The sequence below is a fragment of the Papaver somniferum genome, chromosome 8 (genome assembly GCF_003573695.1).
Source record: "Papaver somniferum cultivar HN1 chromosome 8, ASM357369v1, whole genome shotgun sequence".
Taxonomy (NCBI): Eukaryota; Viridiplantae; Streptophyta; class Magnoliopsida; order Ranunculales; family Papaveraceae; genus Papaver; species Papaver somniferum.
The window spans coordinates 17,160,082-17,232,170 of record NC_039365.1 but is presented as its reverse complement, the minus strand read 5'-3'; the positions used below and the strand labels follow the sequence as shown (position 1 = coordinate 17,232,170).

The 72,089-nt window shown below is 35.9% G+C and overlaps 5 protein-coding genes across 5 annotated transcripts in view; 2 read left to right on the top strand and 3 right to left on the bottom strand.

The window, feature by feature from the left end:
- The window catches only part of LOC113304407 (plant UBX domain-containing protein 8-like), a 6,464-nt gene extending 6,325 nt beyond the window's left edge, over nt 1–139 (top strand). Inside the window, exon 11 of the mRNA XM_026553510.1 lies at nt 1–139. This exon is cut by the window's left edge and continues 341 nt beyond it. The gene's annotated coding sequence lies outside the window, so the exon portion shown is untranslated.
- A 48,155-nt stretch (nt 140–48,294) lies between these two features.
- LOC113304058 (stamen-specific protein FIL1-like) lies at nt 48,295–48,922 on the bottom strand. The gene is made up of 2 exons (XM_026553160.1): nt 48,483–48,922; nt 48,295–48,396 (listed from the first exon to the last, which is right to left on the bottom strand). Exons 1-2 carry the CDS (start codon nt 48,775–48,777, stop codon nt 48,323–48,325), a joined length of 369 nt encoding a protein of 122 aa, XP_026408945.1. The 5' UTR covers nt 48,778–48,922; the 3' UTR covers nt 48,295–48,322.
- A 10,003-nt stretch (nt 48,923–58,925) lies between these two features.
- Nucleotides 58,926–60,426, top strand: LOC113305185. The gene is made up of 3 exons (XM_026554273.1): nt 58,926–59,455; nt 59,551–59,606; nt 59,960–60,426. The coding sequence occupies exons 1-3, from the start codon at nt 58,926–58,928 to the stop codon at nt 60,424–60,426; spliced, it is 1,053 nt and encodes a 350-aa protein (XP_026410058.1).
- A 2,760-nt stretch (nt 60,427–63,186) lies between these two features.
- On the bottom strand, nt 63,187–63,492 carry LOC113305184 (protein MEN-8-like). The gene has a single exon (XM_026554272.1). The coding sequence runs from the start codon at nt 63,490–63,492 to the stop codon at nt 63,187–63,189; it is 306 nt and encodes a 101-aa protein (XP_026410057.1).
- A 1,302-nt stretch (nt 63,493–64,794) lies between these two features.
- LOC113305182 (protein 108-like) lies at nt 64,795–65,399 on the bottom strand. Its single transcript, XM_026554271.1, has 2 exons — nt 65,102–65,399; nt 64,795–64,846 (listed from the first exon to the last, which is right to left on the bottom strand). Exons 1-2 carry the CDS (start codon nt 65,397–65,399, stop codon nt 64,836–64,838), a joined length of 309 nt encoding a protein of 102 aa, XP_026410056.1. The 3' UTR covers nt 64,795–64,835.
- Between the last annotated feature and the right edge of the window lie 6,690 nt (nt 65,400–72,089).

Below are 72,089 nucleotides of genomic sequence, written 5' to 3'. Positions count from 1 at the left end.
GTTTTTAGAGTTACGGAAAACCTAGTTCGTTTTCAATGGTTGTGTTTGATTTGTTGATAGATGCATAATGTACATAATATATTCATTTATCCTGGATTTTAGTTTCTTGGAAAATTGAACGGATTTGTTTTGGTTGATTTGCCTTTGCGAGGTAAGAGAATTTAGCTAGATATCTAGCCTTTTTTATTTGAGAACAGACACTAGTTTTACCAGCATTTTGCTCTCTGCATGTGGCGTATCCTAGATTTCCATGTAAGTTGGTTGCATGTCTAGTAAAGAGAGCAACATAGGAATGAGGTATTGGACTCATGCGCCAGGTAAGAGGTATTGGACTCATGAGCCGATATATCTGTATGAATTCCCAGTCTTTTTTTTTATTATTTTTTTTTATTTTGAAGCTTCTGAAAATGTCGTACGCTTCCACGAGTATCCAAAACAACCGTTTACAAACTGAGAATTTAGACAAAATAAAAAACTGACTCCCGCAGACGGTGCAGTTGCTGAAATTCTATGTCTCTGTATCGGTTTCCGTGGTTTCTAAACTGTCGGTCTGTTTATACTAGTAGAGATGGCACTGCTTAGTGAGTGATAACCCGAATGTGCTTACATCACTCACCGCACCAAACAAGTAAAGTTGACATGACCATTGCACGAAGACAAATGTCAAGATTGGCTACCGATGAACGCGACACTCATAAGTAATCACATGTTGTAGATTAATGGCCATGTTTACCTTCTTTTAGATTCTGAATAAGTTTTTAGTTGTATTGTCTGTCTTGTATTCCTTCTTGTGGGTGAATTTCTTTTGAATTGTATTCATAGTAATAATAAGATTGTGCTAATTTCATCTGGCTGTCTAGATTCTTTGTTCTTTAGACCGTTCGTTTCATCTCATTTTTTCTGTTCTTGAATGCGATTTTGGAAACTTGTCATCTTTAAGCTTATCTTTGTTTCTGATCATTTAATTGAAAATTTCTCTCCCTCTGCGGACTACTCAATTTCATTTTCATTATAGTTGCAGTTTTTTAATTTCTTCTTACTGAGCTTTCATCCATTAATGCTTTCCGATGAATTTTCGACGTTTTGGCGGCTCAGGGAGGTTATCTGGGGAACTCTGTTTCAAACGGTCATTTTTACAAAATAATAATACTATTTCATTCCAAATTTGACTTTTTTTTTTTTTTTATGAATTCAAGGAAGGAAAAAATATGGTTTAGTCCAAAATCCCATCCAAATATACTAGTTAGTCCTAACCCATTCAACCAGGTACAAATTATTCCTTTTACATGGAAAGTACATAAATAACCTTCATGGTTTACAAGTTAGACCAAATACTTCCAGTTTAGTCCAAAGTGACTCATGATGATGTCAGCAGTTTTAAATAATATAAAATAAATTTATCTTTGGAACCGCTTGTCCAAAATTCGCAAACTTTATATATTCGGAAAACTCTTTCCGAGAGCTACAAAAAGAGTACCCATATGACTATATAATTCTCACTTTTTAAAAAACTTCGTTTACATTGGTGTACAAACATGTACATATCTACAAAAATACAATTTGTCTACAACCCAAACTCATTACCAACACCAGCTCTTAACCCTGCTGCTGCAAACAACTACAGCACATCAACCATTCAACTCAAAATTTTTATCCGTTTTTGTAGCTTTCCAACCTTTAGCTACACTTCTCTGCAGCAACACTATCCATCCAACAAGAACATAAAATCCTGCTCCTCAATACCACCAACATCACACATTTCAGATTTCATCTTTGCAATTCCATCGGCATTTCATATTTATTCACCAGATTACCACTTCAGAGTTCTACCATCAGTTACTCAGCCGCACTATTCCTTGTACTGCAACATAGAAGCAAACCCATTCTTTCAAATTTCCTATAGCATCACCTGAAAAATTGCTTCATAGCCAGCTGCAGCTCATCCATACCCTGTAATTGCTCAGCCAGCAACAATACACAGCGTTTCTTCATTTCGTTATCAGCTTACTCACTGCACACTCTAAATCTTTGGCAGTTAAAACTTAGAATACCAATAATAAAGTTGGTTTACTGTTTCCACTGCAGCAAAATTAATGGCACATTGCATGATACTAGAAACCGAAATGGACATATACATAAAAAAGATTACCCCACGTCTCGCAACAATGGCTAAACAATTGGTTAAATGATGAAACACTAAGAAATTCTTTGTTGTATGATGACAAACTCATTGTTATCAACATCAAAATATACAGATAAAGATATATAAACATCATCAAATTACTCATAATGAGTAATTTTTCAAGTAAGGGAAAGGCACATACCCGACGCCTGAAACGTGGAGGTGGATTACGGTTCCTTCTCTTCTCTCTAGAACGAACCCTCACAATATGAAAATAAATTGCACATGAGACACCGTAAAGCATCTTGGCATACAGCTTAGGTAAAGTGTATCTACACATAAAACACCCAAACTCGAATTACAAAACTATTAACTACAATTAATCTTAAATAAAAATGTAAAAAAACAGTTATGATTTATCATCATAGATACAAGCTTCTTGAACATCTCTAACCGCAGCTTCCTAACTAAGTCATTAATCACCCGATTCCGTATCACCTAAACAATCATTAATCACCCAATTTTGTATCCTTAAAAATCAAAGATAAATCTGACAGAGTCATACAAAGCCGTCAAACAAATGATTCCTGACTAAGAAAGTCGAGTAAAAATGTCACACCTATGGAAAAGCCCTTTTAAGAAGATGGGGAACAAACTACATAGAGATATTGCCAACTAACTTCTTCCTAACGGGATACAGAACAACCCATACATCAAATTTATATTGACCATGTTCATTAAAAATCTACAGGTGTACAATTATGTATACATTAACGATCAACAGGTGTATACCTACCTGCACATTTATGAAAGGTGTACACTTTTGTGCACATTGAAAACCGACGGGTGTACAATCATGTACACATTGAAAATCCAACCCATCATATAAATTAGAAAACTTATTTGTCGTTGGATCTCTATTCAGTACACTTTTATCGAAAGAGATGGGAACTCCACTTCCCATATATAAGCTCAGTTTGCTACCAAAATAAGCACAGAAAAAAACAAAGACTTATTCAAGCAGATGTTAGCTTTAATGTGGCTAAACAAAGCATATCTAGACATTTTTATCTATAAGAAAAGTGGTACCTTTTTAAGCATCTCCGTTTTTTTAAGCACAAAGTTAGATCAACCGATGTACGATTATGTACACATTAGCGATCAACAGGTGTATATCTATGTACACATTAAAAATCAACATCTATACACCTATGTACACATCTTCAATAACACACCTGATTAGCAAAGATTGTAATTCCAACAGGTAATAAATCAAAGGTCTAAATAACAGATAAAGAAAAATGAATATTTATTCTTAAAATAAAGCTTCAAATCGATATTATAAAAACACAACGTTCAACTGGAATATTTCATGTAAACCACCCTAAGTTTATGTTTTGGAGCCGCAGAGACGTGAAAGCTCCCTAATTCTTTGGCAGAGACGTGGAACCACCCTAATTAGCTAGGATCTACTTTCCTTGTTGGTACAGTTAATAAAAGACAGAGAAAGTCAGGTCCTATGTCCTAACATGCATTATCCAAAACAAAATATACGGAAATGCAATATACATTTGTATCAGCTCAAAATCCAGTAGCAAATGCGAGTCAACTTAATTAAAATGCAATAAAGACAACTGCATTTTTTATAAGCGCTGGATTCTTTATGAATTCCTAGCTCAAAAACATTGGCAATTTTCTGTACCACTAATAATCAGCACGTGCACAACTGCGTGCACATTAATAACCAGCATGTGTACAACTATGTACAACCAAAACATGTATAAAATTAAAATCAAAAAATTAACTAAAAAAAAAAAGTAATTACAAAACATACTAGTGTACAAATATGTACACCTCTCTAGAAAACCTAATAAATTCAAGCATACATGCCCACAAGATTCATTAGGTATTAACAATCAACAGGTGTACAATTATGTACACATCAAGAATGAGCAGGTGTACAACTGTGTACACATTTAACAACTCGATAATAAAAGGTGATTGTTGAAATTCAACTGCTATATAATTTGAGAAAATGGAAAAACAGAGAAAAGGGAAACAATCATACACAACCATAGAGAAATAAATTTGCAAGAAAAATTCAAAGACACAATTAAACGAATAACAAAATCCTTTGAAATGTGCATAAGTCATACTTTGAGATGCATCGACTGTACAAACATATCAATGACATAAAATAGTATAACCAGGTTCTTTAATTTTCACCTTTCTAGTGTATTTTACAACGAATTATAACCCAATACAGTTTCCAGCAACTTGAAAGCCAAACTAAATAGTAACTTGAAAAACAACAAAAAAAAAATAATTTTAGTTAAATTAACATCTCCATTCAACTTCCCCATTTACATACTTCATAAATGACTCTATCTTAATTCTAGTAAATTGCATTTGATTGCATTTTTTTAAGTTTTCATCCTAGTTACACCATGGTAAACAAACACTAAATTTCAGGTTATTAGAAAAATATATAATAACTCAATACTTCTCAAGTGGTAAAGCTCATCTAGAACCAGAAAAATTCATTTAAAAGTCAAACTTTGAACGAAGGTCAGTAAACAAGTGACCCGGTCCCACATGAATATGTAAAGAACAAACTATCTAATACAAGGTCATTAAAGTATACAATGATTTTTTTCATAAATATACGTTCAGACAAAATCACTGGGGAACCTTACTTCTACTCCATGAAGTGATAAGAATCAAGCAAAACTTAATTGGGAGAATCAAGAGAATTGTCTTCCACGTACTCATGCTAAGTAAATTAAAGAATCAAAAGAACCATTCTATATTCTCGCTATGCTATCCACAATATAGTGATAACACAAATGCCGCTTCTAAGCATTATCTACTAATTGTATGACTTCTAAAAAAATTCAGCAAGTTAAGCATTAATTTCTTTCTGTTGGAATTTAAAATGTGAATCCTAACTGTCCTATGCAAAGTAAAGAAATGTACATACCTGACCTTTAGTCCGGCATCTTTTGATAGCATGAGTCTTCTTTGGCATAAAATCCAAAGGCAAAACTTCTTGTTCATTGTATGTATCTCTAAGTGAAGACTTCTGCGAAAGAATTTTAATGCGATCATTAGATAAAATTGAAGAATATTATGCTGAATATATGAACCACTCAATGGAAAGAGAAAATTACAATGTTTCCAATAATTTCAACTTTGATACTAAAATTGATGTCTCATAAATCTCATTGAAAGTCATCCTTGGCACGATAAAATGATAATCATTTAATCAAGGAAGAAAATGGGGTCAGTAGATGCATTGTCGCTTTACATACAAGTATCGATAAGCAAGAAACTCAAATATCAGTGCACTTTACTTGTTTATCTTTGGGGTTGCAGATGTCGCATGAATGGATTGAGAAACGCAAAGGCATGAATCATGTACTGTGGTAAAAAAAACCTTTTCGCACTTCCGCGCGACTTCTTCATCAACCTCATAATTTCAGACAAACAAAGATGTAAATTTTAATTAGTAAATCAGCATTCCTGTAAGCATATACAAAATATATATATACAAAGAACATTTTGAGAAAAATATAAGGATGCTCCCAGGTATTAGAGGGCTCCACCTCAAGTTGTTCCATTTCCTCTTTGTGGGAAAAAACTTCATGAAATTTTCCACCTAATCACCATCTAAAATCAATACGTCAATTCCTAGTGCTGTAGCATGTGATGTGTCAAACTACACTAAAAGTTTTCATGATAACATCCAGGTCAATAAAATATACTAGAAATTATCAAACCTGTAGTTGAGGACAAAATGAGGGAACGAATTCTTCCAACATTTTCTAAAATAACAATAGCTACGCTAAAGATCTCATTGATAATTTCTAGCAAAATAGAAAAGAAAAATACTAATACACTTACCTTTGCGACAAGTTACCAACATTTAAGAAATGAAAACAACAAATATACTTACTACCATTAAAGCAATTGAAAGGCAGGTTAAGTTTAGAGAGATTATCTCTAAGAAATTTTGTATAATTTTTGACGAAATTCTTATCTTCAAAACAATTAACAAGATGAGATGATGGTGGATCTAAACTTTGATCCCGAATCGAATAAAAATTGAATCTGGATCTAAAGTAATTAGGTTTGTGAAACCGTAATATTTTTTTCTCAAATCGATTCGAAATCAATAAATTAACAGTAGCAATTAAATTAGACGGTAAAAACATATTAAACTTATCTCTAATCGGCTTTTAATGATGAAATCTTCAAATTAAACTGAATCTCATTAATTATTAATCCCCTGCATTGCAAATTAATTTTCAAAAAAATGTATTGATGATAACAATTAAGTCTTTGTTTATCTGATTATCAAATTTATATTTGGGGATTGAATTTCCAGCGAGACGCGATTAGATTTTAGGATTCGTTTCCGGGAGAGTTGTTTCTAGTTTCAACGGAAGGAAAAATGAAGAAACAGAAACTTAATAATAAAAAAAGACATCTTGATGGGTATTTTTGTCATGACCAAAAAGGCGTTTTAGACTGAATCGTTTCCAAAAGGACTAACTCGTTTCAAGTTGTGTAAATTTGGACCTCCTAATACTAGACTTGAAAGTGACGGACTAAAGCGTCTAAAACCCAACAACTATGGAACTAATCGTTAATTTCTACATCAAGGAAAAGGGACTTTTTGAGAGGGCTTTGAATTGTGACACTGGTCATACTTCACCTTCGCCTAAACCGGTCCTCTCTCTAGTTCTAAACGTTGTTGGGTTTTATTTTGAACCAAAATTCAAATTTACAATAAGTACTATTGGGTAACCAGCCTTGTTGTATGAATGTTTTTCTATTGCTTTTTAAAACATCTGTAGGATCGTGACACCGGTCGCTTTCCATTAAATGATCCTTATAAGTAATGCATAAGCTCTTTTTTAATCTTTTGGATTCGAGAGATGCTAGACACACCGAAGTTTTACACTTGGTTGTGTCCTGAGATTAGATCTAAACATTTGGATGTGGGAAGGGCAGATGTGAGCCCGTCCTTTTCCCTCATACGGTGCACTTTCGGTGCAATTTTTTCGGTCAATCAATCATTCTCGTTTGGATTTAGTTTGGGAGGAAGTCTAAGTTAAATTGACAATGGTCATTTTTCTTAAACTTTCTTTCTTTTGATATTTGAACTTAAAGGTTCGTACCTATTTTTAAGGTTTTCACGATTTCTATTCTATGAATAAGTAGACACTGGTCTCGTTATCCATCTTTAAGCTAGAATCATTTGATTTCTCAACTATGATTCTCCTTGCTTTCTCTTTATTTCATTGAAGGTTTTTTGACACTGGTCTCGCCTTCTCTGATTGGGAAAACTATTTTTGGATACTTAACACAGTATTCTGTTTCATTTTCAACTATAACTAAAATATTTCAGTTACGACAGCATTTTTTTTGAAAATCTAAAGTTTTAAAAGACTGTATTTGTCTTATACAGCTAAGACCATACTCCCCTAACCCATTCCCTCTACTGTTCAACCCATACCCTATGTCAATAGGAAGCTTTAACACTATAAACATATGCTTTTTTTCTCTCTCTTTAACGTGTCTATTTTTTTACGTTTCCTATCCTTTCTATTTCATTGCTATTTAATGACTTCGCCTGAGCCTACTGCCTTTACCCCAGTTCTTTTTGTAAACTTTCTATGCAAAAGAACTTACTATCCTTTCCCTTTCACTCTTCTCCGTAAGAGTTTGTTTTTTGTTCTTTGGCGCCTGTACTACTTCAGTTAGTTGCCTTCACTACGTATCTGTTTTTCCTTTAATGAATCTACCATTGATTTTTCCGGTGGGTTTACAACCCTTACATGCTAACCTAATATTAAGATGTGCACCTACCAGAGACTCACCCCCACCTCCTTTATTCCCTCTAATCATTGAAGATGTTAACTGCGAAACTTCTTTAGTTGGCAGAGTTTTCTGAACCCCCACTTTCGACAAAAGATACATCAAATATGCTCTAAAATATATATGAGACCTAGAAAAAATTCAAAATATCAACCATTTCTGAAAACTTGTTCCTAGTTGAACTTCAACAAAGAGAACATGTTGCTCCAATTTTAGCTCATAGACCATGGCAGGTGTATGGTGATGCATTTCCAATGTGCCCCATATTCTCGGATGGTCTGATTGAAAGAGATGCTTTTAAGTTTATCTCAGTTTGGGTTCAGCTGCTCAATCTTTAAAATTTCCATTACCATGACTGTATCAATGCTAGGATCTGTAAGAAGCTTGGTAGAGTCTTTGAAATCTTTCCCCCTAATATTTCAGAGCCAGGTGACCCTCTTTTTATCAAAGTAGAACTCAACATAGAAAGACAGTTATCAAACTCTATCAGAACAAAGGTGAGCTCTAACCCGGAATCAACTATTTATTTTATCTACATGAACTTACCACATCGCATCTGCCTAAGCTGTAACAAACTAGGCCATGTCCAAGGTAATTGTGCAATACTAGAAAACCGAATGCTTGAAAGGATTTATGATAACTCACCTTTTATATATTTATATGATGAATCTCAGAGTTGGGAAGATGAGTTTAAGGTCCTAATCGATGAGCAAATTGATTTGGCTTAATTTTCCGATTCATCCATGAGTTCTCCTTTGTTTGTGTTAGAGCACTGCTCGATCGAACTCGCAAGCGTTGCTATTTCAAGCTTGTTTGTCAAGTTTAGTGATCCAAACTATAAGTCTTGATTTCTAGTCTACTTATAGCTATGTCTCGGACTAGGATAGATTGTATAGTTGAGCTTTAGACTTCACGGCGTTCATCAATTGAAGACGAAGATCTACTAAGGAGAGCTTGTGGAACTTCATCAACAAAAGGTATGTGGAGACTGAAACTCATCTATCACTTGGAAAGTCTATTTCTACACTATCTCCTATATTGAGACCAAAGTCGTATAGCTATATAATATTCGATTATACACATTTGATTTTTCGAGCTGAGTTTAACTCGCTTACATATTTCTCGAAATATGTGTTGGTAAGTTTTCGCTTTAACCAAGTTCATCTTATATTCTTGACGAAAGTCAAAAGATGATCATGTGAAAATCGCATGGAAACATCTTGCATGATTTATGTGAGACAGTCATTTGATGTAGACCTGGAATGTTTCGTACTGATTATTTCAATAACTTAAAAATTTCTTTGATGCTAATGGTTTGTGAAAACAACTATTGTCATCCACTAAGAATGTTTCAATCATTTAAATAGAGTTTAGAACATTTAACCATAATTGTATTATAGACATAGTATGCGTACTTGCATATATGTTGATCCAAGACCGGTATAGTATGCATACGCAATGCGTACTGGCGAGTTCAGGTAAAGTCCGGCAGCTTTTTATGCGTAACCGTACGCATACTGGCGAACTCAGTGGAAGTCGGAGAACTATTGTATGCGTACCCGTACGCGTACTAATTCAAATATTTTTTTGGATGTGTGATAGTATGCGTACCCGTTCGCATACTATCGGACACAGTCCAAGTCCGGCTACTTAAGTATGTGTACCCGTTTGCATACTTGAGTGGGTTAGGTTCTAGAATCGGTTGTGACATGAACAAATATATTTATATATAATAAGGAATGCAATCTTTTGCAAACTGTGACTATAATGTTCATGAATTTATTCGAGTGAATCAAATCGTTTTTGTTTTAGTTGTATTCTTGTATATTTCTATGAGAATATAGCAATTGAACAAATCTATAACTAGTTTCATTTGAGTCATTTTAACTACTTGTGGTTAAGTTGAATAAGGTTGGTACGAAAGTGTTCATATGGCTAACTTCGGTTAACTGAGCCAACCAAGTGTACACGTTTAGGTATGGTTACCCATATCTAAATGAAGGTGCATTTTATTTTTTTATAACAAGATAAGTCCATCTAATGGTGGAAATATATTAATTTTGTTTCAATAAAACTTAGCTTGGCTCTTAGATCAGGCTTCATCTAACGGTGAATATTGATTGCTTTGTTCTAAAGCTATCAAACCTTGATTTAAAGACTATATAAGGGAGAACTCTAGAAACTGGTAAACCTGATCCCCACACCTCTTGTGTGATATTATTTGCGACTAGAGTCGATTCTCCTTTAACCTTAGGTTTATTCCAAAACCCTGTCGGTTAACGAATTGAAGACTTCATTGGGATTGTGAAGCCAGACCCCACTATTTTCTACGATTTTCTTGAGATTTATCTCCGATAGGTAAGATTAAAAGAAGTTACAAACATCTTCGTCTCATCATTTGTGATTTCGCAATATCTTGTTTCGCTTCCATACGGTTAAGATTATTGTGAGGTGATTGATGATACTAGGTTGTTTTTCAGGAATATAAGTCCGGTTTATCAATTGGTTCTTGTGCACCTTGATTTATCATAAGACGGAACAAAACTCATAGTATTTTTGTGGGAGATAAATTTTTCTATCTTAATAGACTTTTCTGTGTGAGACAGATTTGTTTATCAAGTCTTCGACTTTGGGACATAACAACTCTTAGTTGTGGGTGAGATCAGCTAGGGGAATCAAGTGCGTAGAATCCTGCTGGGATTCAGAGACGTAAGGAGCGCAACTATACCTTGATCAGTGTGAGATTGGTTAGGACTCAACTGCATTCCAGTTCGAAGTTCATTGGTAGTAGGCTAGTGCCTGTAGCGGCTTAATACAGTGTGGTGTTCAAAGATGGACTAGGTCTCTGGATTTTTCTGCATTTGCGGTTTCCTCGTTAACAAAATTTCTGGTGTCTGTGTTATTTATTTTCCGCATTATATTTTTCTATATAATTAAAATATCACAGGTTTTGGGTTAAGTTCAATCAGTTCTTGAATCCGACCTTTAGGTTGTTTAATGAATTGATTGACACTTGGATATTGGTTTGTGATACCGTCCAAGTTATTTCTCTTATTCAATCGGGCTCGCAAATTTCTATTTGTTTGATTGCAGATTGAATTGAGAAATTAAGATATTACTCTTTGATATACTTTTAGTTTGAGTCTGACTGTCTAGTTGATTCTCTTGAAAGTATATTGGAGTTTTTCCATTCATGTTGTCGAACGAAATATTGGTGGGGTTGCTAGACCCCCGTTTTTTAATTGGTATCAGAGCAGGCAAACACGTTTAAGACCTCATAAGTTTGTGTTTGTAGTGATCTGACCATGGACAAAAGTGTTATCTCTAGAAACGTGCCACCAGTCTTCGATGACTCAAATTACTTGTGGTGGAAAATTTCTATGGGTGCCTTTCTTCAAGCACGTGATTTTTAATCATGGGTTCAGGTTGTTAATGGCTATGATCCTCCCTTAGTTATGGTGAATGGTGTAACTACTCCAAAGCATATTGGTGAGTATGATCCTTTAGAAGTTCTTGTTGCAAAGCAAAATTATGACGGGTTAAATGCTATCATCCATGACATTACCCCAGATCTCCAGCATCATGTGACTACTTGCACGAAGTCTAAACATGCTTGGTATATCTTAGAAACTGTATTTGAAGGGAATACCTGTGAAAAAGAAGTTAGGCTTCAAAACCTAAATTCTGATTAGGAAAAACTTCGTATGGAAGATAAAGATTCATTTGATGAGTTTAGTAACAAAGTGTCTGAAATTTTTAATGCATCTTTTGTATTGGGTAAGACTATTCCTGAAAAGGACATTGTGATAAAAAAATTCAGATCATTGCTATGTAGATACGATTTTAAGAAGCATGTCATCGTTGAGGGACATAACATTGCAACTATTTCCAGAAATACTCTGGTTGGGAAGTTAAAGATCTTTGATCATGAGCATGTACCCAAAACTGGAAAGGATATTGCTTTCAAAGCACTAAAGAAGACTAAATTACTTGATAAAAGTAAAAGTGTCTATGTCTCTGAAAATGATCTTTCTGAGGTTAATTCATCAGATGAAAATCTTGACAAGTCAGTCTCTTTGATCACAAGACAATTTAGAGATCTTCTTTTGAAGAGAAGTACATGGTTCACCAGAGATAAACCTAGGTCATCAGTTAAACCTCATAATCGTGTTCATCTTAAAAACAGGGATACTGACGATAATGATGACGAGGATATGCCACAGTGATATAAGTGTAAAAGATTTGGTCATTTTGCAAAAAAGTGTCTGAATCGCAGAAATTACGTTGGGAACAAAGGTCTTGCTGCAACTCTTGATGAAATGTCTGATCACTATGACTCTAATGAAGACGAAAAGTCAAGTGTTGCATTCTTCTGCAAAAATATTGATTTTGATAATTGTATCAATACATACATCAACTTTGATATTCGTTCAGGAGAAACCTCAAACGTTCTGGAAGAAAAAATAGATTTCTCCGTGTCTGCCGGAAATTCTCTATCTGATTTTTTAGGTTTTACTGTGTGTTTAGCTGCTTACACATCTATGGCGTCTGAATCATCTTCCTTGTTGACATGTTCTTATTGTACTATCAAGGGTCATAAACTCTCCAAATGTTTCAAGTACAAACATAAGATAAGATATGTCAACAAACTTCAAGGAAGTGCAAATCGATTAGAAAACAAGCTCAAACTTGTTCAGAAGTCGTCTGAGGTATGTAAACTAAACTCTTCTCTAAAGAAGTTAAATTCCAAAGAAAAGACTAGACCATTAGAGAAAATAGTACGGTCTAATTTACATGGTTCTAAGAATTCCATTCAAGAAGGTTTTGGTGAACAGATTATTGTTCACCCCAGCACAACCTAATTGTGTTGTTTGTGTATCTTGTCTCATGTGTCTGGTTCAAAAGAGACAAGAGTTTGCACACTTCAGGCTTTAGGAAAAGAGAAAAATAAAAAAAATTGTGTCTTGTTTTTCTTTTGGTTTCGTTCCTTGCCGTTTTGGAATTCTTCTATCTTTTCAAATCTAATTGATATTAAAAGGGCATTCCATGTTTAATCAATAAAAGATGGTTAAAATCGACAATTCTATTTTCTTTAGGGTTGTGAGTTGTGCGTACGTGAATCTTTTTAGTTGTTTAAAGGTTCCATAACTCTACATTCCTTTTTCCTTCTCTAAAAACTCTTTTTATCACAAGATTGCTTGTTGAGTCTGTTTTATGAATTCCTCTCACATTGTCATACTTGTATGGAGACTCCAAGTATTATGTCTTCTGATGGAAAAGATGTTAATATGATTGTTAAGACATCAATCACGAAGGAAAAAGATAAATCTCCTTTACCACCAACTCTGAAAATAAAAAGAAGGAATGTGAGAAAACCAAGAGTTGTTCCCTCAAATTCTCAAAAGTTTTGTGGTGTTCTTGAAGAGTTGAAGGAAACAAGAAAGGAGATTCAGCAAATAAAGGCTATTTTTTTGAGGACTCTTGAAATTCAGAAGGCCCTAGTTCGACATCAGTCTAGAAGGTTTGTTGGAATTGACTCCTATCTTCATGAACCATATGTTCCCATGACTGTTGACGACAAGGAGTTCGGGGACGATAAAAAAAATTCTAAGGACTCAATGTCTAGGAAACTTCTTATGAGAATTTATTTTTGTGTTTTAAGAAGGATAACTAGGGTTTGGAATAGAAATTATTGTGATTACACATAGCTATTGCCAACGGTTTTCATCTTGCAATGTTTTTAAATTTATTTATTTAAATTCTAAATTTTGTTTGGAAGATGATTTTTCAGTGTTAATCTTTATGGTTTTATATATTGCAACTTGTTATGGGATATGTGTCTTTACATCCGTGAACCTTGATTATGCCATATTCGCTCAAAAGTTAAGTCTATTATATGTCATTATGCAAATATTGATAAAAGATAGAATGAACTTTTGACAACAAAAGTTAATCCTATTATGTCATTATGCAAATATTGATATGAGATAGGATGAAATTTTGATTACAAAGATTAATTCTATTATATTTCATTGTGCAAATAGTGATGAATAATATAATGAATCTTTGTTTATCCCGCAGTGTTGGTCTTTCTCTGATCCACATCTTTGTGAATGTAATGTGTTACTCCATAAGTTTTCTTATGTTGAGCATGGCCAATTGAATTGACCAGTTCCTTTGTGGTCAATTGAGATTATGGGATACAAATTCATGTTTCATGTGATTTGATTATGTCCAAAGAAATCCTTCTTTTCTTGTAAAAGTAAGTTCACTCTTGTTGTTCTTTCGGGAATGACATTTTATGGGGGAAAGTTCTTAATTGAACTTGTGCTTAATTGTCAAATCTTTGTGGGAAGTGCGGCTGTGGAATATTGTAGGAGTTTTATTGTATCTTTATAAACTCCTTGATGAATACTCTAAGTTTCTACTATGTGAGATCATCGAAACAAAGTTGATATGTTATATTTTGGTCATGAAGTAACTCTATGAAAATTTCATTAGGATCCCACTAGTTTTCGTACCTTTGTCAATTTATATTGGCAAAAAGGGGGAGAATTAATGTGTAGTTCACACTACAAATACATATGGTTTACGGATCATTATGTAAGGGGGAGAGGTTTTCATTGTGAGATGAAGTATTGACTAAGGGGGAGTGATACATATCACCATAGTATTGTTGTCAAAGTTGTGATACAATTGAACTTTGATGTTGTGTAATAATACTATGACACTATATAACAATGATTGAGAGCAACTGTTTTCTCATTGTTATGGCTACATATATTCAAAAACTATGATGCTAAGTTGAATACGTTCACAATCACTGGAATACTTGGAAGTGACGAATATTTCTAGTAATGTTGAAGAACCAATAAGATCAAGCATTTGGATGAGAAGCTACAAATTTTTATTTATTTTGTAATCCATACTAGGTCTCAACCCGTGCCGTAACGGCATGGGAAAGGATATATGTTTCAAATGTATACATCGGTTCATACATGTCGTAATTGTCTGAGAATAATCGAACCGTCGATCCAGGTCTAAATGTTTTGAGGAGTTGGTTAATAAACATGTCCGTATCCTCGAATCTTTTAATATTGTGTATTTAAGTCATACAACCCTTTGTGACAAACATAGTTAATCATTAGAGAAAATCCTATGGGAGGTAGAACATTACTGCGTCCACTACTTCAAAAAAATATCATCAAGGTCATTCACCAAACTTGTAACAAAACTAAAAACACCTAAAATTACTTTAAAATCAATTAGATTAATCTTGCAAAATATGTTAGCATTAGAATTTAATTTTTCTTTTTGATATAAATTGTTGGGCTCTCAATTTACATAGATTTGTGTTTATTCATTTTCCTAAAATTTATAATAATATTTAATTCTTGATCCATTTCTTTTCTTGTCTCTTTACCTATTATCATGAACTATTTCTTAAGCATGCATAATTACACGAAGTTGGGGAGAAATGATAAAAATAGAAATCATGACAAAAAAGGGGAATAAAGAGAGATGTGAGAAACTGAATCGATTACAATTAATTCACGTGTAGCCTTGCATAATCCCATGAAGTAGGGGAGAAATAATGACAGAAACAGAAACCATGACAAAAAAGGGGAATAAAAAGAAAGATGAAAAACTGAATCGATTACAATTAATTCGCGTGTAGCCTTGTGTTTGGTCAATTTTTTTTTATAGGTTTCATTTTTCTTCCTGCCCCCTACCTGGTGAATCTTACAATCACAGCATATTGTTTTTTGGAAAAATCCGGCCTTTAAAAATTGTTTTGACTTTAAAAAAATAATTAAAAAGGTAATTTGAAAACTAGAATCAAATTAAAACAAAACAAAGAAAAATTAACCAAGGGTGACTAAATAATTTACCTATCTTGTGACACCTTTTCTCACCCTACTACCAAAACTTCTTCCACCACCACATTATCGTCACCACTCCACCAGTCTCACCAATACCCACCATCATTATCCCCACCGTCGATCCACCACCACCACCCAGCATCACAATCACCATTACTACTTAATTTAACTATCTTAGGACCCATTTTCTCACCCTACTACCACTACTTCTTCCACCACCACATTATCGTCACCACTCCACCAGTCTCACCAATACCCACCACCATTATCCTCACCACTGACAACCATCACAACCACCATTAATGCTTACTGATATGGTTAACATCGAATAAATTTATTATGTATCAACAAAAATATATTCATTTGATTAATTAAAGAAACATTTATTATGAAATATCAATTGAACATTTATTATTAAATTTTAATTTTAATTTTTTTTAATTTTTTTTTAATTAAATGTGATCATTTATAGCGGTAGATTTATGTTCTGCTAGTATAGATTTGATTGTTCTTTATCTAGCCTATCTTGTCCAAGCTTTGTTTTGTATTCTGGAAATGTAATGGATTTTATTTTAATACTAAAAACCGTGATTTATTTGATCGGGTACTATAAATAGATCGGATCCATTTGGGTGATCCAATGGTCATGATCATATTGTATTATATGATCTAGTATCCTCCTCAAAATATTTGTATTTTGTCCTTACCAATTGTGCTAAAAACAGCCAACTACATCTATCAAAATAGAATTTTGCCCATTTTGTAAAGATACAAAACTATCATTGTTCACTACTATTCACTAACATCCACCACCGTACGTAAAAACCAGTCACACCCACTATTTTTTCCACCACCTGTAATGTTACCACCTCCACCACTCACAAATACCTGCCAATGTTTCCACAACACACTGCTTCTTCATTACCACCATTAAAAATTATTAGTATAATTTTCAATCAGGGTCACTGTAGTACAGTGGTAAAGTCATTACGTGATGATACCAGTTACCTGAGTTTGAAACTCGCTAGCACCAAATTATTTACCTATATATATATATAATTTCTAATAAACTTATTTATTAATAAAAATATGTATTTATTAGATTCATTAAATGAACATTTATTATGAAAAGTTAATTAATCATTCATCAAGAGCAATTAATAGGACACTAATTAATAAAGTATTTATAATGGTTAGTTGAAAAAACCATGGCCGTAGATTTACCCCTCCTAGACAAATCTCGGCCGCTCTTTATCTAGCCTAACTTATCAAAGCTTTGTTTTGTATTCTAGATGTATCGATAGTTTTGTCACTAAAATTGACAAAGGAGGGAATTGTTAGAGCACTGCTCGGTCGAACTCGCAAGCGTTGCTATCTCAAGCCTGTTTGTCAAGTTTACTGATCAAAACTATAAGTCTTGATTTCTAGTCTACTTATAGCTATGTCTCGGACTATGATATATTGTCTAGTTGAGCTTTAGACTTCACGACGTTCATCAATTGAAGACGAAGAACTACTAAGGAGAGATTGTGGAACTTCATCAACAAAAGGTATGTGGAGACTGAAACTCATCTATCACTCGGAAAGTCTATTTCTACTCTGTCTCCTATATTGAGACAAAAGTTATATATTTATATAATATTCAATTATACACATTTGATATTTCGAACTTAGTTTAACTCGCTTACATATTTCTCGAAATATGTGTTGGTAAGCTTTCGCTTTAACTAAGTTCATCTTATATTGTTGACGAAAGTAAAAAGATGATCATGTGAAAATCGCCTGGTAACATCTTACATGATTTGTGTGAGACATCCATTTGATGTAGACCTGGAATGTTTCATATTGATTATTTCAATAACTTGAAAATTGCTTTGATGCTAATGGTTTGTGAAAACAAATATTGTCATCCAGTAAGAATGTTTCAATGACTGAAATAGAGTTTAGAACACTTAACCATAATTGGATTATAGACATAATATGTGTACTTGCACATATGTTGATCCAAGACCGGTATAGTATGCATACCCGTACGCGTACTGGCGAGGTCAGGTAAAGACTGGGAGCCTTGGTATGCGTACCCGTATGCATACTGGCAAACTCAGTTGAAGCCCTTGAACTATTGTATGCGTACCCATACGCGTATTAATTCAACTGTTGTTTTGGATGTGTGATAGTATGCGTACCCGTTCACATACTGTCGGACACAGTCCAAGTCCGGCTACTTAAGTATGCGTACCCGTTTTCATACTTAAGTGGGTTAAGTTCTAGAATCGGTTGTGACATGAACAAATACATTTATATAATAAGGAATGCAATCTTTTGCAAACCATGGCTATAATGTTCATGAATTGATTCGAGTGAATCAAAACGATTTTGATTCAATTGTGTTCTTGTATACTTCTATGAGAATATCAATTGAACAACTCTATAACTAGTTTCATTTGAGTCATTTGGCCTAGATGTGGTTAATATGAATAAGGTTGATATGAAAGTATTCATATGGATAACTTCGGTTAACTATTTTTGAGCCAACCAAGTGTACACTTTTAGGTACGGTTACCCATATCTAAATGAAGGAAAATTTCATTTGTGTATAACAAGCTAAGTCCATCTAACGGTGGAAAAATATTGCTTTTGGTTTCAAGAAAACTTAGTTTGGCTCTTAGATCAGGTTTCATCTAACGATGAATATTTGTTGCTTTGTTCCAAAGCTATCAAACCCTGATTTGAAGACTATATAAGGGAGAACTCTAGCAACTTGGAAACCTAATACCCACACCTCCTTTGTGATACTAGTTGCGATTAGAGTCGATTCTCCTCTAACCTTAGGTTTATTCCAAAACCCTGTAAGTTAACGACTTGAAGACTTCATTAGGATTGTGATGCCAGACCCAACTATTTTCTCTGTAGTTACTTGTTCTGATCTTACTAATACTATCACGATTGAGTACTATCTTTTCTAAGATTTGCTTGAGATTTATCTTCGATAGGTAAGATTAAAAGAAGTCACAAACATCTTCGTGTCATCTTTTGTGATTCCACAATATCTTGTTTCGCTTCCATACGATTAAGATTATTGTGAGATGATTGATAATACTAGGATGTTCTTTGGAAATATAAGTCCGGTTTATCATCAATTGGTTCCTGTGCACCTTGATTTATCATAAGACGGAACAAAACTCATATGTATTTATGTGGGTGACAGATTTATCTATCTTAATATAATTTTCTGCGTGAGACAGATTTGTTTATCAAGTCTTCGACTTTGGGTCGTAGCAACTCTCAGTTGTGGGTGAGATCAGCTAAGGGAATCAAGTGCGTAGAATCCTGCTGGGGTTCAGAGACGTAAGGAGCTCAACTTTACCTTGATCAGTGTGAGGTTGGTTAGGTCTCAACTATAGTCCAGTACGAAGTTCATTCGTAGTAGGCTAGTGTCTGTAGCGGCTTAATACAGTGTGGTGTTCAAAAATGGACTAGGTCCCGGGGTTTTTCTGCATTTGCGGTTTCCTCGTTAACAAAATTTCTGGTGTTTGTGTTATTTCTTTTCCGCATTATATTTTCTATATAATGAAATATCACAGGTTGTGCATTAAGTTCAATTAGTTCTTAAATCTGACCTTTGGGTTGTTGTTTGAATTTATTGACACTTCGATATTGGTTTGTGATACCGTCCAAGTTATTTCTATTATTCAATCGCGCTCGCAATTCCTATTTGGTTGATTGCAGATTGAATTGAGAAATTGAGATATAACTCTTTGATATACTTTTCTAAAGATTGAGTTTGACTGTCTAGTTGATTCAGATTGCCGAACGAAATATTGGGTGTGGTTGTTAGACCCCCACTTTTTCAGTTTGTGTCTCCTAATTCCGTTCTAGGAGATAATGTTGTGATAGATACAGATGATTTCTTCGATAGCATTTATGGTCCTGACTCAGTATTAACTGACACTGACGTGGAGGAAGATGATTTAGATGTCCTTATTGATATCCATGTTGGGACGGACTCGGATTCTCCTGAATACCCCTCTAATCTAGGTAAAAGACCCTTTTCAGAGCTTTCACCCGATATGCAGACTTTTTCACCCTTACCTGATTACAGAGAAATTTCAGATTGGGATTTCAAGATTAGGGTTGAAGATCATTTAGGGGATGTAGTGGGGAAATATGTTTATGACGTAGGAGAATCTTCGTCTGCTTTTCCGGCTTTTATTGATCTGTCTTCTTCTAATCTCTCTGATGAGCAGTTTTTTACTCCGAAAAATGAACTCACTCAAATTATAAAACCAGCTTTTATAATCACCTTTTCCTCTTCATCTAGTGATTTTTCTGCATCTCAATCTTGTATTTTTCCGATGGAATCTTGAGTTCATTCTTATTTTCCGGATATTCCTCCACCGTCTCCTCCTTCTTTCAATCTAGAGGTTCCTCTGAGTCAAAATGTTTTTAACCAGTTGGGGACTTTTTTTTGAAGAGTCTGAAAAGGTTCATTTAGATTCAAAACCAATTGAAGAGAAATAATTTTGAAAAGGCGAGGGTGTCCAAATATACCACAAGCTAAAACTTTACCTACCTACAAGTCCTTTCTCCGAAAGTGATTGTCTATGGACTGAGTCGAGACAATACAACTAATCGGTCCACACTTCTTGTGATCATCTATGGATACGAGATCGAGACAATACAACAACGAAGTATGTTACTTGATAAAAAAGGTTCAGACTTAACCAAACACAATAGGATTCACTTATCAAGTAAATAGGAATTAACATCTGTGTAATCTACTTTAATTATAATAAAATAATTATAATGAGGAAATATAAAGTAAATGACACAAAAAGATTTTGTTAACGAGGAAATCGCAAATGCAGAAAAACCCCGAGACCTTGTCCAGAATTGAATACTCTCAGGACTAAGCTGTTACACAAAATTACACATAACTTCGTATAGTTGAGATCAAGCAACTAAACCTATAGTTCACCTAGTTCCGTGTGTATTCCCACTCCTCCAACTTATAAATAAGTCACGTACTTGGAAAAATTACTTTGGTTTGTATTCCAAACAGTAAAGGAACAAAAAATCTCTTTGGTATCAACTCTCTTCAACCAAGTTACATGAGTCGGACAAACGCTCTTCCGTTTATCTTAACATAAACTCCTTCGTCAGGTCCTTAGATCTATCTTATGTTCAATTACCGAAATTATCGTTAAGATCAATCCAACAACACTCTTAATCCAAAGAATTGTGTTTATGCCGTTCTACTCAATTAATCAATCCAATCTATCACAAGGATAAACCGATTATTAATTGGATCCTATTTTACAGAAACAAGTATTGTGCACACCAAAGATTATGAACCCACTAATCAGAAATCTTCAATATCTTATTCGTCTTCAAATATTCTTAGATCTTCAATATAAACCTGCACACAATCACTTGAATCTCTTGTGATCAATCACGCACAGAACGGAGTCTGTTAACAATGGATTATCACAAGATGGTCTTTAGTACTAACAACAGTCTAAAGATCCCTGTCGAAACTCTGAACTAGTTTGAGTGAATCTTATATCAGAAGAGAAGATTCTCAAGCATAAGCAAACTAGGTGCAATCATATTCAACCACCGTTAGTCAATCAAATCAATCGAAAACAAAAGATAAACCGCAATTATCTAGTTTCCCACCAACGGTATATGCTAGAGCTTCTCAACCCCAAAGAAGAATTTAAACTGAGCGTCCGTAAGAGATTTTTCCTAATTAGGTTACTGTCCTCTCCGAATAGGCGGCTACACCAGTAACAAAAACAAAGAGGAAGTCTGTTGTTACGAAGGATTAGTTTGCTAGAAAAACAAACTTCAAGTATTTATATAGAAGGAAGTTTGGACACCAAAGAATTTCCAAAACCTAAAATATTATCAAGATATTCATTAAAGAAAAAATTCGGTTTCCATAATTCCTGGAAATGCTCTGTCCAAAAATAATGATCGAAATCTCTCGGAAAATCTAAATAGTAAATGCACATTACTAATTCTTATATTTCCCTACAAAATGAAATTAATAACCTTAATTAAAATATTCTTAACTTACTTATGTTTCGATCTTGGGATTCTCTTCCCTTAGCTATTAAGGAATAAATTTGAACAATTAAAGAAATAAACATTCACAACACGTGTTCAAAGTATGTCGACATCCTTACTTTGTAAGTTCTCTTTCACACTTACAACCTTGAAACCGATTTTCCACACTTCCAAAGAAGTTTAGAATTGGTTCATCTGACTTTCAAGAACTATGCGATTGATCAAATAACATTCAATCACAATCATGGGTTTCACGGTTCTACCAAAACAAGTTTTGGTTCTACCTCCATGTGAGTACTGTGCATAATCACACTAGCTTTCCAAAAATCGGTTGACTAGGTACTAGGATCGGTTCCCCACATATATATGGTATCTAACTTCTACGTGTTTCACATGTCCATAGGATCAGTTACCCTTTGCCTAAAAACGTGTGCACATGTTCATAGAATCGGTTCCCCTTTCTGCTATAAACCTTGCTGCACCTCATACAAGGATCGTTCCCATTTGTGATGTACTGCACCTCTTACTAGGATCGGTTCCTCTTTCCCAAATTTGGTCAGACAAAATACAAACCCGATCATACCATCTCAGATGATTACTTAAGATCGGTTTCACTAATAAAAGTCATACCAATACATAAGTCAGGACTTTTTGAATAGTTATACCAAGAACACAAACAAGTCGTGAACGGTTATACTCAATTAAACATATTGGTTGTTCATAAGATATGCAATGAATAACAAATCCAATAACGCTTGGCAATTTCCTTTTCGGTTCACAAACAAGTTTATGAACTTACTTCCTTAGAACACATGTAAAACATTGTTCCCTAGGATGAAATCCTCACCTCATACCCATAAATAATCACAATAGTATTAAAATTATTATGGCGATGTCTTATCTACAAAGTTTAATGGTTAAGCAATAAACCTCGTATTGTATTCCTTAATATTATGTCTACCTAGAGTTCAAATATGCTTCGCAGTTATGTTTTCAATATGCACAACTTGAAAGATACGTTAGGGAATGAAACAGTTCAAGTCAAGTATCACTAACCTCAAGTGGAAGCATGATTGTTGTCGTTGTAGCTCCTTGCTTCTTCACATCTTCAAGTCTTCCCAATACTTGTAGTGTCTCAATATCCTAATACTTTCAAGCTAACCTATACGAAGTTGACTCTAGTACATAATCAAGCGACTCTTAACATGAGTTTTGAATGACTAAAATATGACAACCAAACTTGACATACCAACGCTTGGTGGGTTCAACCGAGCTTTGCTCTAACAAGTTTACATAGCGAAGGCTGCTGAAGAAGGAAACAAGGGGGATCAGGTACTTTCCTAAAATCCTTCATGTTTATATATTTCAATGCTCAATCTAATTCCTTTTATTTTCTTAATTTCTTCTATTTATTTTGTGAATATGCATCCAGTTTGTATCTCCCTAAATTTTCTTATACTTCATAGTCTAGCTTTCTTTTAACAATAAATTTTCTAATAGCTTATATCTAGTTAAAAGAGCTTACCTTTGTTATTGTTCTGTGAAAATTTGGGTGTTTAGACTTCTGTTCTTTTCTGCTTGCTTAGTCTTTATTTACTGTTTCTCTGTCTTGTATGAATCTAGCACAATGAAAATAATAGCCTGGAACATTCAAGGGTGGGGAACTAAAAAAACTAGGCAACACCTAGATTATATCATTAGAATAAAAAAACAGGAAATTCTTTTCCTGTCCGAAACCAAGTCACAAACACATTACTTGAAAATTTTTTTAGCATACTTCCCAAATACTTTGTTTGTAGATCCAATTGGAAAAGTTGGTGGTTTGACTTTGGCATGGGTGGATTGGTTTCACTTTGATATTTTCCATAGGAATAGTAACATACTAAATGTTATAATAAAAACTAATTTCTATGAAAACTCTTGGATCTTAACAGCTTTTTACGGCAATCCTTCTAAACCCAAAAAACTAGAATCTTGGAGTTTCTTAGAGGACATATCTTCTAAGCTATCTTTATCTGTATGCCTTGGGTTGTAATTGGAGATTACAACCAAATCCTATGTCCTTGCGAGAAGTTAGGAGGAATTTTTCATTAGTAGAGAAGCTGCACCTTTTCTTAGACTCTTGCAAAGAGCTCGTCTTACAGACCTAGGTTTTAAAGGAAATATCTTCACCTGGAATAACCAGTTTTAAAGGAAATATCTTCACTTGGAATAACCAGAGAAAAGGTATGAAAAACATACACGATAGGTTAGATAAATCCTATACAAATGATGATTGGATAAACCAATTCCCAGATTCTTCTCTTACACATCTTCCTTTTTTTTTGGTTTTGATCACAGTCCAATTAGGCTAGATCTAAACCAAGACTCCAACTATAGTCAATTGTTTCCTTTTAAATTTTTTGATACTTGGCCCAAGGAGAGTTATTGTATTCATCTAATAAAAAGAATACTTCAGACCCTTTCCTGATAAATGCCATGGAAGTGGTTTTTCAAAATTAAAAACTTTAGGTGAACGCTTAACAATTTGGAGGAAAAAGGTTTTTGGAGTTCCAGAAAGAAAAAATCTCTACCCTTCTAAAAAGTATTGAAAATAAACAATCTCTTCTAAATAGTAAATACCTTGAGTTGGAACACTTGTATGATACTCAGGAGGCAATCTCAAAACAACTTTCTAGAGACAACTTTGTTAAATTAGGAGAACGAAATACCAAATATTTTTATATAAAAACTCTTAAAAGAAGAAAAACGAATATAATTGACTGTTTACTGAATCAAAAGGGAGAAGTTTTAAAACAAAAACCTTTAATTGCAGAAGAACTGAAAAATACATTTTAAAACTCTTTTTACTGCCTCTCCTGTTGTTCAGGATAAAGAACTTATGGACTTGGTTCTAAGGGTGTCATCGGGCCGAGCAGGCCAGCCCAAGCCCGATTATAGCATAGGCCGGGCCATACGAGCTTGTAGTCCTTACTATCCATTAAGTTTAACAAGCCGGGCTGGGCCAGGCAATAGGAAAAATTTACAGCCAATGGCCCGTCCATACCCGTGAAACAATACAGTCCAGGCCAGGTCGGGCCGGGCAGACCTCGGGCCCAAGAGATAATTCAAAATTTTAAAAAGTATATAGGTTTGTCGTCTAGCTTGATGAATGATGATATATCTGTAACTTGTTCAAATGATAGTTCAAGCAATTCATATTCATTACTGAGAAATTTAATTTAAAAGTTTCTTTAACCCCAATAAATTGTCCAAGTATGAAATTTAAGTTCTTGAGAAATCCATCACACTAGTAGAAAATTTTATTCCAGGCTATCAGCAGTAATGCAAGCCGGGTAAGTAAACAGGCTACCGGGAAGGCTAACAGGCCGGACTCCAATATTTGAAAAAAACCCGGGTCCTCCCACTTATAATTATCGGGCAGGCCGGGCAAGCCCATGACAGGCTATCAGGCGCCCATGGGTTCTTTCAGACCCGGGCGGTACATGGCAGGCTGGAGGCTTCCGGGCATTCTGTACACCCCTACTTGGTGCCAAAAGTTATTTCTGAACAATATAATACTGATTTACTTAAAATTCCTACTGCTGATGAAATTTGGATAATAGTTAAGGTTGTGAAGACGAACAAATCACCGGGACCAGATGGTTTCTCGGTAAGCTTCTTTAAATATAATTGGAATTTAGTTGGACATCAAATAATTTCCATTATACAAGTAATTTTCAAAAATAAATAGATTAGTCCTAAACTAAATGAGAACTTTTTATTCCTAATCCCTAAAAATTAAAAACATCAAAACACCTAACGACTTTAGACCAATAGGTTTAAGTAATACACCTTGTAAGATTATGTCTAAACTTTTAGCAAATGGACTCAAAGTTTTCCTTGAGAGAGTGATGTCTCCCTTTCAATCTGCATTTTTGTCTTCAAGATAAATTGCAGACAATATCGTTGTAGCTCATGAAGTCATACATTCTCTCAAGAAAATGAAAACAAAAAATGGTGGTTTAGGAATAAAAATCGACATATCAAAGGCTTTGGACAGAGTAAGTTGGGACTTTTTGATGAAAACTTTAACTGCTTTTGGTTTCAGCAAGGATCGGTGTAGCCTAATACACCAATGTCTTTCTACTGCCTCCATCGCAGTCTTACTTAATGGCTCGCCAGGGAACTTTTTCTGATCTTCTCGCGGGCTCATACAAGGAGACCCGCTCTCTACTTATCTGTTCCTAATTTGTATGGATGTTTTTTCTAGACTCTTGTCTGCTAAATAAAAAATTAAACACATAACAGGTATAAAAATCTCAAATAATAGTATTCCTATTTCTCATCTTCTTTTCGTAGAAGACTGTCTTCTTTTCTATAAAGCCAGCCTGGTTAGCTGTAAGAACTTACTCAACATGATTTCTCAATTTAGCAACGCCTTAGGTCAGCTGATAAGTTTATCTAAATCAGGGATATTTTTCAGTAAAAAGATTCACTCCAAGCATCAAAGAATAATGATAAGGCTGCTAAAAATTGAAAAAATAAGCATCTTTGCCACCTATCTAGAAGGACCTTTATTTGTTGGTAGATTGAAAATAAATACTTTCGATAAAATTGTAACAAATATAGAAAATATAGCTCAGACCTGGAATGACACAACTTTGGTCCAAGCTAGCAAATTGGTTCTAATAAGATCTGTTTTATAGAGTTTTCCTATATACCAAATGGGCTGTTTTTCCCTTCCTAAGAAAATAACAAACTAGGTCGATGCTATCCAAAGGGAATTTCGGTGGGGAAAACAAAAAAAACTTCTACCCGATTGGATGGGATTTTCTTTGTGATCTTGTAGAACTAGGTGGTTTAGGGTTTAAAAAATCTAACAAGATGAATAAATCAATGATTGTCAAACTTGCTTGAAGACTGGCAACCAACAAAAATTTTCTTTTAGTGTTTTTCTAATAGGATAAATACTTTAAAAATTCTTCTGTTTTATTTTCAAAAAAGCACTATAATTCTTCTTGGATATGAAGGTGTATTTTGCAGGGGATATCTTTGATTCATAAACATAGTTGCTGGGAGGTAGGCGATGGTAAGTCAATAAATGCATGGTCAGATAAATGGGTACCATGTATGGAAAATAACATGTTAACACGTTGTGGATCTAAATTAAACTTTTTAACGCTTGTATCTGAGTTACTTGACTCAAATACGAATAAGTGGAATGAACTGAAAGTTAGGAATAACTTTCAAAATGACATAGCTGAAAAATTCTTGGTATTAGAATCTTTACTAATTTTCAAGGAAGGTTGAAAACTGATAAACTTAGATGGCTTCTTACCAATGATGGAAACTTCACAGTCAAATCCATGTACCTAAAACATAAGAACCCATCTACAGTAACACATTGGACAGAAATCACAGCCTTTTGGAAATCTTTTTTGAAATTACATATATCTCAAAGGATAAAAAAATTCTTGTGGAAATGTCTTCACAATGCTTTGCCAGTTAGGAAAAAGCTAGGTCAATATATGAAAGACATATAATGATGTGTGTTTTCTGTGAACATGAATGTGAATCCCTGAAACACCTGTTTTTTGATTGCCCCTACGCCAAATCAGTTACAATGTTGCCCCCTATCGTAGGAATTAATTCTAATAATGATGGTCACTTATCTTTTGCACAAATGTATGAAAACTGGATCGCATGAGTGCATAGTAGTGGTGAAATAGAGATTACGGAAACCAAGTGCTGGTTGATTTGGACAGAATGATGCTCAAGGATTTTTTGATCAAAAATAACCACTAGTATTCAATTGTCTCTAGTTGTACAAAGACATATCAATTTCTGGTCTCCTCTGAAAACTTCTAATCTTGACAAAAGATCTGTTGCTCACTATGATGCTCAAAATTTAACTGACCTTAAAGAAGTAGGATGGACAAAGCCTTAACATAATCAATCAAGATCAATTTTCATGCTTCTTGGACTGATAACTTTTCTCTTGTTGTTTATGGTATGATTTTGCGTAATGAAACAGGTGAAGCTGTACAAGCTAAATCTGGGTCCATCAGATCCTCTACTGCAGAAGAAGCAGAGGCTTTGAGCTTGCTAGAAACTGCTTATTGGGAAAAGAGTATGGAGTTAACTAATTATTGGGTTGAAGGGGACTGTCAAAGGCTCATTATTTTTGCTCATAACAAGGTAAACAACATTTTTTGGAGTAACCAGGCGATAGTTTCAGAGGCAGTGAGGATTCTTTAGACCTGTAACAACTTTCTGGGGTTTGCTTTCAAGAACAGAAAATGTAATGAAGTAGCTGATGCTCTGGCTAAAGAAACATGAAAAAAAAGGGATACATAAACAAGTTTGGTTGTAGATGCCTGTTTTCATTTCTAACTTTTTACTTTCCGATGTTCTTTTTTTTCCAATTCTGTTCGGAACTGTATTTCTCTTAATGAGGGTACTAGTATGTTGGTGGAAGCCAAAATCTCAATGCGTTGTAATGAGATAAGGGTAACCAACATACTAGATAACTCTTTGTAGTCTTTCTTGTTTCAATATAAGTAACTTCAAAACAAAAAAAAAAAACCCTTTAGGGACCATGAGAGCACGTATGTTTTGATTTGAATTTAAAAATGAATATGTCATCTATTTAAGAACAGAAAGAGTATACATTTTCACTTAAATTTTATGGGAAAAATAAGAGAATATAGTTATCAAGGATAATACAGTAATTTGAAAAAAGTAATAAATCAACAACTTCAATTAGAATCCAATGATTGATATATAATCTCCACGTTAAACCGATTTTTATTTTCCCCATAATCTGATCTACTTCTTTGTTTCTAATACAATTTTTGTTAACAAATTGTGAAAATGTTACCAAAAGCAAATTGTTACAGGTTGGAATGACTAAATGACCTTTCATATTCGCATCAACGACTAGCACTTGGGGTCTAAAGGAGCCCTAACAATTAAAGTATAAGTTATAATATACTTGTTAATTTGGGTTACATCAAATGGGGTTTAACTTGAACCCACGCCTTCTAAGAGACAATTAAGCATAACGAAAATGATGAACGGACCGTGGTTTTAAACCACGGCAAAACAACACGCTCACAGTAGATGGGCCCAAAACCTGCACCTTCGTTTCTCCCGCCGACAGGGCCCACCCACTGTGAGGGGGTGGTTTTGCGCTTGTCCAAAATCTCCGTTCATAAAGAACCATCCTAATCAGAATTTAAATGAAATATGTAGTTAAGACAAATATTAATTCCTTTTGCAAATAGTAATACTAGTACAGAGGATAACCCATTGAGTCATCTTACCTTACAAAAGATAATGCAAACATAAACACACAACACAGGAATAGAAAGGCACTTCTGATCTGCTCTTTATTCAAGTGGTCCAATCCATCGAACTCATACATATTATTCGACTATCTTAGTGAACCACAATTTATTAAAATAACTTAAAACTCACGGTCTTAGTAATGTTAGTTTCAAAATTTTCACGAAGATAATAGCTACCAGAATGGATACTCTTATGAATAAACTAATTTCACCTCAACAAGCAGCATATGTGAAAGGAGTATCCAAGAGCAGATTCTTTTGGCTTCAGAAATGGTGAATGAAATGAAAAAGAAAATAAGATGTGGAAATGTTGGTCTCAAAATTAATATCTCTCAGACATATGACACTGTTAGTTGGAAATTCCTCTTTCAAGTGCTCAATAAGTTTGGTTTTTAAGAAGAGTGGTGTGAGTGGTTACATATTATATTTCAGTCAGCCAAAATTTCTGTCATGGTTAATGGAGGCCCATGTGGATTTTTTTCAGTTGGGAGGGGATTAAGGAAGGGAGATCCACTCTATCCAAATTTATTTGTGCTAATGGGGGAAGCTCTGAGCAGGAAATTGACTCAAGTTGTCAAGGAAGGAAAAATAAAACCAATGATTATAAGACAAGGCATTCATCCAACACATCTGTTTTTTGCAGATGATGTTTTTATCTTTTGAAATGGAGAAAAGAAAAGTCTTATTGCTCTTATGGAATTATTAGAGGAGTATCAACACAGCTCTGGTCAAGTTATCAACAAAAACAAAAGCAAATTATTTTTGATGGTACTTCAATTCAAAGGAAGAATATGATTAAGGATATATTGCAAATGGAGCTAAGCAATTTTCCTGACAAGTACCTAGGAGTAATTATAATAGCAGGAAAGGTTAAGACCAATACTGTGTGGCCAATGGTGGAGATGATGCATGAAAAATTAGCTACTTGGAAGGGTAAATTATTATCATTTCAAGAAAGAGTGGTTTTAGTCAAATCAGTCATATGCAGAATGCCAATGTATAACATGGCAGTGTACAAATGGCCTTCCTCATTAATTAAAACTTGTGAAAAAGTAATAAGAAACTTCATTTGGTCTGGTGATGGAGAAATTAGAATATATACTTCTTTTTCTTGGAGAAAAGTGTGTACTCCTTATAATGAAGGAGGTCTGGGCATTCAAAGATTGGAAATAATGAACAAGGCATTACTTATGAAAATGATGTGGAAGATTCAAAAGTCAGTTGAAGATTGGGATCTATTTTTCAAAGCAAAATATCAAAACAAGTTTGGCCAATGGAATACAAATTGGAAGCTATCTTCAGTTTGGTCAGGACTGAAATGGGCATGGGATTCTCTTAAGGAGGATACAAGATGGAATATAGGTGATGTAGAAGACATTTTAGTGTGGTTTGATATATGGATTGGGGATAGTCTTATTATTGATCAAATTGGATTTACTCCTTTTGTTAAAGAAAACACAATGTTAAAAGTCTCAAACTTATTGGTGAATGGAGAGTGGTCCCTTCCTAATGAACTGCAACAATTGTTTCAATCTATTTCAATGCTAAATGTGGCTGGTGGGAAGGATGAGCTTATTTGGATTGGAAATCTGCAAGGATCATTCTCAGTTCATGATGTTGTTAAGAAATTACGGTACAAAGAAACTATTGTGCATTGGTCTAAATATATCTGGAATTCCTTTATTCATCCTAGTGTGGCAAGCAATGTATGGAAAATCATTCAAGGAATATATATGGATGATGAAGTTAAAGTGAGGAAAGGCTATGACATGGTTTCTAGATGCTGCATCTGTGAGAAAGCTCAAGATAGTATGCATCATCTTTTATGGGAATATGATTTCAGTGTAGGAATTTTGAAGTGGATTTGCTCATGTTTCCAATTTGATAAGCCTAAAGATTTTACTGATGCTTGGAGGAAAGCAAAAAAAAAAAGCCCCCTGATTCAGCAGGTATGGATTACAGCAGTTTGCATTATCCTCAAAGAATTGTGGTTTCAGAAAAATAAGAAGTTTTTCGAAGAAATAAAGCCAAATAAGCCAAGTTTCAAGTGCAGAGTCATGAATTTAATAACAGAAGGAGGTCTAAGAATTTCAGGCAATAAATGGAACCAGAATTACGACCTGCAGATAATTGCAAAGTTCAAGTTGGTGGTTAGAAATTCTAAGTTTCAAATGATCAAAGAATATTATTGGTTTCCTCCATATCTTAATTTAACTATGTTCTGTTGTGATGGATCTTCTTCTGGTAACCCTGGAAATGCTGGTTTTAGGGTGATTGTCAGGTGCTAGGTACTTTAACAATGGGCATATGTATTGCTTCAAACTTTATTGCAGAGTTATATGCTGTCATTATGTGCTTTAGAATTGGAAATTTAATGGAGGAAACAAAAAGCGATTATTGTCTCTGACTCAAAGTTAGTGGTGAATGTCTTTAATCAAAAGGAAGTGCCATGGTTCATAAGAGCAAGATGGAAAAAAGCTGTGAGAAAGCTTTCAATTATCAAATATCTTCATTGTTACAGGGAAGTAAACTTCTCTGCAGATGGGATCGCCAAAAAAAGAGCATCATTAGCTGCATGAGAAAGGCATATTTGCATTGGAAGGCCTTCCTCTCTTATTAGAGTTGAAATGACAGATGTGAAGTACTATATATTTAGCTAACTCTTTTGTGGGCCTTATCTTTGTGGGCTTTGAGTTGTGTCTGTTTCCTTTTCCCAGTCCTTCATTTTCTTAATTTTCTTGATGTAAATTATTTTTAAAAACAATAAAATTCATGCGATTCAGAAGAAGAAGAAAAAAAAACCCTTAAAACTCACGGTTGCTCGGAAGGCCAAGTACATGTTTTCGGCGTCACATGTATTCTATAAAGGGGGACATGAGGTTGTGGGAGGCGGAGGTGGAAGCTGATGCCGGTGTCCTACAGCAACAGTTGCAGTCAAGAATATTATCAACCAACACACACATTTCTCTAGACACTATTTCATTTCTCTTCTGACATTTTCGTTTACAACCATTTCGACAGTTGTTGCAGCTCACGGAAGTAGTTGTGAATGATAGATCCGCATCGCCGGCTTGGCATTTATCCGTTATAACTGGTGGTGGGTGTGGCACAGGTGCTCCACAACAACCTACACATTTTGCTTTCCTTTTTGACTTAGCAGTGTCCCACCAATTGCACTCGATCTTCGAAACTGGTCTGCCTATTGAGTTACATCGAGTTTGGATATCTCCAGGGCACGCCTTGCATGACGTTCCGCCGTCTTGCTTTGTGTGTGTCGTATTACTTCCCATATAAACTTCCGTGGAAGGATCACATCGAAAGTTTGCTGGTGGAGATGGAGGTGGTGATAGAGGTGAAGGTGGAGGTGGACTTGGGGGAGGTGGAGGTGAAAGTGGAGGTGGACTTGGGGGAGGTGGAGGTGGTGATGGAGGTGGAGGGGGTAACCTGCAACAGCATTTGCAGTCATAAATATCACCAATAATGGTTGTATACGAAACCATACTACACATTTCCGTAGACAACGTTCCCTTTCTCGCCTCACATTTAGTTTTGCAACCATTTTGACATATGCCGCAATCAAAAGGCCTGGATGCAGGATGTGTGAATGATAGATCCGCATCGCCGGCTTGGCATGTTGCCGGTGGGATGAGAGAGCTGCTCCACAACAACCTGCACATACCGTTGTCCGGTGTGTCCCACTAATGTCCCACCAGTTGCAATCCAACTTCGATACTCTTCTTCCTAATGAGTTACATAAGGTTTGGATCTCACACGGGCACTGCTTGCATAACAAGTCACCGGGTCCAAATATTTCTGTCTTATTTCCTGGTCCCACATAAACTTCCGTTGACGGATCGCATGAGAAAGCTGCTGCTGTTGCCAACGATGGCATATCTACATACATATGTTAAGAACAAGAAACCAAAATTTAATTAGTACAAAAAAGGAAAAAAAATAGTACAACAAATATCTTATTACTAGCATACAAAATAAGATTATGGGTTAATTGCTTAGCTTTTGAGTTTTTCTCCCTCCCTGGAGAGCTCTTTATAACCGATTCACCATTAAAAACATCAGTTTATTAAAATTTAAATCAATATGGTTTTTCAATTCGATGTAGGTTGAACAGAATTAGTTATACAGTTGATGTATTCGGGTGGATTGTATTCTTCATACCTCTTGAGTTTCTAGAGTTACTTGGTCGATTAAGTGGAAAAATCTGAATCTTCCAGTAATCGGAAATTGGATTGAGTACCTGGAATCTTCCTCCGCTTTGTCTCCTGTAAGTTTTTCTCAAGTTCTTAAGCATCGTGCCATTTTTTTAATTTAGTTTGTTTACTGTATGGTTTTATCTTTCGAATCGGAAAAGGTATACTCACAATCCCTGGCTGCTCCAAATTTGAAATTCACCTTATACTTATGATGTTTTCATCTCGTTGCAACTCAACCCTTGATAAACCAAAATCAATCACAAAAGTGGCCTCAACTGCACCTTGTTTAATGAAACCAAAACCAACATCAATCAACTCTGGATCCTATGTATTACCAGAAACAACGCCTAAAAATATGGTTTCCTGTTTTAATCATATAAATCCTCATACATATTGATTTATCTATGATGGTGTTGATGGTGGTTTTTAGCTTAGGGTTAAAATCGTAAAATCTTACATCTGACGTGACGTCACTAGGACCACTAGCGCATTTATTGGATTATTCAATACGTCTACGTAAGAATTACCAGGGTACCTTTTTTTACATATATATGTGTCATGTTCCACGGTAGAACCCTTAGTATTGACCGGCATCACCTTCGTACACCAAACCCAAAATTCTTACACCACCGTGTCAATGGCAAACCATGCCAGCCACGTCTCCGCGCCAAGGCATGCCAACCATGCCAGCATCAAGTGCCAATGGCATGCCGTTCCAGCCGCATCTCCGCGCCAAGTCATGTCAACCATGCCAGCCGCACCACCGTGCCATTGGAGAACCATGCCAGCCACGTATCCGCGCCAAAGCATGCCAACCATGCCAGCCGTGCCAGCCACATCTCCGCGCCAAGGCATGTCAACCATTCCAGCCACGTCTCCGCGCCAAGGCATGCCAACCATGCCAGCCGGGCCACCGTGCCAATGGAAAGCCATGCCATCCACGTCTCCACGCCAAGGCATGCAAACCATGCCAGCCGCACCAACGTGCCAATGGAAAACCATGCCAACCACGTCTCCGCGCCAAGGCATGGAAACCATGCCAGCCGCATGTGCCAATGGCATGCCGTGCCAGCCACATCTCCGCGCCAAGTCACGCCAACCATGCCAGCCGCACTACCGTGCCAATGGCAAACCATGCCAGCCATGTCTCCGCGCCAAAGCATGCCAACCATACCAGCCGCACCACCGTGCCAATGGCGAACCATGACAGCCACGTCTCCGCGCCAAAGCCTGCCAGCCGCGCCACCGTGCCAGTGGCAAACCATGCTAGCCACGTCTCCGCGCCAAGGCATGCCAACCATTCCAGCCGCACCACATATGCCAATGGCATGCCGTGCCAGCCACACCTCCGCGCCAAGGCATGCCAACCATGCCAGTCGCGCCACCGTGCCAATGCAAAACCATGCCAGCCACGATTCCATGCCAAAGCCATGCCGGCCCCGTTACATGCCGCTGGCTGCAAAAACGAAGGATTGCAACAATCAACGGGCACCCTTCCATCTGAGATGCAGATATTAGACGTCCAAGGTCGTCAGCCAACGCATGGAACCTTTTTCCTAACGCCAAAACCCTAGTTTGGCCGCGCCTAAACCATGCCAAGGCATTCCGACCATGCTACATGTGCCAAAGCTATGCCGCGCCATCCACCTTGCCGCGCCTAAGCCATGCCATGTCGGTCTTCCCTCCACGGTTGCCAAAACGAAGGCGTGGAACAATCAGGGACCACCCTTCCATCTTATATGCAAATCTCAGCCGTCCAAAGTCACCAACCAACGTATTTGGCCCAACGCCAAAACCCTAGTTTTGGCCACGCCTAAACCGCGCCAAGGCATGCCGACCATGCCACATGTGCCAATGGCATGCCGTGCCAGTCACCTTGCCGCGCCTAAACCATACCATGCCGGCCTTCCCTTTACGGCTGCCAAAATGAAGGCGTGCGACAATCAACGACCTCCCTTCCATCTTAGATGAAAATCTTAGTCGTCCAAGGTTACCAACCAACACATGGTAACCTTTGGCCAAACACCCACGCCTAAAACGCGCCAAGGCATGCCGATCATGCCACATGTTCCAATGGCATGCCGTGCCAACCACCTTGCCGCGCCTAAACCTTACCAGGACGGCCTTCCCCTCACGACTGCCAAAACGAAGGCGTGCGTCAATCAACAACCACCCTTCCATCTTAGATGCAAATCTTAACCTTCCAAGGTCACCAACCAATGCATGCTAACCTTTGGCCCAACGCCAAAACCCTAGTTTTGTCCACGGCTAAACCGTACCAAGGCATGCCGACCATGCCACATGTGCCAATGGCATGCCGACCATGCCACATGTGCCAATGGCATGCCTTTCCATCCACCTTACCGCTTCTAAACCATACCATGCCGGCCTTCCCCTCACGGCTTCCAAAACGAAGGCGTGCGACAATCAACGGCCACCCTTCCATCTTAGATGCAAATCTTAGTCGTCCAAGGTCACCAACCAACGCATGGTAACCTTTGTCCCAACGCCTAAACCGCGCCAAGGCATGTCGATCATGCCACATTTGCCAATGGCTTGCCGTGCCAGCCACCTTGCTACCCTTAAACCATACCATGCCGGCCTTCCCTTCACGGCTTCCAAAATGAAGGATTGCAACAATCGACAGCCACATTTCCATGTAAGACGCAGATCTTAGCCGTCCAAGGTTACCATCTAATGGAGGACAACCTTTTGGCTCGACGCCAAGCCCTAGTTTTGGTCGCGCCCAAACAATGCCAAAACCCTAGCTTTTGGCCATGCCTAAACTAGGACATATTAAAGCCATGCATGCCATGCTTTCATGCAACTGGCTACCAAACGAAGGGTTGCAATAATCAACGACTAACCTTCCTCTCAAGATGCAAAATCTCGACCGTCGAAGGCCACTACCGAGCCGACATGTCTCCCAAGCTCAACTTCCAAAAAACAACAACATGCTATATGTTTCCACGAAAACACTCGAGACATCAACACATGTCACAAACTGGGGGATGCTCATTGGATATTGGTTTGGCGGTTTATAGCGTGCGGTGTACACTACGCCCGTTACAAGACAGTGTCATAAGGATGAGGCGGTTAGTAAATACAGGGAGTAATGGTAAAACGCTTTCTTTTATGGAACATCAATTCCAGGCGTTACCGGTTACCACCTCCTCCCATTTACTCATCTGTTTTCCATTTCTTACGACACCATAGTACGTTTCACTTCGACTTATATAAATAGGTCTTACCTATTTCCACCGAACAACAAGTTCTGGTTAGGAGCATACAATACTCAGAAAACGTTTGCTAGATTTCCCATCTGTTAGCTTCCCACTTTCTGATGCAAGTCACTAAACAACTACTCTTCTAGGATCAACTATTCTGGTCACAACACTCTCTTCGCTTCCCTCCCCAAAACCAACCCTTCTCCTCCTCTTTGTGACCGAAGCAAGTCTGGAACGACCATTTCTTGGTTTAGGCCGGATTTGTACAGATTGATCTCTTGAATCTAAAGTACTCCCTTACAGTACATTGTTTAGGGTTTAGACTCGTTTCTCACCCACACACCCAAAATTACCGAGATCTGCAGAAACCGTTTTCACCCTCAAACAGATGGGTTGCTATTCAAACTTTTGGCCTTCAAGAGAATCCACATATGGATCACTGAACCGATCCATGCAAACATGGTTAAAGCCTTGGCTACAAATTCCCATCTTTTTTATCAGATGAATAATTGTAAGATTTCTGGGCTTCCAACTCAAAACCAATTGGCAATGAATGGAGAGGCCCATAGTGTTATATGGGTATAGAGGCTAAGTGTTTTAGGCAATGTGAGACTATTTCATCTCAAACACTCCCCTTCACGAGTAAGGGCGATTTAAGCCTCTTAACACGTGGATCATATACGGGTGGAATTTATACCACTTACGTATGGCCTCGCTCTGATACCATGTAAGATTTCTGGGCTTCCAACTCAAAACTAATTGGCAATGAGTGGAGAGGCCCATAGTGTTATATGTGTATAGATGCTAGGTGTTTTAGGCAATGTGGGACTATTTCTTCTCCAACAATAATATTTTTAATCAACAAAGAGAAAAATGTTGTGTACCAAAACTGGAAGCGAAAACATCTCGATGGGTAATAGTTCATCCACGGAACGTTGAGTGTCGGAAAAATTGGGGAAGGGATCTCCATCGTAATCAAATCAGGGGAACGCAAACTCAAACTGTTGTCCACGTTGGATATTCCAAGGAAGATTCACTCTTTATTAAGTGTATTATAGGAAAGAAGACAGTTCGTTCTTCATCTTCATTGCACCCTCCGCTGAACAGCTTGGCCGAGTCACGGGAAAACTGGGTTATGGAATATGAACACACCTCACTCAGGATGACCCGTCCGTTCTAACCCGATATACAACATATCTGTTTTAAAATATCTTTGGTGGGGACATGTCTGTTTTTGGGAAATGGGACTTTCTCTGTCACATTTGTCGGTTCAGATAAAGAAAATAACATGTGTTCTTTTGGAAGACACGTAGAGACTTATGCAGGGAAGGATGTAGGACGAATATTTAGTGACCACCTGGTGCGACTTTTCATGACCCATAATCGAGCTTCAAAGCACACTTTACTAAACGGAGTTGCTATCAAATACTCGTATGATAAAGTCAAATCGGTGATCATCAATGCAACAAGCAGTCAAAGCTCCGGTATAACCCCGATCAAACCAAGTCAAAGGCAACCACAGCTGGGATGGAACCTCTTAATCGCTGAAGAGAGGTTTGTTGAGACCCTTTGTGGAGAAATGTGAGATGTTGGCTGGATCCAACTCTCGCATGCAAAATGATTAATTCCCAGGGGGACTGTCAAAGAAAACTCCATATTTTGATAGTCCAAATATCGTGTGAGCTCACGTGTAATGTTAGGTCAACTCTACCTTTTCTGTATATAAATAAAGGTGTTAGGATACCATACTTCAATGGTACTTTAGGTCTAGTTTCATGTTATGGTCTCTCCCATACATTATCATGGGGTCATCCTGCAAGCTTTTTTCAATCTCGACTACTACAGTGCTATACCCAACAATTCAGCTCTGCACCATCACAATCAACTACAACTACCATCTTCAGTTTCTTGTGCCTTTTTTCGTAATGGCAGGTCTCTCTGGCGAGTACTTTGCTTACCAACTAGGGATGATAGCTGTACTGAAATCGGGTTTTGTTACCTCCGGCGGGTACTTGGTTTATCAACTAGGGTTAACAACTTCTCGAAGCAGGGGGTACTTTTAAAATTTTGCTTTTCTTGTGGAAAGTCGTTGAAGAAGAAGGCATTCCATCCTTCGTTTATCTTCATGTTCGAGGATTAATACGGTATCACCTCCATCATAGGCAGCTGAATTCAAGGAACAAAGATAGTGGTCGAAGCAACTTCGCCAACCAGTATGAAAATCACCATAATCTCCAACCAGTATTTTCTATTATGTATTTTTCTTTCATGTATTTAGATAACTTTGTTAGTAGTACTACAAGATAGTTTAGGTTCTGCGGATCATCAATAAAAGGACACCGCTATGCAAGTTTTACATCAACAACGATAGAATATCCTCATAAAAGGAGGAGACATGAGCCGTACACCACATCACAGCAGCAACAGCTACCCATCCGCCAAACCATCGGCTACACAACCATAATCAGCACCAAGAGATTACTTCAAGGTTCATACTAAGAAGTATCCATCAAAACTTAGGCTATTCTTGTGGATAGTCATTGAAGAAGGTGTCAAAACCTTCACACTCCGGATCTACAACCACCGTACATCAACAACTATTGGGCTAGCTATAATTGTTGTGTTCTACCAGGATCAAGAAATGACCAAGATTGTGATGAAACTATGCAGGTAAACGGAATCAAAACTCACAAGAACATCGACACCATCGAGGGGATAAGATATTTTCGAAAAAAATCGGTCAAAAGTGAATGCTTATAATTGAGAATTAATTATGCTTATGTTTATCTATCCGATTATAAAGACTAGGAATGCTACATCCCTAAACTATGTAATACTGGACATTTCGAACCTATAAATAAACCTCTCCTTTTCAAAACAAAAATAAATAAATAAAAAGCATACAAAATAAGAAAAGTTTGGAACAAATCACTACTGCTACGTACGTAGCAGCATCAACGAAAATTTTAATAGGCTTGCCAACATCAAAAATGCAAAATTTGTACGAGTAAACTCCATGATCACTACTAATGAGGTTTTTGTGTTTTTTTTAACTTGTGCGTTTCCGTGTATTTATAGTAAAAATCAAATCTAGATTTAACTAACATTCTCGATATAGATAAATCTACGTCATTTGTCCAAATATTTTTAAAACATGGTTCAAATGTACGAGTAAAATTATTATGGGTGAAATGGATACCAAAAAAAATAGCAAGGATAAAACTAGATTCATCCTGACTTAAACTTAAAAAATAGTAAGGATGAAACTGGATGTATCCTGATGTAAATTAAAAATAAGAAAAAGTATTTTAAAAATGGGTAGGATGAAACTGTTTACATCATGACTATTTTTACATTTTTGTCCATTTAAACAGTATCAAAATCTAAATGTCGTTTTTACCCAGAAATTGTTGATTTTGGTCTTTTTAACCAATTTTATGAATGCGATAAAGGAAATTCATTTATTAGGACCCTCCTCAACTTCCATTCAAAGTAAATTGCTTTCCTTTGGAAGCTCGGAGACATAGAACAAAATTCGTTTATTTACATCAACCAGGGCGCATTCAAAACTTATTCGAAATATGACTCAACGTAAAATGAGATGCAAGGCTAAATAAAATCCTAACTCAAAGTAGAGGTTTCAAACTTGCTAGTAGGTGTGACCGTGTCATGTTTTTCTCATAAATAAATGCCTAAAAGTAAAACTTCCATGTAAAATTTTTAGCACCGGCTATGAGAGATACGTTCTTACTGCTTCATTATTGCAACCTTAGCAAAAAAAAACCTAGAACATGCTTATCCCATTGTCACATATACTCTTGAAATTAGCAAACAACAAATCCTCAAAAGAAGTCCATAGCCGGCAATTAATAATCCTGTTTAGAAAATCTTTGCTAGTAATTGTAATAATGAACGTACAGTATTTGCATTATAAAATTATGAAAATTGGATTTTCTAAGCAATTTGTATCTTGGTAAACTTGGATAGTCTTAGGTGATATATTCGAATCATACAAATAGCTTAAAAAAATCACTTTATGCCTTGGATAGTCATAGAGATGAGATGACTGATTGGTGTAATTTTACGGCACCAGTGATCTGCAAGAAAATATTTATACCTTTAGGCCCCAAGAGAAGCATCCATCCTTTGCTGGTGGCTGGAAAAAAGAAGAAGAAGATCAGTTATTATTGCAAGATGTCCATTCATCTATTTTTTGTAGGTGGCCATAAAAAACTACTAGCGTAGTACAGTGCATTCTTAACTCATTCCTCCCATTGTGATGTGGGAGGGCTGGGCATCCAACTCCCACCTGCATATAAATAGAGATTACAAAATTTGGTTCGGAAAATAGAAAATTCTTCCATGTTCCATAGGTTCACCTTCCTCCCCTAACAATGATTTAAAAAAAATAAAATACAAGAGTAGAAAATAAAGAAAGTCATAAGACTGAAAATCATACGGAGACGCTGACTTTCCAATTAAGTGTGTGCAACTGTGGAGAATTTAGAGGGTATCTCATCAGCCTTACTTGGAATTACCCATTCATGTTATTCGTCGTGGATATGTCTCTTCAGTGCACTATGAACGCTAGAATCCCGATTAAACTCAAAACGGATAGCATGGGCCTTCCTTCCTTCATCTATCTGCAAACCACCCAACAACAAACCAATCAAGTCTTGTAGGCTTTTTAATGGAATTATGATTTTGGGCATACTGAAATCTTATTAGGCACACTGAATAAAGACAAAAAAGGATGTGAAATAACAAAATCAGAAATTTCCTTAACCAATTTTTTTTAATGAAAATCTACCCTTTACGTATTAGTGTTAGTAATCTGGATTAGTGATTAAAAATTTTGTTTAGTGATTAAGATAATTTTCAGAAGGAGAGAAGGTTTGTTTAGATGAAAATTTTTGGGGAAAAAAATAATCAAAGTTTTTATTGAGAAGGAGAGAAGGAGAAGGAGAAAGTGAAAATTTTTCTTTTTGATTCAATGGAGGATGAGGAGGGTCATTCTTCATCTAAAAAACCTAGGATAATACATATCAACCACAACAATGATCCAGAAATGGCTGATTTCTTAGATTATGAGAATGATTTTACACAAACTCAAACTCAATCTCAAGATGATGATTTTTATGAGCCAAATCCAGATGATGAATACATAGATGAGGAACCCAATGCTTCTAACACACATGTACACTTCTATTTCATGTTTAATCTCACTTTTGTAGCTTGAAATCGTCAAAAAATTGTATTTTTCATCATGGTTCGGCGAACCAGGACTATGTTCAGCCTAAAAATATAAGTCGCACCCACTAAATTGATGAGCAGTTCGGCTAGCTGAATTTGTTAACGTTATACGTCGAACCCTCATTTTCCAACTTCCAACCTATTTGCAAGATCGTAGTTCGGCTTATATTAAAGTCTAATACCAAGCCGAACTTATTCCTGAGAGTTAGATTCGGTTCTCACTCTAAATATCGTATCAGCCGAACTTATATTTTTCCAAGTTCGGCTCATATTCAAAAAATCACATCAGCCGAACATGATACTGATTTTTCATGAAACACTTAAATTCATACACATTTAGGGGTTAGGATTTTTATTACATATGTTTTCTATTGTGGATCCTTTTCATAGAATGAACCAAACAAAAAAAGTGGAAATTACTAAAAGTGTTAAGAAAGTGAAGTCTAATGATGGAGAATACCAAGGTCCATATTAAACTCATTAAAATAAATTAGATCTTATCTTCAACTTCAAGAGAATGAAAAGACAAACACAACGCAAAAAGAATGAGGTCATTCCGACATCGGACGAAAAAGTTATGGCCAAAACAAGATCGAAAAACTTGAGTGTGCAAAGAGAAGGTTCGGCTGATAACTCAACAACACGAGCTAGCTGAACCTAGAGCCTTCAAATAAATATTTTCGAAGTGTTTACAGAGAGAGGTTCGGCTTGAAAGTGATCTAATCGAGTCAGCCGAACCTGAAAACCACCTGGGGTAAATTTCACTTCTCAGGTTCGGCCGGGAAGGTTTGCAAGGTATTAGCCGAACCTGACACTATTCTGGGACGTATTCAACACACATTTTGGGGTTCGGCTAAAAATTGACATTTACAGTTTAGCCGAACTTTTCATAGACACTTTCAGGGTAAAATTTCAAGAACAGTTCGGCTCAAAACTCAACTCAATTATCAGCCGAACCCGCTACTGTAACCGTCAAAACCCCTAATTTTTTAGCAATTTAACCCATTCAATCCATGAAAAACAACAAATAAAAGATTGAGTTTGTAGGGAATACCTTCTTATCCTCATTTCAGTTTGGAGCTTTAAATGGTTGAATTTCCGATTCAATTTCTGGTTAAATTATAGTTTTTACACCTTCATCTTCAATTGGTTCTTCTTCTTTAATTCATGGATTGGAAGAGGATTTAAAACACCTGACGTTTGCCTTTTTCTTTGTACGATCCATTATATAGTTCAATTTAACCGATGATCGAATTTTCACGAATCGATAATTAATTACAGTGATGAAAAAAAAATCTGAGAGAAAAGGAAGGTGGTTTGGCTGGAGGAAGAAGAAGAGATGTTTAGGATAGTTTATTTTTTGATTTTAGGTTCAAGGGTATATAGGTAATTGAACTATCCAATAAACATTCCTTAAAAGGTCACCTAGGATGTGAAAACTATTTTGTATGCCTTAAAAGTTTTTGGTATGCCTAAAATCATAGTTCTTTTAATCACCTTTTCGCTCAAGCTCAGAATAGGCCCCAGCTGTTATTTCCATTAGTAGCTGCTCAATGTCAGAATTTCTTCTGGTACATCAAGTCACACACTTTTTCTGCTTCATCATTTTTCTCTCGAATTAAAACATAAAAGATACACTGAATTGTCACTTGATACCGATCTCCCAATCACATTGCATGCGTCTGAAAATCTCTACCAACTTTGACTAGAGATTCCAAATATATAATCTCTATCAACAATCTCTGGGTGAAAAAGATATGTAAAATTTGATACTGTTCAAATGGACGAAATTATAAAAATAGTCAGGATGTAAACAGTTTCATCCTGTCCATTTTTAAATATTTTTTCTTATACATCAGGATGCATCCAGTTTCATCCTCACTATTTTTTAAGTTTAAGCCAGGATGAATCCAGTTTCATTCTTACTATTTTTCCAGTGTCCATTTCACACATACTAATTTTTACTCGTCCATTTGAACCATGTTTTAAGAATATTTGGACAAATGACCCAATTTCCGTTTTGTGAAATCCACATGGTCTTGCATACGCTGAATATGTCCGATGATTTCATAGGTTCCCCGACCCTAGAATAATCTTCCATTCAGTAAACAAAAGCTTGAAAGGAGTTTAAGCCATGTAAGTTCTGTCCCGTCCACATCCCCTTCCTTCAAGTAAGCCCTTAATAAGGACACAAGCACATCTGTCCCCTCTTGAAATACAAGTCGCTACATTTCTTCTCTCAATTCCATAATCCTTTGATTCCTTTCCTTTCTCTATCGATTTTGTCTTGGTAGCTATGCAACCAAATCAAACCTGCATAACTATCTTTTTGTATGTTATGTTATGGAAAATGAACTCCGCTAGCTGGAGATATTGTTTCGAGGAGCCTCCTGTTTTACCAATAAGAGCTCTGAATAGAGAATTGCGTGAGCTAAGACGAGGTTGGTATCCTCCAAAAAGAATCATGCGGTTGTAAATCCCACAGGTATCTTCTAAACAGTGCAAAATATCTCACGGTATCTTGAGAATTTCCGCTCCTTCCCTGTGTGTAATCTCTGCTAGCCTGGTTGCCAGTGCAAAATCAAACTGTAACCAAGCAATTCTAGTCCTCCACCATTGTTCATCACATACTGTGAAAATGGTGCCAGTCTTAACAGAGAGTGACCTCTTTACTACGACAATTACATATTCCATTTGACAACTTGAGTATTACGTTAGGCATAATGATAGACTAATTAACCACTTGCCATCGCATCTTCTTCTTCTTCTTTTTTTCCTTTCTTTTTTTGAGTTTGACTTGAGCTTCTTTAAGTATTGGGTTCACTAGAGCTTATTTTCACAGGCCCTGTGAACAAAAAGGAGTCGATATAAGCAAAAATGATCGGTTACTAGGGGTGTGAAACCGCGGTTTTCACCCGCAACCGTCCGTAAAATTGCGGTGAAAACCAATCCGCAAGAGTCTATGTATCGGACACGGTTGAGTTTTCAAATCCGCAAGATTTAGCGGTTTGGTTGCGCTTGGACTTTGAAATCCGCGGATTCACCCGCACCTGCAAAAATTGAGTTTTAGATTTTAGATTAGAATAGATATCTCTAATTTAATTTACTGGGAATAAGAGGTTCGTCCTCTTCAGAGAACATTTCAAGATCTGCATAATCTTCTTGAAGAAACTGAAGGTTTTGAAGCTTCTCGATGCTTGCATGTGATCCACTCCGTGCGTTGTGAGAACTACTGGAAAAAGAAGTTGTGCCCTCCTCTTAATACTGAATATAAACACAAAACAAGGTAGCAGTTAATTATCCGCCAAAGGTGGTCTAATGTGGACAAGAATCCTGCTAAAGCACTAATGCAGGAAATTTATCCTGCTGTTTGTCAATTCATAGAGGAAATTAAATTTGTTTTCAAAAACAAGGTGCTACATCAAATGATTAAAGATCACTACACTTATCAGTTGCAGTGTTAATTAAGATTACTACCTAATAAGTATATATTGTACTCATAATATTGTGCAACAAAACTTTGACAATTGCTTCATTGTTATTTATTTATTATCATGGGAGTGAGACAGTGAGTTAACATAAATAGAGAGATCAATTACCCATACGAAGGGATTTTCACAGATAGGCAGACTTTTTCTTTTTTTTAAAAAAATTCTAAATCCGCGGTTAATCCGTATCCGATCCGCATCACCCGCTAATCCGTGAATGTCAAATCCACAGATGATTGGCCCGGTTACGGTTCAATTTTCCAAATCCGCAACTTTGATGGTTTGGTTGCGGGTGACCCCTAATCCGCAACCGTCCGTTGGTTGCACACCCTATCGGTTACCAAAGTTCATTTATGCGCAAGCCTCATCTAAACTTGTCACTTTATTCATTGGTTGTCTCCATGGGATTTGTTTCCTTTCCGCTGCAAAGATAAGCCCCTCAAAAACCATGAGGTAAAAATTGCCAAGCCCAACAAAAATAATGATACTCCGTATTTAGAAATTAAAATTTTCTTTATTGAAACTGAAAGTAGCTTCTACATTCTAAATCTGATTTTGCATTACATTTCTTATTTGATGACATCGAAAGACAAGAACAAGATAATGGAACTAAGGTGAAACACCTGCTGTCTTGCTCTCATTATCACGTACTACCCATTTTCCATCTTTCTCTGGTGCATCACCTGAAATCAGAAGTGATCAAATTATTTCAGAACAATGTGCAGAAAGAGCATAGTAAAAAAAGAAAGAAAAGGAACAGTTAATAAATTAATTACCACAGGTTAGAGCTGGGAGGTTGCAAGCTCTAGGGATACGAGCAGCAATGCGAAGAGTGTTACAAATACAGCTCTGATCAACTCGTTGCAGGGCGCCGCAACATTCAGCAGTCGGTAAAGCGACCCCTTGCCCCGGAAGAACGAAGGGTGCACAGACGTTAAGATTAGTGATATCCTTGGAGGCAAGACTGTGATCGAACTGACTTGATTTCAGCTCCTAAAGTCATCAGCATGAGAAACAATGCAGCTGAAGAATAGTAAAGAGAAGAAACACCAGATTTCTTAATTCCTGCCATGATTATTACTTGACTATAAAAATACTACTTGGTAACTTTTTTTTCTTCTCTATTTTTCTTTTACTTGAGCACTTTGAGATATGGAATCGGTACTCTGAAGTGAATGTATTTATAGGATTTTTCACTCGGATCAGCACAAAGAAGTGAAAGTTGTATGAGTTATCTACTACTAAATAATCCACTGTTATGCTTGTGTTATCAGTTGAGACACAAAGTTGTGGTGAGTTTATCATTTTAATATTGTGATTCATCCTATCATTGGCGTTTTACGTTCATATGGAATAATGCATTAACGTAATATTCAAGGATTTTCCTTCTGGAAGAGTGATATTCCCATATTTTTATCACCAGTTACAAAAATGTATAGGCACATTATTCTGTTTTATCCAAATGGCAACAAATGTGGATCCTTGTTAGCAATTCGGGTTATGGAAATCCTAGTTCGTTTTCAATGGTTGTGTTTGATTTGTTGATAGATGGATAATGTACATAATATATTCATTTACTTCCACATTATCCTGGATTTTAGTTTCTTGAAAAATTGAATGGTTTTGTTTTGGTTAATTTGCCTTTGCGAGGCAAGAGAATCGGGAAGGGAAGGTATTTAGCTAGATATCTAGCCCGTTTATTTGAGAACAGACTGGTTTTACCAGCATTTTGCTCTCTGCACGGACTTGCCTGTGGTGTATCCTAGATTTCCATGCAAGTTGGTTGCATGTCTAGTAAAGATAGCGAGAGCAATATAACGGATATGTCCCGGAACGAGGTAGACTCATGAGCCGATATTTGTATGAATTCTGTCCTGGGTAGTTAACAGATTTGGACTTGTAGTTTTTCAAAATGTTGAACCAATATAGTATGTACTGTAGAGATGGCATTGCTTTGGGATTACGCAAATGTTCTTACATCACACGGTGCAGCAAACAAGTAAAGTTGATATGACCGTTGCATAAGGACGAACTACCAAACTTTCAAGAAAGAAGTAAGTAGTTAGGAACTGAGTAGTTGGGCTGTAAAATCTCCATCAATCAAAAGAGTTGAAAAGAGAGCATGATTTTTCGTTGAATCAGAGTGAGGTCAGCACCTATGTAATAGCATCATCTTCTTTGCTTTTTTCTGAGCTTGACTTGAATTTCCTTAGTAGAGTTAAATTCCTTTATATGGTAAAAGAAAGAAAAATGATTCTTCGAAAAAGAATAAAGCAATGTATGATGTTACTTAACATTCACTTAAAAACAAAAATGAAAATATGCAATTTGAAACTTAACATATAAGATCCTTCTCGCACTGTTCCAGATTGTTTTAGGCAAAGGTTCACTTTTGGGTCCAGTAAACTTGGCTGCGCAAGTCGAAGAAAAGCAAATTGTGGCATAAGCTGAAGTCTGTAGTTATATCTTTTTAGTTATTTTTGAGCTTTTTTTGTACCAACAAGGCCTGTGAACGTGGCGGAGCCGATAAAGGCAAGAATAATCGGCTCCTAAAGTTTATCTATCCATAAATCTCATCGGAACTTGACATTTCACATTGTTTGTCCCCATGGAAATACTTTTTTCCTTCCCGCTGCAAAGATGTTTCTCCCCCTCAAAAAACTCGAGTGACCATGACGTAAAAATTGCCAAGCCCAACAAAAAAATAGATATTTAGAATTTTTTTTTTTTTTTAGAAGCTGATTTTTTTTTATTGAAACTGAAAATAGCTTCTACATTCTAAATCTGATTTTGCATTACATTTCTTATTTGCAAAACAGATGACATCCAAAGACCAAAACAAGATAATGAAACTAAGGTGAAACACCTGCTATCTTGCTCTCATTATCACGTACTACCCATTTTCCATCTTTCTCTGGTGCATCACCTGAAATATGAAGTGATCGCAAAAAAATTCAGAACAATGTGCAGAAAAAACATAGTAAAAAAAAGGAATAGTAACAAGTTAATTACCACAGGTTAGAGCTGGGAGATTGCAAGCTCTAGGGATACGAGCAGCAATGCGAAGAGTGTTACAAATACAGCTCTGATCAACTCGTTGCAGGGCGCCGCAGCATTCAGCAGTTGGTAATGCAACACCTTGCCCGGGAAGAACAAATGGTGCGCATACGTTGAGATTAGTAATATCCTGGAAGCAAGACTGTGATCGAACTGACTTGATTTCAGCTCCTAAAGTCATCAGCATGAGAAACAATGCAGCTGAAGGATAGTAAAGAGAAGAAACACCAGATTTATTAATTCCTGCCATGATTATAAAAATACTACTTGCTAACTTTTCTTCTTTTCTTTTGATTAATTACTTTGAGATATTAAATGATACTCTGAAGTGAACATATTTATAGGATTTTTCACTCGGATCATCAGTAGAGCACAAAGAAGTGAAAGTTGGATGAGTTATCTACTACTAATTAATCCGCTGTTATTTTATCAGTTGAGACACAAACTTGTGGTGAGTTTATCATTTTAATATTGTGATTCACCATCTATCGTTGGCACAGATATTCGGATTCGTAAAAGTCAAATCTGGCCGACAGTTTGTTTTTCGGCAGTAATTCGGATTCGTGGATCACTTTCCAGACTCTTAACAATTTGCACTATACGAAAAACTACAGTTACAATGTACATATTGGACCCAGATGCATATATTTCTTTACAATGATAGAGATTTAGTCACAACATAAATTGTGTGATAAATTATTTCTAAATTGTGCTACTAGGTAAACTAATAGTGGGACGCATATAATATATCATAAGATAGATTTCAATCCAACGATAAATTTTTGGTCAAGAAGGAGTGTTTAGGGTATTTAGGTCCCCAAATAGATTTTAGATTACAATGGTAAATTTTGATTTAAAATGCAAACTTTGGCCGCTTGGGTTATGGCGCTATTTGCATTGGGGTGACCAAAACTAGTGGAGGCACCGCTTCATATGAGACAAAAAAATTACATCCCATCCTAAACGTTGGATTACTCAAACGGTATCCCCTGTTAATCCCGACAACTTCTTTAGCAATCATGGCTATTTGGAGGTCATGAGTATGAAAAAAAATTCGACAACCTTCTTACTCGCCAAGTAAATTTTGGGTCATTAGAGCCACTTAGCATATATAATCTAGATCAAGCTGCAAATTTTAGTCATGACGAAAGATTAAGACTCACAGTTGTACATTTCTGGTCATTTTGCGTCTTCTTTTGTCCCAATATAATCTTGAGTTTGCAAAAAATTTAATTACAATAGAGATTTTGGATCCTGAAGTAGATCGAATGTACATTTAACTTGCCGGTCACAGAGCAAATTAACAGACCTCGGATAATAATAGTACATTCTGGGTCGTCGGGCGTAGGTATTCGGATTTTAGGCACGGTAACAAACTCATTTATCATATATGTGATTAAAGTTTATAACACGTTCACTACACCTCATTAGTCATTATCGTGAGTACCGTATTCCCTCGCCACATCGTTTATCCCACTATAGTATAAAAAAAAAATTGACTAAAAATGGCAAAATATATTAAAAAGAGTGTCGCACTCAATGTGACAAAAGTACATGACATCCCAGGAGAGCAAAATAAATGTACATCAAGGGAAACTCACAAAAGCTTCTCAATTACATGCTAAAATTGAAACAGGTTAACCATCAAAAAATTTGGTACGAAATCACTAATTGCACATGGTGCACTTAATTACAACTATGAGTTGCTTACTTCTCTTAGGTTTATTCCATTCTTGCTAAATAATCGACCGAGCTACCGAAGGTAAAAAGATACGACATCCATTTCTTTGTTTTTGTTTCTATCCAACTACAAATTTTGTCATTCTTCCCTTGTTGTTTCAAGCTATCTCATGCTCGCTCCGCTCCATTTTAGATGATATTTTAGGGTTACTATTTTGTTCCACAATACTCGAAAGTTATCATATTTTTCCACAAAACTACCACTAATACCCTAATATTTTGTCTTGGAATTATATATTTTTTTTAAATGCATTAATAATAATTAATGATTGAAGACTTTTCTTAAGTGTATAGTTGGAAAATCTTCATATCTTCCTCCATTTCTTAATCTACGTGAAAACTTAAAAAACATCATCTAAAATTGAACGGAGAGAGTACGAGGTAAAAATATGCAACTTATTATTTAAAAAAAAAATAATTGAAAGATGATCATCGTTTGGGGTATACGAGGGAAAGTCATGTTATGGATCCTAAAGTTTCTTTTGCTGACAAAGTAAAAGGAAACATAGAGCCATGGTCGTATTGGAAGGAAGATGAAGAACTGGTGAATAATGATCTTTATATAGAGCATCTTAACTTAAATGAAGATGGGGATACATATGGAATTGAAATTCCAATTATTAATATATATCTGGAAACAAGACAACGAATCAGCTCTCCGTGGAAACAATATTTGATTGGGAAAGTTATGCGGGGGTAACAGTTGGATTCAAGTTTATTCAGTTCAAAACCAGAATCTTATGGAAACCCGTGAGTAATATTCAAGTACTTGATTTGGGTAAGGATTTATTTCTCTTCAAATTTGATGATTTAGATGATATGAGGAAAGTAACAAATCAAGGGACTTGGTTTATTGGATGGCATTTTCTTTCATTACAGTGGTGGTTACCGGAATTTAAACCATCTAAAGACTACTATCATTTGGGCTAGGATTCCTGAGTTACCAATTGAATATTTTGATAAGGAAATTTTGAAACAGATTGGAAACAAAGTAGGAAAATTAATGAAGATTAATATATTACTACTGATAATGTAACCAGAGGGAAATATGCAAGAATTTGTGTTGAGATAGACTTATCTAGAGCTTTAATTCCTCGTGTTTGGGTTGGTAATTCTATTCAGATGATTGTATATGAGGGTATTAGGAAATAATATGTGAGAGTCTATATTTAGGAGATATGCACTTTAAGTTGTGAGAGTTATATTAGGAATTTTTTTGAGAATCAAGTCTTGTGATTGTATAAATATCTTTAAGAATTAATGAGAAAGATACACCAAGATATTATCAATGTAATCGTTTTGTGCTTCTGCGTGTATGCTCTCCTCTCTCTTGCTCGATCCTTAACATGGTATTAGAGCAAGGTGACAGGGAGAGAGAGGAGAGGAAGAGAGTTAGAAGAGGCACAGTTGTTAGTTAGTTTTATTTTTCATTAAAAGAGAAGTAGTTGCGCAAAGTTCTGATGAGTTAAAGAAGAAGAGAGAATTGTTTGAAGGCTGTCAAGCCGTGTTGCTCTTATTTGAAGATTAATTGGACAAAAGTTTGGTCGGAGAAGAAGAGATGATTCATCGGTGACGCGCAATCAGAAAAAAAAAATTGTGTGATGTTCTGATTATAATTATGAACTGAAAGAAAGGTGTCGTCATCTGCTCTCTGAATCGAGAGAACTCATGAAGAGATCGAGAAGAGGTCAGAGTTTTGACTGATTAGGGTTTGAGTCGAGAGAAGAATCAAAGAGAGAGAGAGAAATAAAATTAAGAGTGGTTTGTTTCCTAGGGTTATGACTTCAGTTAGAAGCCGAGATGGATCGTCGTGATGTTCAGATAAAGAAGTTAGAAGCACCCATGATTATTGAAACTGCTTGACAAGGATTGGAAGATCGGTCAAGATAGGGAAGGAATTAGTACTATGAAGATGAGTTGATGCCGACTGGATTAGAACAGGTATGTTATCTTCACGTAATTTTGTGTTTGGTTTCGTTGCAACTGTCTTTGACGGATCGGACAATGGATTTGTTGTTATTGATTCTTCCCGGTAAAAATGAGGAGATTATGGAATCTGCTACGCTAATTTGGAGAGGTTTGATCAAGCGAATCCGTGAAGAAGAACTGTTGTTTCCATCAACGGGACAAAGAGACGGTGGTTGCTAAGAAGAAGATGTTGAGGTGTTATGGGCTCGAAAAAGTGAGAAGAACTCTAACGAGTTGCTAATAAGAGATGATATGCTAATTAACGGGAGTTGTCTGTGATCATTGGAGATGGCTAGGCAGTAGTGGAGGTTGCTGGAAATAGATTGAGTTTGTACGGACAGTTTGGCGCAGCAGTGATTGAAATGGATTTAAACAATTAGATGAATGCTAGGATCCATCCATCCAGGTACAAAGTCCAATGGTGGTTGAATTGAATGGAGTCAGTTCTGGTGGTTTGATTTGAAGATTACAAGATGGTGGTCGTGTACAAAGCAGTTTGAGGTGATGGTAGTTAACACGAGAAGAGATTATGTTGCTGTCACTTAGTCATGGTTTGATGACAGTAAAGGAAGGTAGTGACTGCCGATAATGGTAAGGTTTTGTTTTAGCTTGAAGCCAAGAAATCAGATGGAAAAAAAAAAGAGAAAGATAGATAGAATTGTGTTGGTATTTGACAGCATGGTCTGTGTTTAAAAGATGTCGGAACTTGATTTAAAATCTAATGATGATACGGAAGTTAGGGAAATAGTTTGTGGTGTTTTTATTTTTCCACAGAACTTATAAGCAAGCGAGACAACAACTGGTTGTCGATCATGAACAAAGTTGGTAAAGATGAAGTAATTGTTGCTTGCGTTGCTACAACATTCTTGAGATCGAGAAGAACAAGAAGAAGAAGAAAGAAAAAAAAAATTTGAAGAAAGAAAATCGATTACCAAAAGGTGATGAAAGAAAGAACAACAATAGTAGGTTAACATCCTATGAGTTGTCGAGAATACAAGAAGTATTCTACTGAAGAATCCAAGAGTACGACAAGTATTCTACTGAAGATACAAAGAGGACCGAAACGTCCTTAAAATACGAACGGGGCCGCAATGTCCTTAAACTACAATTGAGACCGTAATGTCCTTAAACTTCCGAAGATGGGACCGTAATGTCCTTAAACTTCCATTGGGACCGTAATGTCCTTAAACTTACGAAGGGGACCGAAATGTCCTAAAACTACGAAGAGGACCGAAATGTCATAAACTTATGATTAGGGCCGAAATGTTCCTAAACTATGAAGAGTAATGTAATGTCCTTAAACTACGAAGATGGGACCGAAATGTCCCTAAACTACGAGAGGACCGAAATGTCCTTAAACTATGAAGAGGACTGAAAGTGTCCTTAAACTACAATCAGAATATATTTTCGCAAAAGCGTTGGGGAAAGCTTAGTTTCTATTCTTTTTGTCCAAGATGGGTATTCGTGATCTACATGCTCCATCTTGAGGGAGGGTGTTAGGAAATAATATATGAGAGTCTATATTTAGGAGATATACACTTTAAGTTGTGAGAGTTATATTAGGAATTTTCTTGAGCATCAAGTTTTGTGATTATTTAAATATCTTGAAGAATTAATGAGAAAGATACACCAAGATATTATCAATGTAATCGTTTTGTGCTTCCGCTTGTATGCTCTCCTCTCTCTTGCTCGATCCTTAATAGAGGGGATTAATAATTTCTGTTTCAATTGCGGAAAGGCTATTCACAAAAAAGATAATTGTCCTTTGATTCACAGTGGTGAAAAAGTGTCTAATATCAACTAATAAGGAATTGAACGATGATGAGACTAAAGATGATACACATGATTTTGGGGTCATGGATGTTGGTTGAGAATCGAAGAAATCATCGGAAAAATTCTTCTCGGGTAACATAAGGTTGTAGATTTCTTAATGGAGAAGGACAAAATGCTAAGGTGAGTTTAACTCAGGAAATCAGCATGACATTAACGATCAAATAGAGAAAGGTTCGGATATTAATAAGAGGAACGATGCAAAAGGAGTTATCAAGAGAGGTGGTGATAGACACATTTTTGTGTCCAATTTGTTCTCAATACTATATATTGTTGGCACTCGATTTTGTACTAATTTTGTTATTTTATGTATTTGTAGGTATTTTTTTGGAAATAAATATTTTAAGAAAATTCGGCTCGAAAAGTTGATTTTGGCACCCGGAGGACACGTGTTATTCGTACTCCCAAGTTTGGATAAGGGGTAACCTAATTACTAAGGGGCACCACCAGGTCACCCCCAAGGCATCTGATATTCTCACCCCAGTCCAGGATAAGGGGCACCTTCTTCAACAATTTGAAAACTGAAAATTGGCGGGAAAATGTTCACAGTTCAGGAGAATTTTCGATCGAAGAAATGAAGTAGTTGTAGGTCGATTCAATGGCTGAATTTTGGCAGAAAGATGTGATTTAGCCTATGGAAGATAGTTTGGGTGTCGAATTTGATCGGAATTGGCTGGAAATATCGATTTGATTCTCGAGCTCAAAACAGAGCTACACGGAGTGAACACGACCTGTACACGGTGTTTTGTGTGTTTTGGTTGTGCATGGAAGTGTTTTGGAGGAGTTGGATGACTTATGAGGCATGTATAAGGCTTACTAGAGCGTGCAGGATCTAAGTTTACGTGTGAAATTCTAAATCTGGTAAGAAAATATTCAAAAATAATGTTATTCACTGCCGAGTAAAGACGAATTATATATTTGGAGTTATGGCGAGGGATTTCAGCGTGTCTTTGAGTATAAATATGATCTTTGGGTCTACTAAAATGGGGGTCGATAGTTTTGGGGAGGTTTGGAGGCGAGCAGAGAGGCGCAGGAGGAGTTGCAGAGAAGTTACCTGCTGCTGTTGCTGCTGCCATTAACACGCCTGAAGAACACGAAGAACGGACCTGCCAGAGCAGTCGTTCTTAAACAGTGACAGCGACAGCGGATCGTGGGTCGTAGTGTGGGTCTTAAAACGCTACAACAACAGTTTATCTTTTTATCGTTCTTCCTTTTGTAACGGTGAACAGCGCCTTTGCAACAGTTATTTCTGTTGCAATTTTTCTGTTCACTTGTTTTACTCCCTTTAATCAACTTTTTGAGCTTAATACATGTATTTTGAGATTATGATTAATATGAGGAGCTAAACCCCAACACTGGGGTGATGGAGAAAGCCTTATTTCACACTTGGGTAATTATATTTAATTCTTCTCATGACTTTTGCACTAATTTTAATTGAAATTATGATTTGAAAAAATTAGTTGTCATTTGATTTGATGCGGCATGCTTAGCTTAGATGATTTGATGCCTCATGCTTAACATTTACATCTAATATTTGGAGAATTTATCTTGGCAAAAATAAGAGTCAATATATTTTATATATTTACTGAGCTATAATTGTTAAAAGAATCATTATTTGAACCTTAAGAAATGAATTCGGTGGAATCCTAAACCCCAGTACCTCTTGCACCATTGTTAATATCTTTGTGTATATTATTTTTATAAATCTAAAAATCCATTACCTTCACAAGTCCGAGAGTTTGAACCTTTATTACTACAACCACACGAAAAATCTTAAATCAGGTGGGTCTGGCCTTAACAGTAACTTATCCACTAAAGTTATGCCCAACATTGGGAATAAGGAAGTTCAAAATATAAATTATAAGTATATATGAAGATATTAAAGATATAGATTATAGTAAATCTAATGATGATTTCGTGTCTAGGGGATGTAACTCTGAAGGCTTTATCAGTGAAGGTGAAGAGTTGGACCAATCTGGGAATGGTCTTGCTGAATCAGGTGATGGTCAAAGTAAGCTACACACATGCACGAAGCATGGAGAGAAGCCTAGTAAGGAGATTTTTGGTGCCAATAAAAACTATGAGTTTTGACTCTAATATTTCATAGAACAAACAAATCCAAAGAAAATACTACAGAGAGTATGGAGAATCAAGCGCATCCAGTGAGAGAGGAGGAAATATAACCAGAGGTGGTAGTCACTCTAGTGGACGAGGAAGAGGAAGCGTAATTGGGAGTGGAAGTGGAGAATCAGAATGCTTAACCAGGCCCTTGGTGGAACCATGAATAATGGATGATTTGTTGAAGATAGAGATAGAGAAGGAAGTGAGACAATGGGGACCAGAGTTTCAAAGATGTGAGAAGGAATAATGACATGTACTGGTAGACATTCTAGAAGCTATACTTCAGATGGCAGACTTCTTTGCAAGATCATACGATCGAGAATGAGGATGTTAGGAGAAGAAAATCATGTGAAGAGGAGGAACCTCCAGTCCAGAGGGAACAAATAAAGTAGATGATAGAGTCGACTCTATAGATTTACCGCGGGAGAAGTGGGTTCAACTGGCACAGATAGTTCGCAGACATGAGGAGATAGATCCTTCAGGAACAGGTTGCTCCTCAAAGGTTTGGCACGCAGACTACATGCTAGAAGTAATCCTTCCACCAAGAATGGAGACCCATGCCTTAGTAAGAGGGCCAAGTGATCTCTCGAGGTTCGAGATGGATATTGCTACATGATGGGATTTCCCCCCCCCCCCCCCCCCCCCCCCCCCCCCCCCCCCCCCCCCCCCTTCAAATAGACAGAATGTATCGGAACTCGATATGAACAAGAGTGAGTCCAGTGAAGATGGAAGAAGGAATGTAGAGACTTCAGAAACCCCATCAACAAAATTGGCGTGCATTACCGACGGAGATGGACAACCGATCTCAACATACCTCTTTTCCAATGAAGATCATGACATGGAATTTTAAAGAGGCTGCTAAACCCTCTTTTGAAATCATTGCTAAGGATTTAATTAGGAATTATAATCCTAATATTTTGATCATACTAGAGACTCACTTATTGTCGATTCTTTAAGTATTTCTGGTGGTTTATAGATGCTATGGAATAAGGAAGGTGTTGATGCTAAAGCTTCTTTTATCTCTTTATGGGATATTCATGCTATGGTGAATATTACGAGAGTTAAACCTTGGATTTTATCCTCGGTTTATGCTAGCAAAAATCTTGGTCTCAGAAATGCGGTGTGGGATGAAATAAGAAAAAGACAAGTGTTGATTGCCCAGTTGGAGTTGTGGGTGATTTTAATGTACGTGCTAAGATATGTGACCAAGAAGGACGGTAATATTCCTACCTACAGTCAATTAAAGGAACTCAAAACAGTTATGAATGACTGCAACCTAATGCTTAAGAAGGCGGTTGGTCCAAAGTACACTTGGACAACAAGCAGATCAATGGAAGGAATATTCAGGAAAAACTGGATAGAGAATTCTGAATAATGAGCAGTGGAGTTTTCTTTTTTCCGACTGTCAGTTATCTCGCTTATACTACTAAAATTCAGATCATCGTGTTTTAATGATTGACACTTGTCCTAATGTTAGATTTCTCCCTCGGCCTTTTTGTTTCGAGGCTATCTGGCTGAATGACCATATATTTAGAAGCCTAGTTAAGGATATTTGGAAGGAGAGGGGTTCTGGCGAGGATGAAAACTTATACTCCCTCTGTCCCTAATTAGTTGAGCTATTTGGTTTTAAATTTTGTCCCACAAATAGATGAGTCATTTCACTAATCAAGGGGATATTTCTAAAACTACCTTTTTAATTGATTATTGTTATTATAATAAATATACATAATTTGATAGTCATGTTTATATTCGTCATGTAGGTGTTTTAAAATGTTATTCAACGGTATAAAGTTTACGAAAAACCGTGGTATACTTTAAGAGATAAATCATTTTGAAGTTTTACAAGTTATTATCCATAAGGGTATATTTGTAAAAAATACTTAAACATACTCTCCTTCTTTCTTTGCCTTAATAATTGTGCAAAATATAAATGACTCAACTAATTAGGGACGGAGGGAGTATATCTTTGTTACAGAAGCTTAAAAAAAATTCCGTTTGAATCCAAAATTCGGAACCAAAAGGTTTTTTGGGTGTATTCGTAAGAGTGTCTAGACAACTAGAATAAATTTGTGTCTGTCCCAAGATTGCTTTGCTTCTAATCCGTCTTTGGAGAATAAAGCTTCCGAAGTTAATTGTCTTAAAGTTTATTTGGAAAAACTTAGGCTTAAAGAGTTGTTTTACGCTCAAAAATCTCGCATTCAGTGGCTCAAGCATGGTATTTGGAATACCAGATTTTTTTTTCATTTTTCAACTCTATTTCGTCGACACCGTAACAAATTTACTTGTCCCAAATATGATTTTATAAGTTGGATTGAAAAGGAGGAAGATGTTAAAATTCTCATTAATTAGTACTTCAAACAATTTTATACTTCTAATAATCCTTCCATTTTTTCTTCGGAGTCGAAAAGTTTTATCCCTTGTGTTATCAGTGAGGAGGATGATTTGAATATTACCGGACCTGTCACGGAGGATGAAGTCTTAGATTGTATCAATCAAATAGGTTATCTTAAAGCTCCCGGTCCTGATAGTTTGCAGGACATATTCTATAAGGATTTTTAGGATATAGTTGAACCGTCAGTTTTGAAAGTGGTCAAAGATTTTTTACCCTTTGGTTCTCTTAACCCTGAAATGAACAAAACTTTTATTACTTTGATCCTAAAAGTTTAGAATCCCTCTCATATTAAATTTTTTGACCTATAAGTCTTTGTAATTTTTTGTTACAAGATAATTTTAAAAACTATGGCAAACCGTCTGAAATTCTACATGCCTAGATATATTTCTGCTAACCAGAATGTCATTGTTAAATATTCGTCAATCTTTGATTCCATCATTCTTACCAGTGGTATTTTTAATTCTTTTCGTTATATAGGTGGTAATAAAGCTTGGATGGCCATGAAAATCGATTTTAAAAAAGCTTATGATCAGTTGGAGTGGGATTTCATTTTTAAAACTTTTGAAGATTTGGGTTTGAATAATACTTGGATAAAGCGGTTAAAATTGTGTATTACTTTTGTTTTTTTTGAAGTTTTGTTTAATGAGAGTCCTAGTGAAAGTTTTGTTCCCTCTAGAGGCATCAGACAAGGGGATTCTTTGTCCCCTTATTTGTTTATCACTTGTATAGGGGTTCTTAGTAGAATGATTAATTATGGTACTGATCATAAGATTATAAAGGGGTTTAAAGTTTGTAGGGGAGCTCCTATGGTCATTCACAACTTCTATGTTGATGATATAGTCTCAGTTTTCTTGATGCTAATCTTCGAAATGTTAAGGTTATTAGAGATATTTTAGACAAATTTTCTAGATGGTATGAGCACCTGATTAATAATTCTAAATCTTTGGTGATTTTCTCCAAAAATATGCACAGAAGATTGGCTAAATCTCTTTGTAGAGGTCTTCAAATGCAGTTGAGTGATAAGCCAGGTAATTTTGGGTATGAATATCCTATGGGGTCGGTTAAAGGGTAGTGATTTTACTGATGTTTTAGTTAAAATTACTAATAAAATGGCTGGGTGGAAGTTAAATTTTTTGAATCTTGCTGGTAGAGATACTTTAATCAAATCTGTGTTTGATCCTTCTTTGAACCACCTTATGTGTACTTTGAGAATTCCTAATTTATTCTTTCAAAAGTTACAAGTTAAGAAGGAATTTTCTTTGGCAGAGTAAGGAAGGTAATAAGAAAATCCATCTGATATCTTGGGAGAGGGTTTGTCACCCTGTAGAGTATGGGGGCTTGGGTATAAGGGACCTTGAGTTTCATAATTTTGCTTTTTTAGCCAAGACAATTTGGAGAATTGCTTGTTTTAATACTTCGGCAGTTTCAATTCTTCTTAAGGATATGTATATTAAGAGTACCTCTTTCTGGGTAACCAGTAGCCCTAATCGGGCATCTTGGTGTTGGAGAAGTATCCTTAAGGGTAAGGAATTGATCAAGGGAAGTCTGAAGTTGAGTAATGGCTGTGGAGATAGGTTTGATGTTTGGCAAGATAACTGGTGCAATGATGAACCACTAGTTAATTTATTAAACCCAGATATCAATTCCCATGATCCATTGAGAGTAGCTGATCTTATTGATGCTTTCTCTAATGATTGGAATTTAAATCATATCAACGATAGCATTCCTGGGGACATTATTTTTAAAATAAAGGTTATACATATTTCCATTTCCAAACGGTCAAAGGATAAACTTGTTTGGCCTTATTCTAGGGATGGTCAGGTGTCACTCAAGGATTGTTACAGTTAGTTGATTAATTCCAATGTTAGCGACTTATTGGCCAGTACCAAATGGAAAGCATTATGGAAGGTTAAGTCCCCGGCTAATATTAAGCATTTTTTGTGGTTACTAGCGCAGGACTTTGGTTAGGCATCTTCATTGCAACTCCAATAATCTGGCAGAAATCTGAGCAGTTAGGGATGGCTTGAACCTTGCGGTCAAATTGGGCATGAAGAATATCATTGGAGAAAGTGATTCTCAACTTACAGTAGATTTTAGTAAAAAAAAGGTACGGGGAAGTTGGTTTTTTTGATAGTATCTTGATGGACATAGCTAGTTTTAAGTCTTTTTTTAATAATATTGTATTTCAGCACCATTACAGAGAAGGCAATTCGGCTACTGATATTTTGGGAAAAAAAAGCTAATGAATAATTAATCGGAATTTCAGTTGGGAATCCGCTGGACTTTGTGAGTCCTTTTTTGTTTAGTGATGTTTCGGAAAGGGCCTTCCCCAGGCTTGTAAGGCCCTAGTTTGTGTTTAATGAAGTCTTATTACCAAAAAAAAAAAAAAGTTTTATTTGCGTTGTATTCGAATCACGATTGAGTTAAACGTTCCAACAATCTAGAGAATAGTCCATAAAAGGGTATTTTAGTCATGTTCTAAGAATCATTAGACTAAAAGATAACGCAATTAGGGGAGAAAACAACATATTAAAGATTTTTGGATATTTAATATCAAAGACACCATACACTGATTTTGAAGAAGACCCACACTGATCCAGAGCGATACAGTTACATTTGTTAGCTATTTTACTGCTACTATGAAAAAGTCACTGACAAAAGGATAAATCTATAGATTCTACTATACCTTTGTCTGTTTTACTGTGATTTTGGAAAAACCCTTGAGAAATGGATGGATCTTTTAGTCCACAAAAGGGTATTTTAGTCATGTTCTAAGAATCATTAGACTAAAAGATAAAGCAATTAGGGGAGAAAACAACATATTAAACATTTTTGGATATTTAATATCAAAGACACCATAGACTGATTTTAAAGAAGACCCACACTGATCCAGAGCGATACAGTTACATTTGTTAGCTATTTTACTGCTACTATGAAAAAGTCACCGACAAAAGGATAAATCTATAGATTCTACTATACCTTTGTCTGTTTTACTGTGATTTTGGAAAAACCCTTGAGAAATGGATGGATCTTTAGATCCTAATATCACTATTGTTTGTAGTTTTGTTATATGGTTTGGATGAATCCCTCTTAATCCAACCAAGACCATAAAAACTTGTCATGATATCTTGAAATCAGTTATAAATTGTAGGAATCTCTTTTCAGATTACGGACTGGGACTATAATGTACCATGGTATGAATATTTATGTTGTCTGTTTGAATTCTTTGAATTTATTGTAATAGCTGGAGATCAGTTCTATAATTTATCCTGATTTTGAATCAGAAATTTATGCTCAATATACATGAGGCTAACCTCTGGTTCGGGAAAAAGAAAAATTTGGATATTAAACATTACCTATTTTTAGATGTCTTCTAGGTCTAGAAAAGAAAAACATAAGTTTTATTGAATCAACTAATTGTTAATTATTGTTTTTCTCTATACTGTGAAATTTAGTTTTTATTCCTAACCAGCTTCGGATATAAGCCCGACAAAAACTTGATGAGGTAAAAATCCCTAAGCCAAAGAAAACAGCTGCAGTTCTTATTTCTTTATTGAATGTAACTTGTACATTTTAAGGCCTAGTTTGGTATTGTTGCGGCTTTTACAAAAGCACTTTTCTGTTGTGCGTTGATGTGTTGTGCTGTGAGAAAAAAACAGTTAGACGTTTGGTAAAATATTAGTAATTAAAGTTAAAGCTGATTAACAAAACCAATCCAAGTGTGTTTGGTAAAATATCATATTCAACTATTATTATTGTAGCAAATGACAAAATAGACATATATCTGAAAATAATTTTGTTTCAATTTTATTGGGTTTATAAATAATTAAATTTTTTACTATTAAATATAAACATATATAATATTAAATTTACTTAACTACTTTAATATATATATATATATATATATAATTTTCAAACAAAAAATCAAACTAAAATTAAGTAATAATTTAATATTATCATCAACTGTGTTATTAAACAAATATTTTATTATTTAATATTTGTTTAATTTTTATTTTTGACAAACTAAATGAAATGGTATCATAAAATAGTTTGAAAATAAAATATAATAATAATTTAAAGCATAAAATATAAGAAATAAAAATTGATTGTATATATATTTAAGGGTAATTTTTGTCATTTACAAAATAAATAGGGACAAAAAAGATAAATCAAACATTAAATTTTGGTGGGACCAAAGCTTATGCTTTTGTAGCTTTTAAAAGCTCCTCCTCCCCAGCTTTTAAAAGTTGAGGAATTTGGGTAGTGTTTTGGGTAAAAAACACTTTGATTTTTTTTTACCAAACACCAATTTCAAAAATTATTAACATATATAGGTTTTGAAAGTGCTTTTGGAAAAATAAAAGCATTACCAAATCCAACCTAAAAATGATTGTGTTACTGTTCTCATCGGCAAAACGTATCACATTCCTTTGGTGTATTCTTACCCGAAACCAGAAGTAACAGTTAATCAAATGATTTCAAAACAATGTGCACTTACAAAGAGTACTCAAGAAGGCAATTTTCCCTCCCGTACATATATGACTGGACTGGAGTGGTTTACAGTGAAATCAGAGTGTATGAATCAAAATAATAAAAAAAAATAACAAGTTAATTACCACAGGTTAGAAGTTCAGGGAGATCGCAAGCTCTAGGGAGACCAGCAAGTATGCGAACAGTGTTACAAATGCAGTTATCACCGACTTGTTGCAAGGCGCTGCAGCAGTCAGCAGTGGGTAAAGCATCAGCTTGTCCTGGAAGAAAATATGATGCACATACGTTCCGATTAGTAATATCCTGGATACAAGACTGTGATCGAACTGACTTGATTTCAGCTCCTAAAGTCATCAGTATGAGAAACAATGCAGCTGAAGAATAGTAAAGAGAAGAAACACCAGATTTCTTAGTTCCTGCCATGATTATTGCGTAACTTTTAAAATACTACTTACTACTCTCTCTTTTTTTTGTTTCTTTTAATTAGTTAATCACTTTGAGATATGAAATTGGTATTCTGAAGTGAATCTACTTTTATAGGTTTTTCAGTTGGATTAGAGTAGAGAACAATGTGGTAAAACTTGTATGAGTTACCTACAACTAATTAATCCACTATTATATGATTGTTTTTGTCAGGCGTGAAACACAAACTTGTGGTGAGTTTATCATTTTAATATTGTGATTCACCATCATTTTATCATTTATTTTTTCTACTAGTCCATACGACAATTTACAGTTACAAACTTACAATGTACATTTTCTACTAGTATAATTTTAGATTCCGAGACAAATTTTGAATCAAGGATAAAGTTTTAGTCAAGAAGTAGTTTTTAGGTCATCAGATAGGTTTTAGATTATAGTGGGTAACTTTCGAGTTAAAATGCAAACTTTGGCCGCTCGGGTTGTGTAGGTATTTTGAGGCCACGAGTCTCGATTTTTTTTTGACAAAATTTTGGGTCATCACTAAGTTTTAGCTCACCGAGTAAATTTGGTTTTTAGCCGCTTAGCACATTCTGGATCAAGTGGCAATCTTGTATCATGGCAACAAATTTAAACTCCCTTCTGGATCAAGTACGATCTTTTATCATTGCACCAAATTTAAACTCCCAGTTGTAGATTTTGGATCATCTTACTTGTATTTTTTATGCTCGAATTGCGAAATATTAAATAATAGAAATTTTGGATCGTGAAGGCTGACGTAAATTGTGAACCTCAATGTACAATCAATTTGTTGGTCATAAAGCAGATGTGGGTTTTGTTATCTTGTACATTTATGGATCATAATTGTAGATTCTCGGTTATCCGGCATAGGTACTCCTATTTTTGGCACCGTGACAAGCTCAATTTAATTTTTATTCGTTTCATTTCATGTTAAACTTTGGGAGATTCAAGTAACGAGCGGTTAAATAAGTTGTCCCTCAGGTTATTACATGCTTGAACTGGCCCTCTTTTGAGATTTTGGCATTATCTTATTTCGTATCCGCAGAATGATAACTTTCTACAAACTGTTTATTTGCATAGGATGTTCTTTTTACTGTGCACTATGTCCCCTCTCGCAAAAAATAAATAAATACTGCGTCATGTAATGCTATCATTGATTTCGACCAAACCAAGATTTTCTTATTTTTCTCCAATTATTATTAAGTTTTTCCAATGCCATTTTACATTAGCACATTCGACAGGACATCTCAAGACAAAAACAATAGAAAGATACTACTACGTAAAGGCGAATGTTGTCCCATTATTCATCACATCCCATCTTCGTCTTATGCACTACCTGAAATCAAAATAGAGATCAAAAGATTTCAAAACAGTGAGCCAGTAATACAAATATACGACACCAAAAATCCCATCTGCAATTCCTAGTACCGAAAGGAATAAGATATGCTAGTCCTTGAATATAAATCAAAGATTTGAGGGCAGTCAACAATGCAAGTTAATCAAAAATCTCATCTTCATACGACCAGACGATCGACAGATAAGGTGTGAGCAAAGTGTATGACTTATAATAAGAAGGGGGCAAGTTAATCACCACAAGTTAGAGCAGGGAGACTGCAAGCGCTTGGAATACGAGCAGCGATGCGAAGAGTGTTACAAATGCAGGTCGAATCAACTCGTTGTAAGGCGCTGCAGCATTCAGCAGACGGGGTGGCAACACCTTGTCCGGGAAGAACGAATTGTGCGCAGACGCTGAGATTACTAATATCTTGGAGACAAGACTGCTGCGATTGAACCGACTTGATTTCAGCTCCTAAAGTCATGAACATGAGAAACAATGCAGCTGAAGTATAGTAAAGAGAAGAAACACTGGATTTCTTAATTCCTGCCATGACTATTACTTGACTATGAAAATACTAATTATTTTTTTTTTCTTTTGGTAAATCACTTTAACATATGTAATTAATTTTCTAGTGAATGTATTTATAGGGTTAGAGTGGGGAACAAATAAGTAAAACTTGTATGAGTTATCTACTACTAACACAAATTTGTGATGAGTTTACTGTTAATCATTCTAATATTGTGATCCCCTGCCATCGAATTATATTAGTCTGATATGGAACATTTGTAAACTTATCAGGTTATAGGAAATCGTATGCAAGTCATTCTCATTCTGTCTTTTGAAAAAGTGAGATTTTCATACTTAACATACCGGTTATAAAAAGAAGTGAATGCACAATACAAGCTTTAAATTGTGGGATAAATTTTCGGACGGATAAATATTTGGCCGACATGTGGTAAATTTTGGTCGCGACATTTTGATTATGCAGATATTTTTGTGTCACGAGACAAATTTGACAAACTTCTTTTTATAATGGTAATTTTGGGTCATCTAGTAAATTGAACGGAAAATGGGTCATTTGTCCAAATATTTTTAAAACATGGTTCAAATGGACGAGTAAAAATTATTACAGGTGAAATGGACACCAATAGAATAGCAAGGATGAAACTGCATTCATTCTGACTTAAACTTAAAAAATAGCAAGGATGAAACTGGATGCATCCTGATGTAAATTAAAAATAAGAAAAAGTATTTGAAAATGGGTAGGATAAAACTGTTTACATCCTGGTTATTTTTTCATTTTTGTCCATTTAAACAGTATCAAAATCTAAGTGTTCTTTTACCCAGGAATTGTTGATTTTGATCTTTTTAACCAATTTTGTGTAAATTGAACTCGATGACGTAGTTTTAATTTTAATTATAGACAACTCAATAAATTCTCGATCACATGGTAGATTTTGGTCATGATTGCAAATTTTGGGATAACAATTATAGATCGGGATCATCTTTTTTTGGTGTAATATTTGAGATATTGACAATTTTTAGATCGATGTTCCTGTATATATCCCAGAAAACACTAACGGTACCCCAATAGTTGGTTATGTTGGTTTCAATTTGGGTAACTTAAAGTTATGATAATTTATTTATAATTGTACCCCTCGTGTGCTCTCTAAAGTTTGTTCACAAACAAAATTTTCATAACAAATTTATTCGTCTGTATCACTTTGGTCCTCATATATCTCAGTTGTACAATGATAAAAATGAGGGAGAACAATCGTAAACAGATGGTGCATGATTGATTATCATAAACAAATTTGTTTTTAAACTAAGTTGTCCAAAAATTGTTATCAACGGAATTAGCAGTTGGATCCATCACCAGACAAATCGAAACCAATGATGGAGAAAGTTGATAAAAAGGGTGATTGATTTGTGTATTTATCATGGTTATACTGATGAAGCTAATGAAAAAGTACTTAATTTGAAGGCGTTCCTGGAAAATCCATTAGAACCCCGAAGCTCTTGATTTTGATCAAGAAGTATTTTTAATCAATTGATGAAACTAAATACAAGATGGTTTTACTGATACGACAATAACAGAGATTTTCGAAATTGAGATTGAGGACATGGGTTTGTGAGAATAGAACGAAAAGATCAAGATTAAAACCAGATAATTAACGAATTAAACAAGGATTAGAAGAGCTAAGAAGAAAAAAGCTAAATCTAGGGCTTGGTATCCTAAGACAAAAAAAAATACAATACTTCCCAAAATCTGCTCTTTTGAAAAGGAGTTTTAAGACAAAAAAGAATACAATACTTCCCAAAATCTGCTCTTTTGAAAAGGAGTTTCCTGAGCAAAAGAGGTAGTGATGGTAGTCGTCGTTCATGAAGAAGATCGTGATTGATTTAAGATCTCTGTTTCGGGGTATACGAATGTTAGTGGATTTAATTTGATGGGTAGGAAGATGAGTGTAGGGGTATAGGGATAAAGGGGTACCATTAGTTTTTTCTGGGGTATATACAAGATACAAAATTTTCACCGAAATGTATATTTTCAAGCCACAAAACAAATTTTAGATCATGGAATAGATTTTGGATTAGGCTAATTCCTATGGGATAGATTGAACTGCTAGATTGGTCAAAAAGTGTTGCAAATCAAGAAAAAAGTTAGCACTACTTCTGGATACTTCTCTCTCCTAACAACTGCTCGCAGTTTAAGTAGCAGAGAGATTGAAACGCTGAATCATTCAGCGCTGAAAAAGTGACATAAACACTGAACCATTCAGCGGTAGATAAATGTTTTTGGTAGAGAAAAAAAGTATGTCGTATTTGAGAGGGAAAAGGTGGAGAGAGAGAGGAAAAAGAGGGAAAAGGAGAGGAACAAGAGGGAGAGAGAGGAAAAAGGTGGAGAGAGAAATGGTAATGATTAGTATAATTATATTGTGACGTTGTTTGGTTCAGGGTTCAGTGTTCAGCACTGTTTTATTCAGCGTTTCGCTGCTAGATTAGAAATATCATAGGACTTAGGAGGTTGCCTTAGCTGACGTGGATGGTCAATCTAGCTGCTAGATATCTAGCCCATAGGGGTTATCCTTATACATAAGTAGATTCTGGATTATCGTACATTTTATTTGTCATAGAAAAAATTCCTGACAAAGTTAATTTAATTTTTATTGTATTTTTTTATATGTTAAAACCGGACCCAGATCCCTGCCCAAATCCAGCCAGTTCATTTAATTTTTATTGTTTCATTTATTCCATCGAGTAGTAATTACTAATATCATTTCAAAAACGATTTGACTATCATGTCATGTCAAAATAAATCCGGGAGTGTAACGTATGTTTAGTGTAACTTTATGGTTTAAATTAAGTTTAAATCTTAACCATTGAGATTGATAACTACGTAAAAAATTTGGTGCTGACGAGTTCGAACTTAGGTCACTGGTATTATCATCCAATAACTTCACCGGAATACTACAATAACAGCGGCATTTTATTTTTATTCGTTGATGGCGATTTTCTCATGATTAAAGTTTGCATTGGCCTTGACAAAGTGTCACATGTTATTTGGCAAACTACAGTCTCGATTTGCATTGGCAGACCACAATCCGGCCCATAAACCACCGACCACCCACCCACCTGTAGAAACTCTTTCTAATTTATATCGATCAATTCTAACAATCAGGGTTTTCTAAAAAGAAACTTTCTCCGGGAATTTCTTCAGATCGAGTTCACCTCTAAAATTCCCTTTTTTTTCTCCCCCGCCTCCAAATCTGTAGAAGATTTCTGAAGCTTCAAAAATTCCTCCTCATTTTTCATCTCCCGCTCGTAGAAGATTTTCTTTCCTGAAGATTAGGTCTCAATAACTCTAAAAAAATTCAACAAACTGGGATCCAAAAATTCCCTCTCTTTTTCATCTCCCGCTCCTAATTTTCATCAAAATTGAATTCCAAAATCCCTAAAGTTTGCTTATAAAAGAGGCCTTCAACACAATGGTTTTCACAGTCTTTGAAAAAGAAGTTTTTTTGTTAAGGTACTTTCATCCAACCCTTAGTTTGTTTTTGATTTTTATTTTTAGGGTTCTTGAGGTTTCTTATTAGGGTTTTTTTTTCCTCGAGAAGATGTTTTGGTTTTAATCTGTCTCAATAGATTAAAATCAGTTACTGAGAAATTGACAGGGGGTTAGTCGTGGGAGAGTTCGAGAGATTTTAATGTATTTGGGTTTTCTCCTGTTAGTCCTGAGGGAGTTTGAGGGAGTCTCTCCAAATCCCCGTTAGTCGTGGCGGAGTTTAGAGGAGTCTCCTAAACTCCCTAGAAAACACCTGTTAGTCGCTGGAGAGTTTAAAAAAAGCTCTTGAACTCCTTGTTAGTCATAAAACCCTACAATACTAGGGAGTTGGTTGCTTTGGGGAGTTCGAAAGAGTTTTTAGTGTATTTTGGTCTCACAACAAATCTCTCAAAAGAGTAGAGATTTTAGTGTATTTTGGTCTCACAACCAAATTTGGTTCAAAATCTTTCTTTTCAAATCATACGGATTTCTCAAATCTCACCAACAAAAATGTTGTTCCCAACATGATGAAATGATTGTCAGATGATGGCCATTATGATACGGTGAAACATTTCTAAGAAAATATTAGGATAGTGATCTAGAGTCCATGAAAACGTGTGGATATATAGATTTGTTTAGATCTACATATCCCGTAAGATGCACCAGCAATAAAAAATGTAGAAGTCTTCACAATTAGCGCTTCCCTGAGTTGAATTACATTACCACTTCTGCAACCACCGTCAAACTATTTTCTCACCACTACCATCACCACCTATAACCAACCACTACTCCCTTAACCACCCCAAATAAGAACCATAATTTTAGAAATAAATAAGATTCAATAAATGCTATAGCTGGGAGAAAATATTTTGAACCAAATTTTAATTCCATCACAATACGTGACACATTTGGTCGCTCTCGGTGGACAGTTAGTAAAAACTTCAACAGGAAAATGTGGAAAAATGTTCGTGAACAAAGGGAGTTAGAATTGTATGGAGACCGTTAAATTGAAGGAAAAAAATTATCTCGTTGCACAAAATAACATACTATTGATACAGAGATATGATCATTTTCATTTATTTTTTTTCTTTTGATTAAAGATCAATGTTATTTGCAAATGAGGGTTTATTGTTTCTTAAAAGACAATGAGTTAGGAGTGAACTCTCTCAAACTCCCCCAAACTCCCTCTAATAAACTCTCTCAAACTCCATACACTCCCCCAAACTCCCTGAACTCAAAAACACCAAACTCTCTCAAACTCCCTACACTCTCTCAAAATCTCTCAAAATTCCTGAGATTTAAAATACACTCAACTCCCCAGAAATCACTCGAGGACTAAGCCCATGTGAGTTTTCATCTTCTCACATATAATCAATTGAAAAGATGTTTTGGTTTTAATCTGTCTCAATAGACTAAAACCAATTACTGAGAAAATGGTTTTCATCTTCTGACATATAATCAATTGGATGAAAATTATGATGATGGTTTAATTTTTTTCTAGGTTTTGGTAGAACATTAAAATCAATTGAAAGGGTTTTATTTCTTGTTCTTCAATTCTTATTTATTCACTTGGATTAAGTTCTTTGGTTTTTTCTTGAAATAAGTTTGCTAGTTTATGGAACTGGTGTTGGGTTTCTTTGGTTTTTTTACTTTTCTGTTAATTAAAAGGTTCATGATTGTACCATATATCACTTTTTTATGTTTTATTTGTTTTTATAGTTGTTCTTTTTTGCTGTATTACAGATGGAACCAACTGCAATCTCTAATGGTGCACCCACAACAGTTCCTACATCTCAAACTGCTGAACTTGCAACAAATGTCCCCACTGCTCCAAAGCACTTGTCCGGGCACATTGTCCGGTGTCATACCTAGATTGGAGGGTACTTCCAAGGATCTTGAAAGAGAATGTCTGGAATAAGTTGATGGTATATATTTGATACATTGTACTTTCAATCCTAGATACCGTGATGTTTGGTTTATTTCAGTTTATGTATGTGTTATTTTGTGTTTGATTTAGGATAGGATGGCTTGATGAGTCTTGTCTTTGATTTTCTGACGTAAAAGCTTGTTTATTTCAGCAAAAGTATGAGTTTAATGTTCCAAGTCATTTGGCCAAGAAGTTTGTGATGAAAACTTTCCCACAGAAGTTGAGGTCATTCAAGTATGAGTTACGAAGAGGTCCTCTCAAGGGCAAAGTCACCATGGCTGAAAAAATAGCTGCATGCCCTATGCATTACAGCCTTGATCATTGGAAAACTTTTGTGAAACACGAGATTGACCCTGCTGTTAAGCAAAAGCATGCCAAGTATGGATCAAATCATAAGAATAAGAGCATTAAGCACACTCTTGGACGACTATCATATGCAAACAAATGTTATAATCTTGTAAGTAGCTGCTATCACATTTTTCATCCTTTTAAATCATCACATGTTATACTTGTGTAAGACTAACATGTACATACTGCATATGCAGGCTCAAAAAGAAGGTGGGGTTGATAATGTTAGGCGGGGCGTCTCGTAGATGGAGGGCCATGTAGGAAAAGATGGAAAAGTACACCCTTCAGCTGTCGAGGCATATGTAAGTCTATTAAGAATACTTCAAATTTATCTGTTTACTTTTGAATGATCACTTACCCTTGTCGATATGTATCACAGGAGAAAGTGAAGGATGCTACTGAAAAAATAAAGATACTAATTGATGAAGGATTGGTAGACCCCATGGACATCGATAACGATGAAATAACCGAAGTCTTTGCCCCTGACAAAGGCAAATCTGGTTTATTAGGTTATTCCTCGCACAATCTAAAGCTCAAATTTTATAAGAAAATCTTGCAACATTTGTCATGGCTGCAAAAGGTGCTAGGATGGACGAGATTGAGCTGGAAAGGACAACCCAGAGAATTACAAAGGTGAACCATCGAATTATCAGTTCTGTTTTCATTTGTATTTTTTTTTAATCTAGGAGTTGTCTGAATTGTGTTTCCGGCTGGTACAGATTGTGTTGCAAGCTATGGAGACCAGCAGAAAAACCAGCATCCCCAAGCTATGGGAGACCAGCCGGAAAACCACCCTGTAGCTACGGGAGAACAACAACATAACCAACATCACCAAGATACGGGAGAAGAACGGAGAAAGGAACATGTTACCAACAATCAACTAATTCCAGATGTTCAGAGAACCACAGTTCCAATCCCCA

Coding starts and splice junctions, on each gene's coding strand:
- LOC113304058 (XM_026553160.1), bottom strand. CDS start 48,777: ATGGCAGGAATTAATAAATCTGGTGTTTCTTCTCTTTACTATCCTTCA. Junction 48,397..48,482: donor TCTCCCAGCTCTAACCTGTG/GTAATTAACTTG, acceptor TTCATATTTCAG/GTGATGCACCAGAGAAAGAT.
- LOC113305184 (XM_026554272.1), bottom strand. CDS start 63,492: ATGGCAGGAACTAAGAAATCTGGTGTTTCTTCTCTTTACTATTCTTCA.
- LOC113305185 (XM_026554273.1), top strand. CDS start 58,926: ATGGCAAACCGTCTGAAATTCTACATGCCTAGATATATTTCTGCTAAC. Junction 59,456..59,550: donor CTAATCTTCGAAATGTTAAG/GTTATTAGAGAT, acceptor AAATATGCACAG/AAGATTGGCTAAATCTCTTT. Junction 59,607..59,959: donor GCAGTTGAGTGATAAGCCAG/GTAATTTTGGGT, acceptor TTGCTTTTTTAG/CCAAGACAATTTGGAGAATT.
- LOC113305182 (XM_026554271.1), bottom strand. CDS start 65,399: ATGGCAGGAATTAAGAAATCCAGTGTTTCTTCTCTTTACTATACTTCA.